The 63,664-nt window shown below is 32.6% G+C and overlaps 2 protein-coding genes across 2 annotated transcripts; both read left to right on the top strand.

Annotated features, from left to right (window-relative positions):
• The first annotated feature begins 13,265 nt into the window (after positions 1-13,265).
• Positions 13,266-17,330, top strand: LOC131608714 (uncharacterized). The gene is made up of 2 exons (XM_058880231.1): positions 13,266-13,659; positions 16,764-17,330. Exons 1-2 carry the CDS (start codon positions 13,343-13,345, stop codon positions 17,191-17,193), a joined length of 747 nt encoding a protein of 248 aa, XP_058736214.1. The 5' UTR covers positions 13,266-13,342; the 3' UTR covers positions 17,194-17,330.
• A 15,202-nt stretch (positions 17,331-32,532) lies between these two features.
• On the top strand, positions 32,533-39,548 carry LOC131608713 (uncharacterized). The gene is made up of 4 exons (XM_058880230.1): positions 32,533-33,908; positions 36,977-37,548; positions 37,662-37,881; positions 38,072-39,548. Exons 1-4 carry the CDS (start codon positions 32,667-32,669, stop codon positions 39,422-39,424), a joined length of 3,387 nt encoding a protein of 1,128 aa, XP_058736213.1. The 5' UTR covers positions 32,533-32,666; the 3' UTR covers positions 39,425-39,548.
• The last annotated feature ends 24,116 nt before the right edge of the window (positions 39,549-63,664 follow it).

Here is a 63,664-nt window from a genome sequence, read left to right as displayed (position 1 = left end):
AGCAGGTTTTGAAGGTGAACCGGTGATGATATTTTCCAATTAAGTTTTTGTGCTTGGAAATGGTGAAGAAGATGACATATATGGTATGATTTATGCTTATAGAGATTGGAATCTATGAAGGATCTTTATGCAGATGAAGATTGGATCTATGGCGACATATTTTGGAGGAAGCTCGTTTTAATTTCTATAGAATGAAGTTGGAGTAATATGCAGCTCATCTCTAATTTTTCTTCCTCTGTTTCTGTGTGAATGGTTTTGGTATGGTGAAGTTAATAGTTTTTTGTGTATGATGTTAGACTTAGTGAAAGTTGTAACGTGGAGAAATTATGCAGGTGATTTTTGATGTGAAATATTTGGAGGAAGATAAGTTAAATTTATGCAGAGTTTAATTTGGATGTGAAATTATGCAGGTGATTTTGGATGTGAGTTTTAGAGAAAGGTTTGGGATTTGGTTCTTGTTCTGATTTGTGTGGCTATGTTTTTGAAACTTGCAGGGTTGAGTGGAGTAGTGGAGAGGTGTTGCGCAGCTGTAGTGGAGGGTTGGGGGTAAAATTGTCCTTACATAAATGAATAAACTCATGTGGCATTTAAATAAAATGGAAAAAACAAAAAAGGAGTGACACATCAACATTTTGGATGACTTAGCATGGGGAATGTTTTAATAGTGACTTTTTCAAAATTATAGGGTCATCCATGTGACTTTTTTTTTACAGTGGGTTTTTCGTAAAGGCCCCAAATGACAGGGGGTAAATAGCTATTAATCCTTAAAGTTTTTAGAGAATAATCATTTATCCTTGGTAATAAAACACCTTAATAGAGTATCATCTACATACATAATAAAGAAACAAATTATTTTTGTTGACCTTATGGTATATGTCCTAATCCATAGGATTTTCTAAAAATTCAAATGAAAAAAAATTATTCCATAAAATTTAAAATATCTATGATAGTCTTAAGTTTGTAAACCAAGTTTTCATCATCACAAGAGGATAAACCTTATTGCTATTTCATTTAAATATCATACTCTAAATCGTTGTTAAGAAAAATGAGTTTCACATTCATAAGATATAACTCAAAGTCAAAATATGCAACTAAGTCAAATTGACACATAGAATATTTAAAAGGCATATGGGATAAAGTTTATGCGTAATTTATTATCTTCTTTTGAGCAAGTCCCTCGGTATCAACTCTAGCTTTTGATCTCCCAACATTATCTAATGCATCCTTCTCGATTTTAAATACTTGTTTACAACTAATAGCTAACTCTATAAAATTCCAAATATTGTTATTTTTAATGAAATTTATCACATCATACCATAAATTTTACTCTTTACAACTTATGAATCGTGCAAAAGTTTCAGGATCATTCTCAACTCAATATTATACCATCATTCTTTGATATACATAATGTAATTGTTAACAATATTTAATTTTCTTCTCTTAGAAGTTCTTCTCAACATTAAATCAGAATTTTTGTAAAACATGTTGTTCAACTATTTTTCATCATTTTTAGGCATTTGATGGCCAATTTGATCTATTGGAATATCAATATCTCAGAGAATCTAAATGATTGGTTGATCATCAAACTATGTACATTTTTTATAATGAAACTTCATATGGCATGTGTTACCAAACTAATTTAAAGTACTTGGTTATGAGACCTAGAACTCTACCTCCACGGGTAGACAATCACATTCAAGTCGTCATATACTCTTTCGACTCAACGTGTAGCCTATGTAGGTGACACATCAAGTTAAAAAGATGTTGCATGGTAGCTCCCACCATTAAATAATTACCCTCATTCTACTTAAACTATTATGACATATGAGTCGCATCACGGCCTATGTATGGAATAAGATGCAGGTCAAATCCAAGGGTCTTGTGGCCTAGGTTAGAATTTTAGGCCTCAAAAGTTTAGGTCAAAAAAGACCTATAAAAGAATAATTTAGTTATAAATCTATAAAATGACATATTACTACATATATTCTTATGATTAATTTAGAAAATGAATGTTTCATATTTTATTAGTTAAGGGTTCAAATCTTAGCTACCATAAAAAATAACGGATTTAAGCCTCTCAACAAGATAGACCGACACTGAGGAGCATTAGAACTAGAAGCAATAATTGGCGAATGCTACAAGATCACAAGAAAGATACACCACATATCCATCCAAAATCTGAAGGCATTAAATAACCAAGTCATATCTCTTATATATTCAACATACTCGACTTATTCATAATCGATGTGGGACTAATCACTCGCACTTGAACACGTCAATATTTCCCTAAATTATGAGCTTCTCGAATTTTAAACTTACATATTTGTGATTACCAACAAAGTATACATACTAACTATATTGTTACAAATACTTTTTTGTAAGGCTCCAATAACAACAACCCTTTTATACTCTTCCACCAAGTTTGACCAAAGTTTTAATACCATTTTTTAGTGATATTGGGGAACCTTCTGAAAAAACACATCACGATAATTATCTAAGAGCGTAAGATACACAAAGACGCCAAATTTCCGTCCAAAACCTCAAAAATTAGGAATATAAATCACCTCTCTAATATATTCAACATTTCAGTCATTTATAATTAATGTTATCTTTTTGGCTTTTTCGGTGGTGTTTGTTGGATATTTTTCTATTCTTAGTTTCGTTTTTGGAGTTTAGCTTGACAAATTTTGTGCTATTTGAGTACCTATCTTTTGTACTTAGTAGAGTTTTTAGCCCCCGCTTATTAATTTATTATTTTTCTATTTAAAAAAGAAAAGAAATTATGTATGCATTATGGACACTTGTTAGAACAATTAGTAAAATAGGATAAAATAGACAATTTATCATAAGACAATGAATATGATTATTTGCTTATGTAGTTCACTTAAGTATGCCTACGTCTACAAGTATAAAGTAGTTGGAGTTTCATATTATTTCTTTAATAAATTAAGGTTTACACTGTTGCTAGCCATATACAGTCTAAATTATAATATTGCGCATGAACTGTATCTCGGGGGGTATCAGTCACTGCACCCCTTCAACAAATAGTTTGGCCAAATATGAGGATATGCCCACAATTGGTTCACGTTTCACCCCTTTTAGAACTAACTACGGGTCATACTCAATAATATCCACCTTTTTCAAATCTCAAACACCTATGAAGATTTACGACATGATATTCTCATCTTAAAAACTAGAGTAAAACTTGTTCTTAACACTAAGAACCGAAATAACATGTCCAAGTATGCTTGAACTTGTCATTAGTGATAGGCTTGAACAACACATATGTCACATTCATTAATGTATGAACATTTTCAAGTAATATGATTCGAGATGAAAATAACTTTGCGATCTTATAAAACCTCATGTCAATATTCTTGGTTGTGATGTGTTGCACTTAATTATTTTTTAAATGAATGACAATTAAACTATCACAATGCAATTGAATTCCATGTTTCTTAACATCTCGTTCCTTCATTAAATCTAAAAACCAAAAAGCCTCCTTAGTGACCTCAATTGACATTTACTCCGCTTCAATTGTACACAGAGCCACTATGGCAGATTGAACTGATGATTTCCATTATTTTGACCTACTTTCAAGAGTAATGGCATATCATGTTTTATACTTTATATCACACATAACACCTTTATAGTGTGGATCACCATATCCAGCAACAAAAGGCACTAGTTTTTATAAATAATAAAAGTGTAGAAATTGGGGCTCGAATCCATGCGATAATAAACCTTTACCTTGATGTTTTAAAAACCTAAGTGTTAAGTCATTACTTTTCATGACTCACATAGTTACCTCGATCCTTTTGTCGAGGTAAAATGTATTTCGCGTCCAATGTTAGAAGTGTTTTCTATAGTAGTACTAGATAGAAGGTGTGAAACAGGACCTTCCATTTTGGATGACATATTATTCATAGGTCGATCACTTCGACAAACCTTCTCTATTATAACAACTTTGGCACTCTCTCACTAAGATTTTACAAAACTATAAACCAACTTATATTATGTAGAAATGTGAAATTTGAAATGAACAACGAAGCTCCTTTATTCATAGAATTTTTAGATCTGGTCTCATTTGATGGGCGAGCAATAAATTTGTCCAACAAATTGTGCTTTTGGCTTGCTTAATTCCTAATTCTTCTTAACGATATTTAATTTGCCGCCTTAAATTTGTTGGGCGAATTATAGTTTCACCCAGAGAATTCTTCATGTTCTTTACCATTTTGGTTATGTCTCAAATTCGTTGGTCGAACTAAAATCTGCCAAACAAATTGTCCTTGTCTTCGAGCCATGCCTTTTGTTTCTCATTTGTTGATCAAGTCAGAATCTGCCCAACGCATTTGGTTTGGCTTTAGCTTCTAGATCTTGAGTTAGATGATTGGCTAATTCGATAGTTGATCTCTTTTTCATTGCTTTTCCATATTTCAATCCAAATTGATAAAAAAATGATATAAAATAGGGCTAATGTGTGATTATCAAGACAATACTTATTTTAACATAAGTTAGGTGTTTCTTGTGTCACTTCGTGTCTAAATAAACTAATATGTGTGTGATTTTGATAGTGATAAACATATAAATTATACACTTATTAAAATCTAAGATATACTACATTACCTTGTTTGATACACATACACATATTAATCATGCAATCATTTTCTTTGTATTTGTCAAATCATTTTCCTCTATATCACTTTTTTCTTAAGCAATGCTTTTTGTAAATTTTATCAAGCCAACAAATATGAGTTTGAAGTATTGAGAAATAAAATGCGGGGAAGTTCCGCATTAATTAGAAAAATGGAGACTTGGGCATTTATAAGTGAGAAAACTCACACACATATCACCTTAAAGTTTTTGGTGAGTATGTGGTGTGTCTCTCACGAAGGTGTGTTGCTCATAAAAGAAAAAACCCCAAATAAAAAATGCTCTCTCATGTTGAACCCCCAAATTGATGATTCAACAAGTATCATGAGTAGTTAATTCAAGTGAAGGATCGACTCACTTGTATCGAAAGTACTTCCCACATGGTGGTGGGTAGGAGATGTCTTGAAAAGTGTCGAATTTTGTAATATGGTTACTTTCTAATTGATATCAATTGTTAGAACATTAATTAGTAATATAAGATAAAATAGGCGATTAATCACGAGACAATGAACACAATTGTTTACTTACGCAACTCGACGAATTGTGTTTATATTTTGTTGGGGCAATTCGGTAAGGTCAACACGAGATAGTATCTTTACATTTGAGAACTTTTCTTGAGCAATACACTTTTGTGAGAATTACATCACATATTTTTTCAAAATTTTAAAATTATTGGTGTATGAGTTCTTTTACTTATAAATGTTCAAATCTTCTATTTTTAATTAATATGATATTTCTGCGTACTCCATTGCATTTTAAGTGGATTCCAAGATTTTACTTTTGTTTACACTTCAATGCATTGATCTACAAATAAATTCAATTAGCTGACTTTTCAAATACTATATGACAATGACCTTACATCTAAGTTTTATTTAATGATTACTTTACCGATTAAGTGTGTTCATTGGATCAATAAAATATTCAAAGTCAATATTAGAAAAAACCCAAATAAGAGCAGTTTAATACTAAATGAACAGCTACAACAACTACCTTAACGACAACCATATATTGGTTTAGGTTTGTATTACTATTTGTTAAAGTACGTATTTAGGTAATTTAAGAACATCACTAAGCATGAAAAGTAATTTAGTTAGTAATGAGATGGAATTGCACTTGCATAGTGTATTTGTTATTTTATTCATAATATAAATAAAAAGTAGTATAGTGCAATTTTCATGCCATTATTCGACAGTGTTTGTGTGATGTGAGAGACAAAGGGCGGTGCAAAGGTTCATGTTGGGTTTAGAAAGAATATGCCGAATCATCTAACATGCGGCTTGTATCACCAACATTATTATCCTATTATCGTATGGCATGTGGCACTTGAAATTTTAGATTTAATTTATTAGTATTTTGTAAAGTTACTAGTCAGAGACCCGTGCTTCCGCACGGGTGATTTTTTTCTGGTGTAGTATTTTTGTAATGATATGTATAATATAAATAAAAGGAATTATAAGCAATATGCATAATTAAAAGGAATTGTTTTACTTGAATAGAGTTAGAGTTTTATTGATTGCTTTGTTATACTCCCAATTCTTTGAAAAGCGAATATCCATAGGAATCGTTTTGAAATTTGAAAATAAATACTTTAGTTTTCAAATAAAAGTTATTATTGTTTAAAATAAAATAGGCATTGTATTGAAAGTGGCCCTTAAGATTAAACATTATTATCGTATTCATGTGCTAATTTTGTGTGTAATAAATGACCATATAAAAAAGGACATGTGAGTTGGAGAAAAAATAAAATTTTAACAAATGCAAATGTAAAATTTTAAATATAAATGAAAAATATGAAATAATTTACTTAATTGTAAATTTAACAATAATTATATAGAAAATAATGATCCACAAAAAAATGTTTAAGATAGGTTAAGAACACAATAGCAAAATTGGGTCAGGTAATTTAATAATTGACGGTCCAACAACAATTAAAAGAAAATGTTATAGATCACTATGGTTTAATTATAAATGAAAAATGATCATATAAATTCAATTATATTAAATAATCATATAAAAAAATACTATAAGATGGAGATAATAAAAATGAAATATTAACATTTAAAAATAAAAATTATCTCTCAATTAATAGTAATTGTTAATTAAAATAAAATAGCTACTATGTTGATAATGACCCGTGAAATAAAAAAATAATTTGATGCGATATAAAATATGTTTAAACATCGATTGGTTATACTTCTCTTAGACTAAAATTTGCTTTTTAATAATTTTGTTAATAATTAAAAGAAATTATATATATATATATATATATATATATATATATATATATATATATATATATCTATATATATATATATATATATATATATATATATATATATATATATATATATATATATATATATATATATATATATATATATATATTCATAATCAAATAATACTAAGGTGTTAAATTTAATAATTAAAAAATACCAAAAAAAATGTGTAGTATTTTAAAAATTTAAGGTGTCAAATTTTTTAAATCTTTTTATTATTATTTTCTTTTTATTGTGATAATTAAAAAAAATGCCCAAGAATATGTGTGGTATTTTAGGATGTCTTATTTATTTTGATGTTGTTAATTTAATTTTTTTTTTAATTTTTTTTTTTGAACTAGTTCATCAATATAATGCATTTATCTTGGTCAATAAACTTTGGGTGTTTTTTTTAATGCTTGATGCTATGTCTAAACTTTTCATGATTTAACTTATTGGACATCTTTGTTAGGGCTTTAGCATGTCTTAAACTTGATAATCTTATGCTTGATGATTGACAATGACATGCTCACATGTTTACTTGATTCAAGTTTTGAGGTCTTTGTTTTAAGTATTCCTTCAATATAACATTGTTTGCTTCCATGCTTTAACTTTGGCTTATAACATGACATGTGCTTCTTTTTGCTTAATCCTTGTAGTTGAGTATTGTATTTGAGTTTTTTCTTCAAGTCTTGTTTTGTGCTTAAGTTGTGGTTTGCTTTTGAGTTTTTATTTAGTATTTAAGATTTGTTTTACTTAGGTGTTGTTGATCATTACTTGTGTTGATTCACATGCTCCCTTAGGGTTGTTTAGTCCAACTTAATCTTTGATTAAGATTTGGATTGAGCTAGACTTTAAGATTCTATCCAAATATGAAAACTTCAAATAAGGTTACCTAATTCAATCCAAACTTTAGGATCATTGATGTATGATAACTTTAGGTTAGATTTTCCGTTTTCATCTCAACTTTAGGTCCATCTTTGCATGACAACATTTAGGATCAAGTTTCCCATTAGACTTTGTTTCTTTTCTTTTGCATTGTATCCTTTAAAACAAAAACATTTTCTTAAAAAAAAAATCCAAAAATACTTAATGAAAATCCAAACCCTTTTAAAAAATAAAGGTGTGAAAATAGTAGTGCCCCTTGGATGAGGGGCCACTTACTATTCTCCCCTAACAAAAAATACTCCAATGAAAAACTTAGTGGAAGAAAAATTTTCAATGGAAAACCATTAAAGAGTAGAGTATGCTCCAGTGAGGATGATAGAGCCTGACCAATATACATTCTGGTCTTCTCTCTCTCTCTCTCTCTCTCTCTCTCTCTCTCTCTCTCTCTCTCTCTCTCTCTCTCTCTCTCTCCCTCTCTCTCTCTCTCACACACACATTTTAATTTTCATGTTTAGATTATCGTTTCTTAGTGTAGTTTATCGTTAATTCATGTTGGTAACAATTTATTACATAAGTTTAGATTTTTGTTAGAATTAAAACTTATTTGTGTTTTAGTGTTGATTAAAATATGTGGACTAGTGGTGTTAGAATCCTACAATAATTGAATTTTTGTAAAGAACACATTTCGTGTAATTTACGAATTATCAATTGAATATAATGTGTAACTTTTTGTGTATTGTCTTTGAACAATATGTGATATTTGTGAATTGTGTTTTTATAATCGTGATCCGTGATTGATTTCCAATACAAGCATAAGATTTCTATTTTCTCTTTAAGAATTTTGCGCGTTTGAACACCTCTGATATCTCTTTTTGAAAAACATTAAATTGTTTAAAAGGGTGTATTCACCCTCCTCTAGATTGTTCCTCTACTCCATTTTCCTACCAATATGATTGGATAGATGATGAAACTAAAAATGCTTCATATGATCTGAAGGCGAGGAACATAATTATCTCAGCTTTAAGCATGAAAGTATTCCATTCAATTTCACATCATAAGAGTTTACAAGCTATGTGGGATGCTCTTTAAACCCTTTATGAGGGAACTGGAGATGTTATGGATTCTAAGATCAGCATGATAACAAAGGAGTTTGAACTTTTTCGTAAGAAATCTGGAGAATCTGTGGATTCCATGCAGACTTGATTCCTCCACTTAATCACCAAAATAAACAAATTAGGAAAGTCCTTTTATAAAAAATATTGTGCAAACAAATTATTAAGGTCTATGTGTAAGGAGTGACAACCAAAGATTATTGTCTTAAAAGAATGTAACGATCTTAGTACTTTAGACATATCAAAATTGTTTGGGAAACTTGTTGAACATAAAAATGAGCTGAAATGACTCGCGAATAGCGAAGTAAAGTCGAAAAAGAAATAAATAATAAAGGAAGAGAAAATGGATTTTTCTTTGAAATCTTCGTCATCTAAAGCAAAGAAATCAAAGGAAGAAAATGATAATTCTGACGAAGAAGTTCCTAAAGAATAGGAGATGGGTTTATTCGTTAAACGCTGCAATCGATACTTGAAAAGAAATAAGCTCATATATTCTGACAAAGGTTTGGTAAATTTCAAAAAGACTCACCCGCCCGAAAGAGAACACAAGAAAAGGATGATGATATCATATGTTATGAGTGAGGAAATCAACATATTATAGAACTACTTGTCCAAGTCTCACTAAGCATAATAAAAAAAAGGATAAGGAAGTCTACAAGACGAAAGACAACGACCAACATCTTAAATTTCCACTCAGGTTAAGCAGCGACCAACAAAAAGACAAATGCAATTATGCACTCACCCTATAGAGCTGAGAAAATGGCTTAGAGGAAAAATTTATGGGTCATGCATAAGGCCTAATGCCCGTGACCCATAGAATACAAAGATCCATCACGTCACTCGCGAAGTAGGTATGATATCGTGGGTTAGAGGGAAAAAATCTAAATCCAAGATCCATCTAACGGATCTCTGCTCTGAATCTTGTCTCATTTGCCTTTGAATTTGTTCCAACCCACATGCTTTTTTCATGTCTTAATCTACAAAGCTTGTATCAAATATTGAACCTCTTTCCTCTCGATAATTCATAACTCATGTGCCTCCAACGAACCAATCAGATCTTCATGTTTCATGGTTTCAAGATTGTTGGATTCTTGAATATCTATGATAACGTGATCAAAGTGAGAGGTTAACGTATGCATTAACTTCTCAACTATCATCTTGTCGGTAAGGGACTCACTATAGCCTTTCATGAGATGAAGAAGATTTGGCACCTTCGCGACATAGCCTGCAAGCTTTTCTTCTTTTTCCATCAGCAGTAATTCGTATCGCCTTCGTAACATCTATAATTTGACAATTTTAACCTTCTTAAATCCTTCATAATACTTGGCAAGAATATCACATTCCTCCTTCACAGATTGAGCATGAGAAAGTTGATCAAAATTTACCGCATTTACCGCCAACTGAATATAATACGCAGCCTTGCAATCTTTCTTCTTCGCATCCTTGTGAATGACTCTCTGAGTATCGGTTGCATTGTCAGCAAGTTCAATGACACCATTGTTAACCACTTCAAGGGTTTTATGAAAACCAAACAAAGACTTCATCTACTTGCTCCACCGGTTCCAATTTTTACCGTCAAAGATTGGAAGAGAATTCATAATGTCATTAGTATCATTCATCTTTGCAGCGATTGATTAACAACCCACGATCTCAGAAAAACGACCACTGACGTCTGATTCTTGAAAACACGATCAAGAACCTAACAGGAACTCTAAATATCAGATTGTAAGTGCGTGAGTCACTTTTAGTGAGGAGAGAAACAATAAAAAATAAAAAGTACTATTATTGAATTTTACAAATTAAATATATATATTTTGGACTTGTACACTAAATAACAAACAAACTGTAAACTCTAATCAACTAGTGTTTGAGTTTGAATTTCTTAATTTGAATTATTATCTAAACTCTTAAATTTGACTATAGTACTAAAACAATTTTTACATACATATAAATTAAATATATTTTCTTAAAATGCACATGCAATTCAATTCACAAGTTATCTTATTTTATCATATCCATTCAAATTGTGTGACATATAGTGCCAAATAAGAAAAATAGAGCAAACTTTAAAAACACCAATTTGACACTAATTACAGCCATACATTTAATTCTATAAGTTATTAGATTTAATAATTCCTCTACCTAAGGTGTCACTATGTAATTAGTAACATAAGAAATCCATCGTGTGTGATTGGTGTTCAAGGTTTTTGTTTTTGTTTTTGTTTTTGATTATATATGTGATAATGTTGTTAGCTATATAGTTACGTATGATAATAACTTTTTTTCGAAACATGTTTGGTTAATTTTGATGTTGTCACGAAATTTAAACTAATACGTAAACTAAACAATTAGGTAAAGATAAAGTACAAAATTAGGTATTTCATCCACAAGTTAATAATTTACAAATTTGTGACAATCATGCATGCCAAAATATAACTCAAAAGACGTATCAAGTTGTGGTTATATAGTTTCACTAACACATTGGATAATGTCACAATTGCTTTTAATTACATTTTAAGGGAACAATGTACCTTCCCTAAATAAACCTACATATGTATACTTTTTCTTTTTATACATAAAGGGGCAATGTAGCATCACCAAATACACCATTCAATTCAATCCAAGATAATAATAAAAAGCCTTTTTAAATAACTCATTTGAACCATTTGTAAAAAACAAAACAAAACAAATCAACTTTCGGTTCTTATAATACAAAACTATCCAATCAAAATTTAATTCTAAAATTATATATTTTTAAACAAAAGGTTATATTATTATAATAAATTAAATACATCATACAATGTTTTAAATTAAATTTGGAGTTTCAAAAGTATACCATTGTTACTCCATTGATTCAATGTAGGACAAATGAAACTCACTCGTTTAGCTTACTAATGAGAGCTAATAAGAATCTTTTATAAATGAGTTGCATATGAATTTTCTAAGTTTGTTTTGTAAGTTTTTAACTCATTTCAACTTTGAGCATTCTGCGTACTTAAAGTCAATTAATGACCATCAATGCTCATTCTCCCTTGTCTGATTTTGGTTCATAAAGACCCTAAATCTGCTTTGTCTATATAATAAAATTATTTTAATGGATGTTTCATATCTCTTTTAGTCGGGCTTAGCTTAGTCGAGAAGGTTTCAATATTAAGGGTTGAGTTGGTTCAATGAATAATGAAGGCTCTTGGTCAAGCTCTTGCTACTCAGACGAGGTCTTGCTACTATTGGCTAAAATTTTAATAGTCTTGGACGGACTCTTGATACATGGGAATGTTTTTGATAGTTGGTTGAGCTTTTGATACTCGGATAAGCTTTTAATACGATTAGGCAAACTCTTGGTTGATCTCTTGATAGTCTTTACCTAGCTCGTGGTACTCACTCGAGCTCTTCATAGTCGTAGCCTAGCATTTGTAGTCTTGGCCTTGGTAAGCTCTTGATCGAGCTCTTGATAGTTGTGGCCTATCCCGTGATAGTCTTGGCCTTGGAGAATTATTGCTCCTCTTGGTCGAGCTTTTGATACTCGGGTGAGATCTTAATATTATTGGGTGAGCTCTTGATAGTTGGGCGAGTTCTTGCTCCTCTTATGCGAGCTCTTGATAGTTGGGCGAGCTCTTGCTTCTCTTGGACGAGCTTTTGATACCTAGGCGAACTCTGGATAGTCTTGGCCTAGCTCATGATAGTCTTAGTCTTGAGTGATCTCTTTCTCCTTTTGGGCAAGCTCTTGATAGTTAACCGAGCTCTCGATGCTCAAACGAGCTCATATTACTATCGAGGGAGCTCTTTTGGTCGAGCTCTTAATAATTGGGAAAGCTCTTAAGACTATTGAGAAAACTATTGATACTTCGACCTACGATCATACCCTAGTATCATTATAAGATAACAATAATATAATAGTCAATGCACTAGCATAAATCAACCATATATACTTGAACTCCTTTTGCAAATATAATAGAAAATACTTAGCTATGCAAACATAAAGAACACAAAATACTGTAAAAATGTGATTTGACGGAATACACGTAACAAATGTGAAATATTTTAAATAGATATTTCTCATATTTTAAATGGATATTTCTTTTTTTCTTTAATTTAAAAATGTTGACATTTGCTAAGGAAAACAAATCTTACTTATAATTTCTTAATTATTTTAAATATACTTTAAAACAACAACTAATACTAATACAAGTAACAAGAAAATATTCAATTCAAATATCATAGTCAACCAAAATAATTATCACTCTTGTATGAATATATATAGTAGATCATAAAACCGACAACACGACGCTGCTACCGCTAGCATTAAATTAATTAACTACAAAATATTTTAAAAAAATAAATAATATTCAAAGCGAAAGTGTTACATTTTAATGTCAGTGGTGTCGTTGTTATAGTTACAGTTTCGGTTTAAAAATAATAATAATATCAATATTAATGGCGCGATGGTGGTGGAAAACGGCGGCGATAGTCGCAATCGCCGCCTTATTATTAAGATCCTACGGCGGCGAACTCATCGGAGTTGGTTGGGACAGAGAATCATTGCTGAAATGGATGAGCGATTTATCTGATAAATTAGGGATTTGGGCGATTCCTCTTTACATCTCCGTTCACACAATCTCCATCGCTCTTTGTTTACCTTCCGCCATTTTTCTCGAAACCGGTGCTTCTCTTCTCTTCGGATTCTTAACGTCTGTTGTTTGTGTTTTCTCGGCGAAGATCCTTGCGGCTTCTCTTTCGTTCTCGATTGGCAGGTAATGGATTTTTTTTTCAGATCTAATGATAGTTTAATGGTTTTGCTTGTTAGAGATGGTTAGAGATTTGTTAGGATTAGTTTGATTAGTTATGAGTTAGTTGTGATTAGTTGTTGTTGAATTGAATCTGTTGTGTTTGTTTATGTTTTTGAACTCTTGTGGTGATGTGAATTTGATGAGGAGAAAAAAAAAAGGAGTAATTAGGGTGAATTAGTTTTAGAGTTAGTGCATTGGTTATGAGGCAAGAAAAATTGATTTTGAATGACTTAATTTTTTAGAGTCAAATATATTTATGTAAAAGAGACAAACAACAATGAAGTCTATGTTTAATTTCACGTTTGAGGCATCTAGAATAGATTGCGCACGCCTAGAATTGATTTTGACGTGTTTAATTGATCTTTAGCAAAATTGACTATGCTTTTAAGAATTGATTCTATTTGAAGTTAGGATTTGTAGCTTTTGATCAAACATGATTTTTAAACTTTAAATGTGATTTTTTTACAATGTAATTTATTGTCCAACTCACTTTTGCAAGAATTTCTCCAAACATAAACCACTTTATATTTAAGTCACTTTTATCCAGAATCAATTTTACATAATCAATTCCCTGAAAATCATTTATGTAAAATGGATTATGTTATTGATTTTGAATGACTTAATTTTGAGTGTAAAATGATTTATGTTTGAATATTTATGTATTAAGTGAGTTGAACAACAAGTTCTTTGAAATAACCACGTTTAGACTCTGAAACTACAAGTCTTAGCTTCAAGGTAGAATCAATTTAGCGTGTGTGTTTAGTTTTGCAGTGGAAAAAATTGATTTTGAGTGAATCGAGTCCGTAAATTTGGCTAAAGTGAGTTGAATGTAAAGTGATTTATGTTCGGAAAAATTCTTACAAAATTGAGTTGAACAGTAAGTTTCAGTGTAAATTTCATGTTTAGACTTAAAAGCTACAAATTCTAGCTTCAAGTAGAATTAATTCTAGAAAGCAGAAATAATTCTAATTGAGAGCAAACAAACAAGTCAAAATCAATTTTATACATCCAGAATCAATTCTAAATAACCATGAAACCAAACATACACTTAATTTGAGAACAAACAAACATGTCAAAATCAATTTTATACATCTAGAATCAATTCTAAATAACCATGAAATCAAACATACACTTAATTTGAGAACAAACATGTCAAAATCAAATTTTACATCTCCAGAATCAATTGGGACTGCTCTTAACATGGAACCAAACATTAATAGTCCAATGAGAATCTCTTATTTTGTAGTTATTTTTTAAATTGGTGTTATGAAGTGAGATTTTGATATGATGATTTCTAATTGGATGTTGGGTTAAACTAATTTGTGGTTAGATAATTAGATTGTATATTATTCGTTAAACTCTTTGATGATACCTAGCGTTTTAGTTGTCAATTTGTCTTATTTAAACCAACAATTAAGTGATTAAGTTGTTATAGGTAGTTAGGAATTTTATTGATAACTAATAAGCTCTTAAGTTTAATAAACTGTTTGTGTTTGGATGTGTTCTCATTGTTTATTTTTATACCTAAAAAGTAGAATTTGAGATTGATGAGAAGTCAAATTGTATTAGGAGAACAAAACCTGAAAACCGGCTCTAAAGTAAACTGATAAATAAAGAGCAAGGACACACCCGATTGGTTACGAAGTTTGGCCAACTGTGCTTACGAATTTGACAATAATTTCATTATCAACAATATGTGTCATACTCAATAGATAGGGCAATGAGGAGTAAGCTCTACTCTACATAAGCTCTGTCCATAACCTAAATTAAAATAAACTGAAACGGGAAAAACCTATATGTAAGTTTTTCCAAAATTATAGTGTCTATGTCATTAAGTAAGCCTAAATAAGCTCTTTTGTACATCAACTTATAGGCAGTTGGAAATAGTGGTCTTGCTATTGGAATTAAAATTGAAGACTATGTTTATATGATATCAGGGTTTTTAATATGCTACTGTAGTTTTCTACTTTATGATTTATTTGTTTTAAATTTTCAAAGTTATTCACCACAGTTTTTGAAATCAAATGATTGGTTAAAAAAATTTTGAGATGAAAGCTTACCAAAGCAGCGGGAATAAGAAATTCTCTTTTGTTGTGAGTCACCAATCTTGTTTATCACGATTATTCAAATAGACAGAATTGGAATTTTGATTTCCTAATATTGTGTTTAGAAAAGGACTGCTGGAACATTAGGATCTTACTATATTTGTTTTTTTTGTTGATGGTACACTTTGGGCCCTTTTTGAAGCATCTTTTATGAAAATATTCTATGGTATTGTAGGGTACTGGTGTGCTAATGCTTAAGCTATATTCTTATCTTTGGTCTTTGTGGTTACTTTTTTGCTTTGCATTTCAATAAAACTTTTTCTCTTACACAAGTCAAATAATGAAAGGAATTTGTAAACTTTTGCTCCATCATGTAAAAGAATAATTTGTGCTTTTCTTGCATGTGGTTAATTTCATAAATAAGCATATTTGGATTTAGGAAATTTTTATCAAATATCTAATGTTGACTGTTGTGTTTAGTTCAATGTTGTTTTTTTGTAATTATATTCAATTTGCCTTACAATTTTGTTGGAAATTTAGATTAGTTGGTTGAAATTCATGTGTCAAAAACCAAAGCCCATATTGCTGATATTAGATTAACACATCTTTGTGGACACGTATTGGTGTCGATTATGCAGTACCATTATGTAGCACCAACACTTCATATTAAAGACATGTCCGGTGTCTGACTCATGTTGGTGTCGATGTGTGGTGTCCAATTCATATTGGTGTCGATGTGTGGTGTCCGACTCGTATTGGTGTAGATGTGTCAGTGCCGCGTTTGTGTCACTTTCTTATAAGCAAAAACTTACAGTGTCGTCCATATGTTAATGATGTATTCTTCATTCAATGTTCTATAAGTAATTAGTCCTCTTAAATAATTATCGATGTTGACGTATCAATTTGGCGTCTGGCGTTTACGACAGAGTCAATCCTTTTCAAGTAACAACTAACAAGGACACTCATATGTTAATAATGTTCTTTCCATTAGATGTTCTAAATTTGTCATTTTGGTTTCTTCAGGTTAATATTCAGGAATTCAACTTCAGCAATGGACTGGGCTCAAAGAAACAAATACTTCAAAATCCTCTCAAACGGAGTTGCGCGAGACGGTTGGAAGTTTGTTCTTCTTGCCCGATTCTCACCTGTGCCATCCTATATTATTAACTATACCTTAGCTGCAACCGAAGTTAGATTCTTTTTGGATTTTCTTCTCCCTACCGTTGTCGGATGCCTCCCCATGATCTTGCAGAATACATCTATCGGAAGCCTCGCCGGTGCAGCTGTTGCTACAGCATCCGGCTCCAAGAAATCTCAATTTTGGTCTTACTTTTTCCCCATAGTCGGTATTTTATCTAGTGTACTTATTTCTTTGAGAATCAAGAAGTATTCATCTCAAATATCAGTAACCGAAATCTCTTCCGACAAAGATAACGCCGCAGAATCAAAATAATAAAACTGCATTTTTACGAAAAAAAAATGTTAGAATACTAACTGTATGAACGAAACAATAGTGAAGAGACTATTTTTGGTATGATTGTCATATTTTTCTTGTTAGCATTAACATTGATATGACTCATTAAAGTTTCATTTTATGTCTTGATTTTCATTTAATCTGGTAGTTGAACTTCATTTAGGTTATGTGAACTTTGTGATTTTTCTCTTGAGGCCTTTCTTTTCATAGAGTAGTAGGTGGTCCTTAGCAAAAACTGCACTTGAATGAATCTAGGGTGTTTGACTATTCTTGGTGGTTGGTGTAGGGCACCAATCTTTTAAAACTAAAACTCAGATTTAAGATCTAGCAGTAGAATACACAGCAATTTGTCATTGGGGAGGGAAAACTGTCATCATGATGCAGTTTAGCATTATGAAAAGTTTTGTAAGAAAAAAAGTATTTGAATAGGAGTAGATTTTTTTGTTGTACACTGGCACACTGTGAAGCAAATAAATGTCTGTACAACTACAGCTGTAAATAATTGGCAACACGTTTGGCTTTGGCTTTATTAAGTGTGAAGGAATGGTACACTGCAATACGTACAAAAGAAGAAAAAAAAAAGTGTATTTTAGTTATTTATCCTAGTGGGGAAAAAAGAGAGCTATATCCATTACTATTGAGAAAAAGTGTAGATGAATTTGAGTTATAGTTTAATAATCCACCGGCATACTGGTTAGTTGTTGTTTTGGTGGTGGAAAGCGTGTGAATTGCTACAAAGAAGCATGATTGAGTATGTGGAATGGAACACACAATCTAAGATATAGATGGCGTGTTACTAGTTAGCCGTTACTACTAAGAGTAGACACCATTGTCAAAATGTATAACTCTATTATTAGGTGAAGTTCAAATAGGAATTATATATTTAATACTATGTTTGGTTTGGTGACAGTTTCATAGATAGAATCATGGTGAAAATTCACATTTACTTAAAAAGCTATCTTTTGTAGTTTTTCTGAATCCCGGCTGAAACACACATAAACTCCCAACACACATAAACGGAGTTTGGTGGCTTAAAAGCCAAACCAAACAGGCACTAAATCACACACGGCACATAATATTAAGTTATCAAATTTAATGGTATTGAATCATTGGTTCACTGATCGAATTACTGAGTTATTGGTCGAATTGCAATAATTCAGTTGAATAAATTGGTCTCTATAACAAAATTATATAGTAGTTAAATCGATAGTCAGATGACTCGGTCTTTAAAAAAATCATGGCACTATAAAATTTTAAAATATTATAATTTTACTAATTTATTCTTTAAATTCAAGTTCAAAAATATTCATCACATGTAATAAAATAGCATAAAATATAAATTCAAATAAATATTGAACAAAGACTAATTGCAACTTAATAATAAAATAACATGTCTAATAAATTTAATTTAAGGAGGAAAAGTTCTTTCAAATAATTTTAAATAAAGTTTAGATATATTTTAATTCTATTTTTAAAAAAATTTATCAAAACGATGTTGCTTTGTTAAAAAAAACAAGTATTTAAACTTCTAATTTTTTTCAGATCAATTCACGTCGGTTTAATAATTTATTCGGATCAACAATCAGATTAAATCGGTAACTTTTATATTTCTAATCTAACCGGTTCAATTGACCAATTCAAACCAGTTTTTAAAACACTAGTTTATAACCGGTGCTATTGACATGACATGTTTAATTTAAGAGGTTAAAGGTAGTGCACTGACAGTGTTAAAAAGTTTTACACTGTCATCCAATAGAAACAAATTGTTTTGCCATGTGATATAAGTTTTTTTAAAATTACAGTCTGACTTGTCCTGATTCATGGTCGTGATTGGTTGACAGTGTAAAAATTTTTTACAGTGCATCACCCATTTTCTCTTAATTTAATTTAAATATATAATTAAACAATGATGATGATAATAAAAAGTGAAATACCTTGGAAACAAACAAAATATAGAAAATGTAGATATTTTTAATTAAAAATAAGTTATTTATCAAGGTTAGGATTTTAACAAGAGATAGTATCTACTTTAATATCTGAAAATTTTCGTGTAAAATTACTTCCATATATCAAAAGAACTTATTCTTTTATATAGTGTTTAAAGTCATGTTCTTACTTTTTTTCTGATGAAAAGACATCATTGGTTCAAAATATTGTTTTTTCACACGTTTTCAATATGTCGGCAACAATTAAGTTATCTTTTATATTTGATAATAATAAGAAGTTAAGAACAATATTTTAGTTTTGTTCTTTATTTATGTTATTTTATATTTAAATTTAATCCTAATTAAATCCTATTTATCATTTGGGTATTTTGGGTAGTTACGCTATGGAAATAAACTTCAAAGCAAGGGGAAAATACAAAGAAAGGGTGTATATGCAAATATTAGGTGAAAAGTAGTAATATACTCCATTATTGTATTTACTCTATAGGTTTGTTTTATATCTTTTCTCTTCAAAGTGCACTAAGTTCATAATTAATTAGTTTTTTACATTATACTTGTACATCTATAATTTACACCCCTATATTTTATAAATAAATTATTTATACGAATTTTTATTTATTTTATAAAATTTTCAATTTTTAGAGAAAATTTACTATTACATTTTTTTGAAAAAAAACAATGAATTTATTAATTGTGTTTAATTTCTAAAAAGTTGTTTAAAAGTTAGTTTTTGAAAAGTTTTGAAAGGGAGTTTTTAGAAGGTTGCGTTTATATTTTGAAATGCGTATAATACTTTTAAAATGTTTAAAAAATAATATATTACATTAGCCATCCCCTTCAAAAAATAATATAAAAAGTTTAAACAATAATATCTTAAAATTATATTTTTTTTAAGTAACAAACATATTTTAAAATATAGACGCAACTCTCCAAAGTCTTCCCGTCCAAAATTCTCCAAAAATCAACTCCCAAATTGTTTCTAAGGATAGTTATAAATATTTTGACAATGATACTATTTGCACTTTAGTTGAAAAATATTATCTTATGGATTTCAATAAACAAGAGAAGATTACTTTACAATTTCAGCTTCGGTAATTTCTTGTTGATGACTGTCGATTAACATATTTGAAGAATTTATCAACTATTCATAAATTATGTTCGTGTTTAGGAATAAAATTTACTTCTTGATTGATAAACTACTCCGTCTTATCCCGACTATTCCAGTTTCTACTGTGATAATTGAGAGAATTTTTATGGCAATGAGAATTATCAACATATAAATTCAAATAAATTTTGAACAAAGTTTAATTACAACATAAGTTGAATACTAATATAATTTGTCTAATAAATTTAATTTTAAGGAGAAAAAGTTGTTACAAATAAATTTTGAATATAGTCTACTAATATTTTTCTAAAAAAACAAGCATTTAAATCTTCGATTCTTTAAGTTTTTTTACTGGCTTTGACCAGTTTACACCAGTTCAATAGTTTATTCGATCAAACAATCAGATCAAATCGATGACCACTCTGATCTCCAGTTCAATCTATTTGATCAATTCAATTTTTAAAAATTAATTTTTAACTAGTTTAATTTAAATACATAATTAAACACATGATTATGTTAAAAAAAAGTGAAGTACATTGGAAACAAACAAAATATATAAATATGTAGATATCTATAATATAAGAAAATTAATGGTTGTGGAAAAGTCTAAAATACCCTTATTTGATTTTTTGCCACCACATTAAAATTGTGGTTTTTTGGTCTTTGTACCATAAAGTTCTTAATTTTATTATTAAAATAATACAACTCTTATATTTTATCAAACTTATCAAATCTCTCTCTATTCTCTATTTTTTTCTCTTTCATCACTTTCTCACTTCTTTCTTCCAAAAAAAATCTATCAATCTATAATATAAGAAAATTAATGGTTGTGGAAAAGTCTAAAATACCCTTATTTGATTTTTTGCTACCACATTAAAATTGTGGTTTTTTGGTCTTTGTACCATAAAGTTCTTAATTTTATTATTAAAATAATACAACTTTTATATTTTATCAAACTTATCAAATCTTTCTCTATTCTTTATTTTTTTCTCTTTCATCAATTTCTCACTTCTTTCTTTAAAAAAAAAACTATCAATCTCTAATCTATAATATAAGAAAATTAATGGTTGTGGAAAAGTCTAAAATACCCTTATTTGATTTTTTGCCACCACATTAAAATTGTGGTTTTTTGGTCTTTGTACCATAAAGTTCTTAATTTTATTATTAAAATAATACAACTCTTATATTTTATTAAACTTATCAAATCTCTCTCTATTCTCTATTTTTTTCTCTTTCATCACTTTCTCACTTCTTTCTTCCAAAAAAAATCTATCAATCTATAATATAAGAAAATTAATGGTTGTGGAAAAGTCCAAAATACCCTTATTTGATTATTTGCCACAACATTAAAATTGTGGTTTTTTGGTCTTTGTACCATAAAGTTCTTAATTTTATTATTAAAATAATACAACTCTTATATATTATCAAACTTATCAAATATCTCTCTATTCTGTATTTTTTTTCTCTTTCATCACTTTCTCACTTCTTTATTCCAAAAAAATTCTATCATTCTATAGTATAAGAAAATTAATGGTTGTGGAAAAGTCTAAAATATCCTTATTTGATTTTTTGCCACCACATTAAAATTGTGGTTTTTTGTCTTTGTACCATAAAGTTATTAAATTTATTATTAAAATAATAAAACTCTTATATTTGATCAAACTTATCAAATCTCTCTCTATTCTCTATTTTTTTTCTCTTTCATCACTTTCTCACTTCTTTCTTCCAAAAAAAATCTATCAATCTATAATATAAGAAAATTAATGGTTGTGGAAAAGTCCAAAATATCCTTATTTGATTTTTTGCCACCACGGGAAAAAAATATATTATTGATCTAAATATTTTAGTATACAAAAAATATATTATTGATCTAAATATTTTTATATATGAAATAATCAATTATTAATCTAATTTTTTTTAACATTTTTTTTTTAAAATCAATGATGTATCCAAATTCGCGTAACCGAACAGAACCCGTGCGTATGCACGGGTTTGTTACTAGTTTTTAATTAAAAATAAGTTATTTATCAAGGTTCTGATTTTAACTAAGAGATAGTATTCACTTTAATATCTGAAACATTTCGTGTAAAATTACTTCCAATAATCCAATAAGTAGAACTTTAAAATAAGTAATTTAAAAATTAAAAAAAAAACATAAAATCAATATAGGAAACCTATAAGGAAAAGAAAAATAAAATCAGATAAACCTAAGTCATATTCTTCCTTGTATATGAACATTTTTAAGAATTTACCAATAAATATCAAAAGAATAATATAGTGTATAAAGTCATGTTCTTACCTTTTTTTCCTTATGAAAAGACATCGCTTTGTTACAAAATATTGTTTTTTCACACATTTTAAACGTGGTTTTTATATTTGTAATAGAAATATGTTTCAAGTGTTTTTAAAGTTAGTCATTTTTATTTTTCATTCTTTTAAAAAAATTGTTAAAGATTAGTGTCTTTTAAAGATAGGAATTTTAATTTTTGGTCTCTCCAATTAAAATCGTCGTTAGTTTAGTCACTAAACAGTAAACGTTGCTAAAAATCGTCGCTAATTCAGTTGTCAAGTTGTAAAAAACATCATTAAGTTGCAGGAGGGATCAAATGTTAAAATTCCAAAATTTAGAAGAATGATTCATTAACAAAATTTAGATGAGAGACTTTAAACATATTTAACCCTTGATAAGATTGATAAGAAGTTAAAAGCATTATTTTAGTTTTGTTCTTTTATTTATGTCATTTTCTATTTAAATTTGATCTTAATTAAATATTATAGATATCGGGTATTTTTAGATAGTTATGCTATGGAAATAATCTCCGGAATACATAGAAAAGGGTGAAGGGTGTATATGCAAATATTGGGTGAAAATAGTAATATATAGAGTAAAATTTTAATATGGATAGAATTTGAAAATAAATTTCGGTATTTATTTTTGTAACCGGAACACTTGTAAAATGAGTTTTGGTTTACATATAAATAACTTTCGAAAGATTAGCAAAAAGAGTTTTGATTTTGGTTTAAAAATTTTAATATATCGAAACACTTGCCAAATGAGTTCTACTTTGCACGTTTATGTATATCGTAACTCTTGTAGACAAGATAATCTGGTTTGATTTTTTGTTAACTGGAACACTTGTATCAAGTCGTCCGATTTGCATCTTACAATTTTTTTGTTGCATGTATAGAATTTCTCTATAAATATGTAATAAAAATCAAATAAGTCTAAAATATAAAGATAAATCAATGTGGACGAGAAATGTGCAAAGCTTCAAATAAATACGCAAACAATAATTCATCCTCGTCAGCACCAACTTGTTGAAGATAATGACGAAGCAAGGTAGAAACACGAGCCCAACTCGGATCAGATGGTCTTGCTTCGTAAGCAAGAACTGACACCTCTCTTGGCGTATCACGAGGGGGCAGTACCACACGAGGATGTGAAACATGATAATACCACTTCGGGTATCCAACATATGTATCACATGGAAAGGTGGTCAATGGTGTTAGACATATCACATCAACGATGCTCTAATGGTAACCAATCTACTCATCATCAATATAATCAATCGTCATATAACTAGGAGGTAGGGTGGAACATACTGCATATATCCAAACTAGCGTATACATTTGTTATGTAAGTAAGGAACAATTGTGTCACCCCACTTCAAACACTCTATGTACAGACATAACTCGTCAAATTGGCGCCATATTCTATGATCCTTAAATGGGTGCCATATGACGTCAGTAGGTGTCAACTCGTCCAAAATAGGTCTCAACTCATCCACCTTCAAGACTTTTTGCTTATAGGACCATCTTATAGCTCGAGGAAGTCCACAATTATCAAATGCTTTCTAATTCTCTCATATTTTTCCAATTGTTGGAAAAGACTCATGAATCCAGCACTGTTACAAAATTAATAAACAAATTTAATAAATAAACTAAATTAAATTAAATAAAAATAAATAAATACTAGTAGCAGAGTAGGATATCCACCGAGCTGATTGTAATTGAACATGGAAGCATCTCTGAGATATTTGTAAAGGGTAACCAATGTAGTTGCTCCCTAATTGTATTCTATACTTCTTTCCAAGTCCGTAAATAGTAATAGATATCATGCCTTTTGAAAAGCGTAAAAGTCTTGGCGACAAAAATTATGAAACCCACCAACATCAGCATATACGTTTTGGTCGCACATTCCCATCTACAAACAACTCGATGATCTTTAAATAAGTTGTATAACCACTCCAACTTATAATAAACACCTGCAGCTACGAACATGTTATATTGTGTCACTATGTGACACTGCTAAATAATCAACACCAAGTTTAACAACAACTGCTTCAGTGACATCTCGAGGGCTCAAGAACACGTCGTTGAAGAGTAGGTGAAGTCAACAAGAGACGTTGTTTAGAGTAATGCTCATCTCGCCAAATTGCAATTGAAGTGAAAATGTCTCTCTATTTCAATCTATAAAAATCTAACTATCGAATATTTCTATTTCTATTTAATTTTACAATTGCACCACCGAATTTTTAGTACGCTATTTTTTGATTAAGTTTTGAGAAGAATATTTTGAATATTATGAAAAATTCAGAGGATGAAAGGTTTAAGTATGTGGTGGATTTAACATTCCACCCTCCAAATCATGTCTAATACCCCTCAATTTTTCTTAATTCTTAAATTGTCCTTGAACAGATTTTGCGAGTGGCAAGAACGAAATTTTCGGTATAAATTTTTTCAAATATTTTTTATACTACCTAAAATTTCCGATAAAATTTGAAAAGTGCTGTAATTTATCAGAAATTTCCGATAATATAAAATTTATTTATTTATTCGAAAATGAGGTAACAGATTTTTCGAAAAATCCAATAATTTTTTTCGAAGAAGTACCGAATCATAAATGTACTAGATATTTGGTTGGGTTTACCAAATTACTGCGCATGATAATCCTTACCGAAAATATAAATTTCCAGTACCGAGTATTTGAAATATCCGGTACGTAACACATGTTAATATTAATACCGGAAATTTTACTGGATATTTCAAATTTCCGATATGAATTCAGTGTATAAAACTACCAAAAAATTTAAATTTCCAGTAAAATAAAAATACCCGAAATTTCAAATTTCCGGTAATATTGGGACTTAATTTTTTTAAAAACTTGAATAACATATCATAAATGTCTGTAAAATAACGAATCGTCTTAATATATAAATAAAATAAATGTTATACATATCTATCATTACAACATCACAACTGTTTTTGCATCCTTGGAAACATTTTTCCTAATGTCTGACTTTACAGTCAATTCTTCCCAGTGTCTAAACCGACCCGCATATGCTGATTCTCATGCTTTTGCATTATTAGAACAATTATTCCTCCAACGACCAGTGACGGGAGGTAGTGGACAATTGGATCTCAACTTTATCTGAATCCAATGATTACCGTTGATAAAACCAACAACAATGATCGTATGTCAACTCGTGTATGTGGTTGGAGCTATGAGAAGTGGGAAAAATGTTATGTTCATTAACATGGAAAGAGAAACAAACACAACACAGTATTTAGAAGCAACAGGGTAACCCATATTAGGAATCGTCATCCATTTCTCGTTATCCTAAAAATCCAGGTGTTTTACGAGTAATGAATTACTAACATCAGAGACAATATCATAGAACAACTTGGAAAACAAATCCGCGTGTTGCTGGATTTGAGTATGCAGTTGTCTTCGAACATCATAACATGCATCTTCCCCTCATCCTAAGGCAAATGAAATACAACGGAAACCATAATTTCCATCTGTTTCGACATCAATAATGTCATCGATGTATGGATGATAGAAAGCAGGAAACTGTGACAAGTATTTGGTTTTTGCAAAATTGATATAAGGTTGCTTACCAATCGACATGGTTGAAGATTGACTTCCACTTGGTTGTGTGCATGATCTCTTTGTAGTCTGACTCCCCTACGAAGCATCAGCATATTCTCACTGACTTCGATCACGATGCACATCACTTTATTCCCCTTTTCTACTCTTCTTAACTTCTCTATTTGACTTGTATTTCACCGACAATGGACACACTGAAGATATGGATGGATACACAATATCACAAAATTTTTTCTTCAACGCCCTTTCACCCACAATATCCATAGTATTGAATTGTCACCTCAACTCTTCGCACTTCTCTTCTTAATCCCACGTCCCCTCGTCAAGACTCACATCATATTCTGAAATTTGTAATTTTATCTAAAACACATGAATAGATTTCAAAGGTATAGGTATGCCTAGAATCTGGTAGCCAACGAGCTCACACGCATACGGTAACCCATGTGTTGTTCTAATGTAACAACCACACCTCTGCTTGCGCACCAACAAATTTGACTCTTTCTAGTTTCTTTCCCATGATTTGTATACACTGTCTTGAAACAAAATTGTGCAATTTAGAATAGAATGGAGTGTTATACCGATGCTCAATGTTGACGATACTTTTTTGAAATAACACTTTTATGGAACCTAGCTACAACTTGAACATTGTGTTCACAGCCTCTCAACTTGCACATAAATCACCATGAGTTGTCGTCAACATGTTCTCCAGTCTCCAGTGTGCAGACTCCACCTTAGAAATCATAGACACATTAAATAAACAACTAACAAATAGAAAACATAAACATATTTTATTTTAGAATGTACTTGTTTGATGTTATGTTCCCTAAATGAGTGACTCTGTTAGTCCATGCAACAATAAATCTTTCCTTATATGGTGTTAACCATGTCTCTTTCACATACTTGACAGATGACAGAATATCACCACAGACACTCTCGAAGTGGTTGAGATGTACATCAAATTCGTCTTATGTATTTGAATACATCATGTTGTTCCATTTGTCCATGACATGTTCTTGTCTTTCTGATTTGACATAGTCTTTACATTTCATGCTATCATTTTTTGAAATATGAAACGTACACAGTAAATAAGACGCATTTGGATACACATAATCAATGGCATTAATTAATGCAAGTTCCCGGTCCGTCACCATGACATCTGGTAGCAACTTCTCATAATAGAACAACTCCTTGAGTCTCTCTAGTGTCCATGTGAAGTTCTCATCCCTTTCATGTTTCAAATATGCAAAAGCAACTGAAAACATCAATTTTGTTGATGTAACACCAACAATCTCAAGCAGTGGTAGCCGTTACCTGCATGATTAAAAAAATTATTCACAAACAATATCACTATACATATTTTTAAGATAGGAGAAGTTAATATTAATATTCTAACCTGTTTGTCTTGTACGTGTGTAATACGGTGGGAGAACTGACTTTTTGAAATGTTGCGGATAGCAAGAGTCGCCACCGACTTTTATTTTATCCAATTGGAAAGGCAAAAAGAACAAGAAAGACCTTTTAAAAAGAGATTGAGTTCGAGGGGTATGTTATACAAAGGGAAGGTGTAAGCACCCTTTGTATCCATGATTATCCACGGGCTCTTAATCGCTTAGCTCACTTTGTTTGAAGTGTTTGAAAAAATGTAGTGTGTGATTAGAAAAGATTTTGAATAAGGACTTTAACTTGTAAATAAGTGTAGCCTTTTGGAAATCATTTTGAAAAGGAAGTGTGAAAATCATTTTGAATGTTTGATTTGAGCAAGCAATTAAGAACTACCTACCCTAAGTTCGTCTTTCTTGTTCTTTAAGTCTTTCGTTTGAAAGGGCTATCCATACCATAAGAAGGATAGGTAGTCCTTTCATTGGATGTAAAGGGTCATCGAGGGTCATCGTTTGCCATAAGTCTATCCATACCATAAGAAGGGTAGGAAGTCTTAGGAAAGGATGAGAATAATCATTTAGGCAACCAGTAAGGATACTTTAGCATTTGAAGGGACAATCATCATTTATCGATGCAACATCAAGGGACAAGATTATTTTTAAATCGTAGGCAACTCGAAGGGACTATGATCTTTTTATGATGATTTTTCGTAGGCAGCAAGCTAAGGTATCCCTACATCTGAGGGACTTTGACTATTTTTGATCGAAAAAGGCAGAATAATATGGATTACCCTAAAGGTGTGTGGGTGCGACAATCATGTGAATTCGATTTAGATATTTATCTTGTATTAGGCGAGCTAAATTCAATTTAGAGGTTACCACTCCCTACTTTACTAACCACGCAATTAATATAAAATAAAGGCATAAATAAGAGTTCATACGCTATTACAAGACTTCGGGGAGGGGGAATTACAAACCAAACAGGGGAAAAGGCAGAAAACTTAAAAGGAAAAAATTATAAACCTAAACTATTACAAGAAAACTTATTGCGACCTATACACATTTTCTAGAATTTTAAATGACAGAAAATTAAATAATTGAAATAAAGGAAAAAATTTAAATAAAATGCATATTAAATAAAAGCAAAAAATAAGAGGATAAAATTAAACAGAGGGCATTCGACAATCAATGGAATATGAGATGAAAAGATAAATCGCGCCTTGAAAGAAAATAAGGGATACATGTTTTTATGGTGATAAATTCTAAATCTTGAGGATTAGTGAACAAACCTAAAACTAAAATTAAAATCTTGAGGATTAGTGAACAAACCTAACAATAAAATTACTGTTAAAGACCTTACGGCTAAAAAACCTAAGGGTACAAATCTAAGGGTAAAAAACCCAAGGGTAAGTTAATGGACAATACATACCTTTTGAGTTATCTATAGTTTCCTGATTAAAGGCTAAACTAAAAACCTAATTATAATTTAATTTAAACCTAATTATTATTTTATTTATCCTAATTAAAACATTGAAACCTAAATTATCTTATTAGTTAAAATTAACTAACCTAATTAAAAATTAAAATTAAATTAAAATTATTAATTAAAGTTTAAATTAAAATTATTTGTTAAACCTATATTTGAATTAAGTGTAGTAAAAAAAGAAAAGAAAAATAAAAGGATTATATAAATAACAATAAAAAAATTTAAAAAAACCTGACGTCTGATCTTGTGTGGCGCACCTGGGGGAGTCCATGGTGCACCAACGTATTTAGGAGCGCTGGATCTGGGGAGCCTTTGATCCAACGGCTGGAAGCATGAAGACACATCGTACGTGTGTGGACGAGTATGCGCTGGATCATGTTGATTTCAAAATTCTGCGTGCGCGTGAACTGGCCAATGGGGGAGTGACACGTCCTCGTCTCCTTCCTCCAGCCGTCGTCTTAGCCCTGTGACTTTTACCCACAGTTTGGTTTCGTTTCCGTAGCCCCTGCCAAACACAAATAGCAAAATACGCAATAGAAATTCAAAGTGAAACCATGGATCAACTCATTTTGATCCCCTGAGCATGGTGGTGTCCTTTGTTTGGCCTAATTTTACCTTAAATGTAAAACCCCAAATTGAAGCTTCAAACCCTATTAATGGCGGATTCTCCATACAAGCAAATAAACGCAATTAAACTTCCAGAACCACACATAGCATCACGATAAACACAATCATGCAATCCAAATTCATTTATAATGCACCAAATTATGAAATCGAGATTAAATTTTTTTGGCCAAACCGTGACTTCTAGGTGTGCGTTCTTGATGATTCAGGGCCTTGTAACGATTGGTACAACTTCAGAACACCTTCAGGAACGTGCTTGAATCTTTAAGATGCCTTGAATTAGCCTCCAATCTTGAATTTGATCATTCACTTTTCTTGAATTTTTAAGAGCTTCACTGTGGTTTTTGGCTGCAGAAATTTGTCCTTTTTTCATTAGGATTCCTTGTCCATATATAGTAGATGAATTTTAGGTCATAACTTGAATCAAATCTCCACTGAATCCTGAATTGGAAATTGATGAATCTTGATTTTCAATTTTTTCTAAAATTGGCCAATTTGCTCATTCTCTCACCAATCTCAATTTCCACGAACTTAAGTCAAATATATTGTTTAATTGGTGATTGGATTTGGTTAAAATACTCTCTCCAATCAAATCTTTGATTATTATCCTAATTACTTGATTTATATCATTTTTAAAATGAATAAAAATCAATATAAAATAAAATAAAAATTAGAAATTCATGGCATTGGGATTAGATCTCCTTGATGGCTTGAGAATCAAGATTGAATCATAACAGATTGGGCTTCTTTGCAAAAAAATCCATTTTGATCCTTGTTTGCTTCATGTATTTCTTCAAAAATTTGCCAACTTCAACAAGTCATAACTCTCTCAATATATGTCATATGAAAATGTTATAGAACTTTTTGGAAAGACCAAGATGTCCTCTGTAAGTCACTTTGGAACCTTTTTTGTATTTAGAGATTTTATCTTGATGATATTGGCTTTGACAAAAAACAGCTTTCGGTTGACTTTCAAAAATACCCGTAATGTTTTGGCTCCTATCTCTCAAATGAAGCATTTTTTGCCTTGGCTTTATAGAGACAAAGTTGTAGAGAATTCAATTTCACTAAAATTGAGATTTGGTTGGGAAATTTCTGATGAAGCATAAGAGAGATATGATCAGTCAAAGTTGGGTTGACTTTCTCCTAGAAACCCTAATCTAGTAACTTTAATTTTGGATGATTTCTAAGCTTTCCTTGATGAATCATGATCAATATTTGATCAAATGATGAATGTGACTTCAAAATATTGATGTTGACAAAAAATCAGGAGTTTTGACTGTAATTTGACCATAGTTGACTTTCAGGTCAAACTAGTCGACTATTGATCATTTGAGCAGTTGACTGAGCAATATTGGGAATCAGAGCTTGGAACTTAGCATGAGGATCCTTTGAAGCATATGAGAGGCCATGAGACCTATTTGAGGTCTTAAAACTTGATTTGACCTTGAGAGAAACAAAACCCTAGTTGTGGCTTATTGCTTAGGAGACAAGTAGATGTGCCCAATTCTTGCATAGTGTTGAGTCCTTGAAAGTGATTTGAGTCAAAATATGATGGACAAATTTTGAGGTGTGACAACGTGCAATAAAAAATCAACACCAGAGAAAACATATTCAACAACTTGACATAGTCGGGGTGTTTCCAGAAGATATCAACCACAATATCTGAATTATCCTTATTTATAGACCAACACATGTATTTCTCTTGGTGAATAAGGCTCAATAACATTTGCATTTCTATCAGCGCACCTCTCTTGCCCACTTTGTAGGTTGCTCTAGCTCGATATATCTGGGTAATACTCGTGAGATTTTCCGGGTCTTTGTCTTTAAAAACAGACGCGATGTACCTTGGTGCCATATTGTACTTCGTCATGTCATTCACAAACTTTCTTTCATCATCTTTTAGATGCCCCAAGATGTCATGACCTAACATATTCTTATCTAGTATATGTTTATGCAACCCACATTTAACCACCACCTTCCAACCAATATCACTCGGAGCAGATCTCAGCCTAAATGGGCATCTAAGCCTCATAGTAGAATTTCCATCAGAAAGGGCCGTAGCTTCATTTTTTTTTGTAATTTCCTCCTCGGTCACTGCCCATTATGAATTTATCTTTCCTCCCTCGCATTCCACAAGCAGAATCGAATCGAATTGTAACAACAGCAACACCATGAGTTCTTCCAATAGCACTTGCCAATTCTAGAACCTTATCTCGTGATTCAAAAATCCGACAATCTCAAAAACGTACAATCACATAACTGCATTAATTGATAAAAACAACAAAAAATTGTGTATGAGTAAGGTAAATATACCGTATATGTCACGAAGTACTGCGTAAGATCACTGAAAGAATCCGTAGAAGAATCTGAAGCTTCTGGTTTAGAACCGCAAAGATATAAAACTTCATTTGCCATTCCGGAAATTTCACGTTTAAAGAAATTTCCGGTACACACCAGAAATTTGAAAATTCCGATAGCGAACGGAAATTTGGGAAATTTCTGGTAAGGGATAATGAGTTCTGTAAAAGTATCAGAAATTTAAAATTCCCAGTAAATCGCACCGGAAATTTGAAATTCCTGGTAAATAGATACCAGAAACTTTTGAAAATCTAATAATTTTCGGTATCGTATAAATAAAAGTACTGAAAATTTGTTAAAAGCTACGAAAATTTACTTTTTAGTTATTTTTTGCAACAATAATTTTCTTTTAAAAAATAGTAAAATTTTTGAATTAATAATATAAGATATTTTAGAAATATTGTAAATTGTAAATTGGGAAAGTGGCAGATAGAAAAGGGGGTGGCATGTAGATTCTTTTCATCTTCATTCCATAAAAACCCACCAAGCCTAACAAGCCCGCAATTCCACAACTAACCCAACCCAAATCCAACAAACACCAAAACGACAATCACACCCACCGTTTCAGTTACGAATTATCAGCTTCTTCTCTACTACGGGTTTTCTCTTCTCTCTTCAGAGTGTCCCAACGAGCTCCGTCTGAGTCAACACAGACCCCAAAATGCTTCAACCCCGTTCACTCCGTCCCTACATTTCCATCTCTTCACCCCCCTCCTCAAACCCTAACCCTAACTCCAGAGAATCCATTTCTCGATTCACCACCAACAATGAATTCCCTTCATCACCATCACCATCTTCATCCTCTTTCTCATCTTCATCTTCCTCCTCCAGATCTCTCAAAAACCCTACCACCTTCTCCCACAACCACCTCATCGCAATCTCCCTCATCCCCTCCGCCTTCTTCCTCCTCGACCTCGGCGGCTCCACCGTCGCCGCCACTCTCATCGTCGGCCTCATGATCTCCTACATCATCGACTCCCTCAATTTCAAACCCGCCTCCTTCTTCTCCGTCTGGATTTCACTCATCTTCGCTCAATTCTCATTCTTCTTCACCGCTTCACCTTCTCTCTACTCCACTTTCAATTCCTCCGTAACCCTAACCATCCTCGCTTCCTTCCTCTGCGGTCACACCACCTTCCTCATCGGAATCTGGTCTTCTTTACAATTCAAATTCCTCCTCCTCGAAAACCCTACCGTCGTCGCCGCGCTCGAACGTCTCCTCTTTGCCTGCCTCCCGATCACCGCCTCCTCGCTATTCACATGGGCGGCTGTTTCCGCCGTCGGAATTAACAACTCCGCTTATTACCTCATGGCGTTTAATTGTTTTTTCTACTGGCTTTACTCTGTTCCGAGGCTTTCGTCGTTTAAGATTAATCATCATGCTAGGTTTCACGGCGGTGAAGCTCCGAAAGATAGTTTCATACTTGGTCCTCTGGAGAGTTGCATTCACACTCTCTATTTGCTTTTTGTTCCGCTTTGTTTTCATCTCGCTACGCATTACTCGGTTGTTTTGTCTTCGTACGCTTCGTTCTGTGACCTTGTTTTGCTTTTCTTTATTCCGTTTTTGTTTCAGCTTTATGCTTCTACTAGAGGTGCTCTCTGGTGGGTTTCTGATAATGCTGCTCATTTGCATAGTATAAGGCTAGTGAATGGTTTTGTTGCTTTGGTTTTTGTTGTGATTGCGTTGGAGGTTAGGGTTGTTTTTCATTCGTTTGGGAGGTATATTCAGGTTCCGCCGCCGTTGAATTATGTTCTGGTTACTATTACTATGCTTGGTGGGGCGGCTGCTGGTGGGGCTTATTCTATGGGTATGGTTTCTGATGCGCTGAGCTCGGTTGCTTTCACTACTTCTGCCATTGTTGTCAGTGCTGCTGGAGCTGTTGTTGTTGGATACCCTGTACTGGTGAGTAGGTTTTGACTTACTTTTGAGATTTCTTGCTTCAATGGAATTCAAATTTGTTTATTTGTGGTAGAGCTATTTGATTCTATATATGATTCTATATTTGAATTATAGTTGTCCTTTATTCTTGGGTTGGATGAATCCTGTAAAATATTAAAAAATTTGTTGCTAAAAAGGAGCAATTCAGTCAGTTTTCTGGTCCTTCTTTGATGTGCCTGTAAGAGACTGTAAGCGTTGAGTTGAAACTGATAATGTAAACATGCTAGGTAGTCAAGTAGATCTTAGTATGATAGTTAAAACTTTGACAGATATATTTAAGGCTGAGCTTTGTGGTGCATGGTAGTAAAACGGTAGTAAGCAATTGAAATATGATGTTTGTTTGTGACTTGCAATGTGCTTAGTATTTATAAACACGAGTAGTTGGGAACAGTTGTGTTTCTTGTGAGTCACACGGTAGCACATGATGAAGCTACCATGAGTGAACATATCCAACGAGCTGCAAGCTTATAAAAGAGTGTGGCTGAATTCAATAATAGGTACCTGTCAGTGTTCCGATCTTCTTTAAACCCATCTTGCCAGAAATTACTCACACACTTAGTTAAACAATGACATCTTGTATTCTCTCAGTCTAAATTAACCTGCTTCAGATGAGTAAAACCACAGTTTTGTAACTTGAAAATGTAGTGCTATGTCACTTAATTGTAGTTCTTGAAAGGACTTTTTTATTTATTCAAAAAAGCTGCTGTCAATCAATTGAGGCTCTATGCTAAAGTTCATTACTTTCTGCTTCATGTTATGTGCCTGATTAGATTTTTTATGTGTTGTAATATGTGGCATCTTTCTCTGTTAGGGACTACAATGACCAAAACACCTTGAGTCACACGACTCTTCTCCAACCTCTGGCACATTCAACCATCTTCACCAGTTCCTTTGATAAGCACTCTCCTTTTTTCAGATCCCTTCAATCTTCTAATGTGTTGGGCAGCTAGAAAAGCAAAGGCTTATAAAACATAACTTAGAGCTATATATTGAATGGTTCAATTGTTGATGTTGTCTTTGCTTAAATTGTTTTTTAGCTTCCGCTCAAGAATTGATAGTGCTGTAAAACTTCCCCATTCACCATAATGGCACTATTTATTACTTTGATATATAGAATTTTTTAGCTTCACTTCAGAAGTTTGTTGGTGTAGGATTGGTGGCTTCAGAATTTTTAGCAAGCTAAGCCTTTTAGCTTTATGGCCTTAAAATTTTTTTTAAGGTGAATTATTAGGGGTATGTAAGGTTATCGAAAATGTAAAGATGATGCAAGAAAAAAGCTTACAAATATGGAAGGTGAAAGAAGGGGTCCAGAATTGTAGGGTGGTCTTAGAAATCAATATTGAGAAAGAAACAACGAGAGAAAGAGAAATGGATAGTCTCATGCATGAAGTCCATGTCTTCAAAGTATTAAAGGGAGATAGAAGAGAACACACCCTACCTGAGTGAGTGGAACATCTTTTGATTTGGAAAAGTGGAGGATGGTTGCATTGATGAAGGTGGTATTTGTTAGAGGTTGAAAAAGAGGGACATGACTGAGGTTATTTAGGTTATTTTAATCCATAACAGAGACAAATGCCACATATTATACTTGCATAGATGCAACAGAGTATTTAATGTGTCAGGTGAGCAGGTCTGTTAATGTTAAGTAACTGGACTTTATTTATTAAATTTCCCTTCTTTCAAAGACTAGACCTATAATGTCCCATACTCGAAGAGGTCAAAATGCTGGTTTATTCTTCTTTGAATCTTTTCCTTTTGAACCCTATTGCTTTGACGGTGTGACATTGTCTATACAACCTCGTTTGTGCTGTCGTCTGGACTACACATCTTGAGTGTTACATCATTTGTGGTTGTGGAGCTTAAACTAAGCTGTTTCTGGTGGCCCATGGGGTTTACGTCTTTCCATGTTTCTGGTTTGTGCAGGATTCTCTCGGCCTTTGTGAGAGCTTGGACTGATTCCAGCTGTGATACTCGTTTGATGTTGTTTATCATTAGCTGTTTTTTGGTTGTTGGTTCTTCATGTTGGGTGTCAGGAAAATGTCATCTATTGTTCCTGGTACTTCTATTGCTCCTAGTGGTTACGTGTACGTGCTAGGCTAGTGCTAGTGCTCCTCTTGTTATGGAAGTAACTATATATATTTAAATACTTTTTATGATCATGATTTTATTGGAATCAAGCCTTATTCGTTTTTTACAACATGAATATTTATGATAGATTCTTAAATAGACATAACCCCTAATATCTTCTATCTAGTGTTAAGATTTCATAATTTTACATTTCTACTTCTTTTGTCTGACTCAAGCTAGGAATTACTATTTTGTCGACTTTGTTGTAGAGAATAATCAGAAACTAAAAACAAGATTTGCAGGTTTCTTAGGATATTAGATGGTGATTTAAATGAAATTGATTGGATTGGAGTATAATTACAAATTTTCAATTCCATCGTTTGTATATTTTTATGAAAAAAATGGAAAGAGACTGGTTTCATCCTATACCTCCTAAATTGTAATTTGTAACAGGGGAAATGAAGGGTCTTTGGTTTGGGAATGGAACAAAATGCATCCAATAATATTCATTTCTATTCTGTCCTATTTCATACAATGAAGGCAATGTGATTTAGTTTCATACTGTCATTTCATTCCACTTTATTCTATCCCATTACCATTAATCTTACCATGGTATATATCTTCTCAATTTGTGCCATTTTGCATTTTATCACTAAATTGTGCAGTATCTAGTTTTATATCCTCATCAACTCTGTTGTGTCTTGATTTTCTGTCTACCGGGTGATTTCTTTATCCACTATCATTAAACATTCATGATTCACCCCACTAAATAACCCTAAAAACTAATCAGGACATATCTGTATTGGTTGGCTGACTTCCCGGTGTTTTTCCTGAACTATTTGAATTTTTCGTTTACTGGCTTCTCTGGTACATGATTACACTACTCATTTTGATGGTTAAATATTTAATTAATTTACCCGTATCATTTACACTCTGATTGATCTATTATCTATCTTGATTTGCAGTTCCTGCCCCTGCCTGCAGCTGCTGGCTTTTATTTGGCTCGATTTTTTGAAAAGAAGAGCTTAACTTCATACTTTGCTTTTGTTGTTCTTGGGAGCTTGATGGTCACATGGTTTGTGCTGCACAACTTTTGGGATTTAAATATTTGGTTGGCTGGCATGTCCCTTAAATCTTTTTGTAAGCTGATTGTTGCAAATGCTGTCCTGGCTATGGCTATTCCTGGTTTAACTCTTCTGCCTTCGAAGATAAACTTTTTGTCTGAGATCAGTCTGATAAGCCATGCATTGCTCTTATGCCACATTGAAAGCCGATTTTTCAGTTACTCCAGCATTTACTATTATGGATTTGAAGATGTGGTGATGTATCCTAGCTATATGGTTGTTATGACAACTTTATTGGGTTTAGCTTTGGTGAGAAGGCTATATGTGGATCATCGAATTGGAGGAAAAGCTGTTTGGATTTTGACTTGCCTCTTTTCTTCAAAGCTTTCCATGTTGTTTATTGCATCTAAGTCTGTTGTATGGGTTTCAGCTGTCCTCTTGTTGGCTGTTTCCCCCCCACTACTTCTTTATAGGTAATTTTTGCGAGTCTCTGGATTTTGTCAGTTTGAGGAGGGGTTTGACCGTAATTATGCCTCTGCACTTTATTGTCAGCCTCATTGTACTTCATTATTGTTGGATTTTGCAGGGATAAGTCAAAAACAGGTTCTAGGATGAAACCATGGCAAGGTTATGCGCATGCCAGCGTAGTTGCCTTATCTGTATGGTTTTGCCGTGAAACAATTTTTGAAGCCCTCCAGTGGTGGAACGGAAGGTCTCCTTCCGATGGTTTAATTTTGGGCTTCTGTACACTGTTGATTGGAGTGGCTTGTATTCCAATTGTTGCTATTCATTTCTCTCATGTTTTGGTATGTTTAATTATCCAATATACTGTTTTGCGATGTTTGGTTTTGGAGTATGGACTGTGGACTACTCATTATCAAATGCAAACCTGTATTCTCTCATGCTAGTTAATTAGAAATCAGGGTTGACATCGTGCCTTCCCGATTCATGTAAGCTATTTAAAGACTGACCTTAAGCTTTTTGTTTATCCTGCAGTCTGCAAAGAGGAGTCTGGTGCTTGTAGTTGCAACTGGTCTACTTTTAATTTTGATGCAGCCACCTCTTCCTTTGTCACTGAGTTACCAGTCGGACCTTATCAAAACTGCCCGCCATTCTGCTGATGATATCTCGATTTATGGGTTTATAGCTGGGAAGCCTACCTGGCCATCTTGGCTTATTATTATTGCTATTTTGCTTACTCTAGCATCCATTACATCTATCATACCCATTAAATATATTGTTGAACTAAGGACTGTTTACTCCATTGTTATGGGTCTTGCCCTTGGTATCTACATTGCTGCGGAATACTTTGTCTGGGCAGTAGTTCTGGATGTTTTGATTGTTGTCACTATGGTTTGTGCCTCTGTTTTTGTTATCTTCACTCATATGCCCTCTGCTTCAAGCACAAAGCTTTTGCCCTGGGTATTTGCTTTACTTGTAGCTCTCTTTCCAGTTACTTATCTTTTGGAGGGCCAACTGAGAATTAAAAATATTCTCGAAGATAGTGAGATAGGAAATTTGGGCGAGGAGGAGAGGCAGCTTACAACATTGCTTGCTATTGAGGGTGCCAGAACATCTCTTCTTGGTTTATATGCAGCAATTTTCATGCTCATAGCGTTGGAAATAAAATTTAAACTTGCTTCAATTATGCGGGAAAAGGTCATTGATTCAAGTGGAATTCGACATAGTCATTCTGGTCAAAATGTATCTGCCAGCTCTCTGCCAAGAGCAAGATTCACGCAGCACCGCCGGGCTTCTACTGTTCCTTCTTTTACAATAAAGAAGATGGCTGCTGATGGAGCCTGGATGCCTTCTGTTGGCAACGTCGCCACAATATTATGCTTTGCTATATGCTTGGTCCTGAATGTTTACCTTACTGGTGGCTCAAACCGTTCTATATTTTTCCTGGCTCCTATCCTTCTGCTGCTCAACCAGGATTCAGATTTCATTGCTGGTTTTGGGGACAAACACAGATATTTTCCTGTGACTGTTGTCATCTCAGTCTACTTTGTTTTAACTGCCTTATATAGCATATGGGAAGATGTTTGGCAAGGTAATGCTGGTGGATGGGGTCTTCAAATCGGTGGGCCAGACTGGATTTTTATGGTGAAGAATTTGGCACTCCTTGTTCTTACGTTTCCCAGTCACATAATTTTCACCAGGTACGTATGGAGCCATTCGAAACAGAGTGACTCACCACCATGGATAACTTTGCCCCTTAATCTGCTTCCTATTGCATGTACAGATGTTCTCAAGATTAAGATCTTGGGTATCTTAGGAGTTATATATTCACTGGCCCAGTATATAATTACTAGGCAACAATATATCTCTGGTCTCAAGTACATCTAAAATCACCATGTACTCTGTACTATATGTTGTCAATTTAGGTTATATCCGTGCTTGTGCTGACTAACTTGTTGAGATTTGTATGAGAAATATATTTCGAAATGCATTTTTGTTATTGCTAATAGTCTATTTAATCTATCTTGAAAAATATAAACAAAATCTTTTTTGATAAATTAGTGTTTTGGTTATTTGTAACTGATGGTAGTTTGATGCATAACTAGCAAATTAACAACATCCTATGTTCTGAAACAAAAGAGGAGTTTGTATTAAGATGTTTGTTTATAATTGAAGTGTTGTATTAGTTGATAATAATATAAAAGAAGATAATAATATAAAAGAAGCCTAGTCAGTCGGTAATGTCAACATTGTTAGATTGGATTGTCTTGGGTTAAAATCCTTGATTGTCCCACATTATGTTTCTCTTTAAAAAGTTCAACAAAAAAAATAAAAACATAGGAGAAAATATGTTTGATAACAAATTTTCCCTTTTTGTTCAACATGTATTTGTCACATCAAGGGAGTAGAGAGAGTTTTGCTTGGCCCTTTGCTATGATTTTGCTTTCTCATCATTACCTTATAAGTTATAACAGTGGGCAAAAGATGACATCAATAAAAATATCCAAACCAAGGAACAGAAATATATTGAGAAATAATCAACAAGCCAAAGAAAAATACCTCTCCAAATCATTTCTTATCAAACAAGATGAAAAATCGAATTAAACTGACCAAGCAGTTTAACAATCTAGTTCTTCCTCAAGGGATCAAAGAGACATCATCAAAAGCTTTCACAACCATCAAAAAGTTTGTTTTCAATCAAACCTTCTTCAAATTTTCTCCTAAGCTATCACAGTTTCAATTAATTCAGCAAGAAAAACATTTGCAGCCTAATAAAGAAGCTATCACAGTTTCAATTAATTCAGCAAGAAAAACATTTGCAGCCTAATAAAGAAGCGAAGCTTCACAAATGTTCCATCCTATCATTCATGAAACTTCCCCCTCAGGCATCAAGAGCCGGATTTTTAATAGTCATCCCATCAATGTTGCATTTGAGCCAACCAAGAACAAGAGGATGTCACAAAACATCAACATATTGAAGATGTCACAAGAGGATGTTGAAATGCATAAGAACAAAAAAGTTAAACATTGATGCCAGAACCACTTGATCCCCCATAACTGCGATCGGGAGGGGGATGAAACCACTTGATGCCAGAACTCGCCTCTGAACCGGACTAAACCGCTGGTTTAAAGTAAAAAAAAAAAGTTAAACATTGAAGAATTTGAATTTGGAGAAAATGTTGGAGATACATGATTTCCAATGAACACAATTGCCATCAAAACAAGCATCGATTTTGAGGAAAGAATACTAGGATTCCAAGGAAACATGTTGCACAAGGAAATTGGATTAGGTTCGACAATGAATTCATAAGCATGATTCAAAGTGAGAATGCACGTTTCAATGCAATTCCAAGCTCTCATATCCTCAACAAAATCAAAAGAATGAAGCAATTAGAAACAATTCTAAGCATATCAAGAAAAACCAACATGAGGTTTTAGGGAAAATACCACAATTGTTATCAATGAAATTAATGATAGGAGAAACGGGAGAATTATGAAATATATTTGGAATATTCAACATTTGAACTAAAGGTATGTCACACTAATTGTCCAACCAAAATTTTATATTTTCACCATTGTCCATGAAGCAAATGGAGTTCTGTTATGAGAAAATTTTACTTCGTATCTTTACAATTAGTCTTATATTTCTACACGATTTTTTTTTTTATCAAAATACCCTCATATAAATAGATATATTTTTTTTCTTCACAATTTCACTTTTTCACCCAACTTAAAAAAAACACTCTCTAAAACTGAAAAATCACCCAAATCAGAACACTTAAACAAACTCTTCCAATTTACAGACATACACACCGAAACAAGAATTTCAACTTTTACTGTTTATATCAGCGCATATCGGAACACCCAAAGTAAGTCTTCCGGTTTGTGCAGACCCATACCAAAACAGATTTTAAAAGCCTTCCGGTTTCTGGTGACTCACACTGGAACAAATTTTGAAAGCTTTCCGGTTCGTGCAGACTAAAAAAGGAACAATTTTTGAAAGCCTTCCGGTTTATTTTTTTTTAATGTTGATTTTTTGTAAATTTGAAAGTGACGCGTAGACGAGGATTAGACTGAAGGATTTCTGGCCAAAATTTGGGACGACACGACGATGCACTTATGTTGGGAGAGACAGAGCATGCTGGTCCCTCTGCACCCGTTCCACAACCGCCTGTTGGATTTCCGAGAGGGCCTACAGATACATCTTCACTTGTGAGGTACGAGCATCATATTGCTCGACATCTATGGTATGGTAAGGTAAGTAAAAGAAATTTATTCTATATCGAATAATTTTTTTTTAAGGATGTAAGTCAAAGAAATTTATTCTATATATTTTATAATATGGATTTTTATTTATTTTCAGGAAAGAGGTGCGAAGAAGGAGCTGAAAGTGGCTGGAACGGGCTTAAGCTTAAGGAGAGGGTTCCTCTTGCTCTCCCAACCGAGATGAAGCGTTGGGTGTCTCAGTCAGGTATGACAAAGATAAACCCATATCTTATTACCGCATTTATAGAGAGGTAGAATATGGAGACATCATCATTTCACATGCCATTTGGTGAGATGACCATTACTTTGGATGATGTTTCATGTCTGCTACACTTGCCCATCAGGGGCGTGTTATGGAGCCCCGATCATGTCACTGAGGACATTGTTGTTGAGCTTTCCATTGAGTATTTAATAGTGGATCAGAGTGATGCTCACCGATAAGTTCGTGATTCTAGGGGCGCTTACTATAATCTGGCATGGTTATACGACATATTCATGGAGTATCGAGCTGCTGGTAGTTTGGCATATGCGACCAGAGCATATTTGATGATGTTGGTGGGTTGTACCATTTTTTTCGACAAGACTTTTACGCTTGTCGAGGCACGATATTTATTGTTATTTACAGACTTGGATAGATACGAGTCTTACAGTTGAGCATCCACTACTTTGGTTACCCTATACAAATATCTTGGAAATGCACCCATGTTCAGTTGCAAGTAGCTTGGTGTATATCCTACTCTTCTACATGTATTTATTTAAATTTATTATATTTTAATTTTTTATATTTTAATTTTTGTATTTTTATTACATTTGTTTACTAACAGTATTAATTTTGTAATAGTGCTGGATTCATGAGTATTTTTCCACAGATGAAAAGAGAGGAGAGAATTGGAATCCATCTGAGAATCACAGACTTCCTAGGGATGTGAGATGGTCGTACATGCAAGGAGCCATGAAGGTAGATGAGCTGAGACCTATCTTGGACGCTCTGACACCTACAAATGTCATATGATGCCTATTCGAGGATCACAAACAGTGGCGCCCCTTCTAGGAGATATGTCTGTACAAGGGGTTTCTGTACAAGATGTTTACGTCAGTTTGAATACAAGCAGTATATTCCACCCCACCTCCTGCTAGTACGATGACTGATGATTATATTGTTGTGGAGTGGATTGCTTACGATCAAATCACCGTCGAGGTGGTCTGTGAGACAGCAGATGCCACATTTCCATTTGAGACTGTTGATGGATATCTGGAGTGGTATTATCGTGTGTCACATCCTAGGTTGGTGCGCTCCCATGTGTTGCGCGTAGAGAGGTTCCAATTCATGCTTTTGAAGCAGGACCATCTGATCCGAGTTGGTCTCGTGTTTCCATGTTGATTCATCGATTTCTCCACCAAACTGATGCTGATGAGGATGACTCACGATATGTTGATTTATTTGAGGCTTTACTCATATTTCGTTCGCATTAATTTATGTTGTATTTTATGTTTTATTATTATACTTATGTTTGATTCATCTTTTGGATTAATTTATATTTAATTAAGACTTATGTTTAATTAATGTTTACTTAAGACTTATGTTTAATTAATGTTTAACTATGAGTTATGTTTAATTTATCGTTTGAACTGATTTATGTTTCCTGGTTTATGTTTGAATAAAAGTGATTGCACCGACAAATTCTGAAGATGCCTCTTCCTTAATTTTTTGTGTACGTAGAAGTATATTTCACTGGAAAGAAAAAGCCCGTGAAGTTTCCCATTCCAGACGAATTCTGGAACCTCGAGGCATTGACATCCTGGTTGAATGAAAAGTTTCCTGATACTGATAACAAAGTGATGAGGAAGATCTCGTACCGTGAAGATTGGAGCGTGGATGTTAATGGACGGGTAAGTTACAATGTTGTTGAGTTGAAGTGCGATGCCGATATGAAGGCCATGTGGAAATCATACCGCCGTAGGATAGCTAAGGGGCCGATTGAGTTGGAAGCTTAATCACAAGATCTGTCGACGATGTCATGAAGATGCTTGAACGTCCAAAATCATCTGCTACAGTCTAAGTTTTAAAGTTTTAACGTTTTAAGAGATATTTGTTGCAATTATTCCAAAAATTTAATGCTTCAAAACTATGTTATGATAAAAACAGTTTAATTTTGAGTCACTTATGCTAAACTAACATATGCTAAACATGTCTGAGTCAACATAATACAAATAATACAAAAATAGTTTTTTTTTGAGTCACTTATTCTAAACTAACATATGATGGTAATATAGACGAAAGTTGTAGCTAAAGTTGAAGACGTCCTGCAAATCCTAACATCCAAGATGTCACAACTTGAGAACGAAACTTCTTCCAATATACTATGACTGGTGGCAATGGAAATCCATCTTTCATGTTTACCTGATTATAAAGTAAAGTAAAGTATGTCATATATTAAAAAAAAAGTAAAGTATGCGAGTTATTTAAAAAAGTAAAATTTTTAAATTAACTACCTGAACCCAGTGATTATTGTTGACAAGACCAATGCAATAAATAGAGGCAGCTGGTGAATGTGAGGTTGTCATAGAAAAAGTAAGCATGCGTTTACTAAATGCATAAGAATGACATTATAGCAATTCTCTATCAAACAACTCATGTCTGGTAGTGTCAACCATTTCTCTGGTGGCTGTAAACCAATGGACTCTATCATCAACCCTTCTCTCACTTTGAATAACCGATCACCGAACAAATTCTCATACAAACTCTCCCTGTCTTTGTCTCTTATTTCCATGTCCAAGTCTCGACGAACAATTGCCCAACCATCATCCCTATACCCATGCAATAATGCAATGAATCTAAATCCTTAATTAGCATATGATTCAACATTATCTACCTCTGGAATATATGGCCTACTATGATTTAGAAAATGAAGAGTGAACAAATGCTACTTTGATTGTGTTTGCTTCTTTGATTGTGACTGCTTCTTCGAAGTCTATGATGGTTGAAATTTCCTCTGTGAAGATTGAGATGCTTGGTCAACATACTCATGATACGAAGGATCTCTATAAACATCATACCCATCCGATTTCTTCCCTTTCTTCTTCACTCCTCCTTTGGTTTTTATTTCTCAGGTGGAGGACACATTTAAGTTGTTCTGGGGTAAGCAAGTTCACAAACCCTACTTTTTAATGCTCTTTTCTCAATAACATCTAGTGATATAAACCTTATCCATAATTCATCTATTGCACTTCTCCTATCCAGCTCTCATCCAACTTCTTCATCTACCTGCAACTCACCTTCCATACTTAGTTTTCTCCAATAAAGATGAACACTGTCTATTGGTATCGAAAATCCACCAAGAACATATATTCCTATCTCACAAGCACAAGGTAACTCATAATTTGTTCTATTAGTACAACCACATAACATAATCAACCCTCGATAACTCTTCAGCAATACGTCTCAAAGCAACTCTCGATACAAAACCACGAAGATTACCATAAAAGGGACTTATGTGTGCGTGCTCAACCTCATAATTTTTTTTTTGAAAAGAAGCTCGAATGCTGCCTACTTGTAACTACGAATTATCATTCATAGCTTTCCAATGTTTTACCATGTCACCAATACTATTTCCTATCATATGTTTTAACTTCCAATGTGCAGACTAAAGCCTAAAAATAAAACAAAGTAAATATACAAAAAATAACATCGTAAAAATTAATGCATAATAAAAATACTAAAAAATATGACATATCGATTAGTCGTGGTGTTGCCCAAATGAGGCACTCGATTAATCCATGCTCCAAAAAATCTTTACCTATGTGGAGCCAACCATGTGCCTTTCATATAATCAAGGAATTCACTACAATCAAAATATGCCTGTTCAAGTTGTTACAATTGTTGACTATACTCAACCTCATCACTAGCCCATACAACACCCATCCATATTGTCTCTATCGTATCTTGCACATTTACCACATATTTCTTGTATTTTGCACTGACATTTTTGTTAATGCAAAACTGACATAGCAAATTAATCGTCGTAGGAAACATAACTTCAACTACTTTCATCAAAGCAAGATCTATATCTGTCAAAATAATTTGTGGACATAAATCTTTCTTCACAAAAAATTTCTTGAGCTTATCCAAGACCCAACAAAAACTCTCTGTCTACTCACACTTCATATAAGCAAATGCAACAGCAAATGTCAACTTGGTCGATGTCAAGCCAACAATTTCAAACAGAGGCTGACTGTATTTTTTTGTCTTAAAAGTGCAGTCCATATCTAAGACATTAGGAAAAATATTCATCAACTTTACCGAATCGGGATGAGCCCAAAAAATATCTCTCACAACTTTAGAGTCATCTCTTTTTCTACTCAAGTAAATATAGTTTGCATCCTTTATAAGCTTAAGTAAATGTTGTATCTCACTTCTTGGACCTATTATCTCTTTTTCTATCACACTCTTGTACTTATATACTTGTGTAACACCCTTCTAATACCCCGCATAATATTAAACAATAATCAGAGTAAAACATGAAAAGGGCATTACAACTTCCACATAATTAAAATAATATTCATGTCATGCCATGAAAAGGAACGTTAAACTCAATATCATTCAGATCGTCATGTTAACACAGCGGAAATATATTTAACATCTGAACAATGCAACATCCAAAGTCATAGACTTAAAACACCACCATAATAAAATACTGAAATAAAAAGAGTTCCACAAATAACTCTAAACAACGTCCCCAGTGTTACACGACCAGAGCATGACACAAACCCAACTGACTCTAACGAACTACTTGACGAGCTAATCCTCACCAAGTACGAGAGCTACTCCTCAATCTGAAAAATAACAACAGTAAGGGTGAGTCTCATTCACATTTAACTAATGTTATAAGATATAGATAATAAAATATCATTTCACATGCCATTCACCCAATCACAATTACGATCAGATTCAAATCATACAATAGTAAGCGAACAACCAAATCAACACATATTATAACATTGGACAATCTTCCATTCATGTTATAATAGCACAAACAGCCTAATGCAATGCAACTACATGCATGTGGTACCAAAATCTGGGATAACCCAACTCACCGACCCACCATCATCAAGGATACGGTAACACCCACTCACTAATTCCACACAATGGGAATTAGCTACCACTGATCCACCATCGTCAAGGACCAGCCACAAAATGATTATGAATGCATGCATCAACCATAACATGCTCATCACCCACATAAATCGACCAAATGTCATAATCATTAATAAAACACATATTTCACGCCAACAATACATGTATAATAAACACCGGTTACAACCACAACATCATACAGGTAAAACATTCATTAATGTACCTATAAGCATAAACCACCACAACCAAATAAAATCGAGTCACAACTCAAAACATCATTTTATTATGTAAATTATCTGATTAGCTTCACTATGCTCGGAACGGAACCAAAATCCGGTTTACGGTTTAAAAGTTACACATTTCTGAACTCTCAAAATGGCCTGTCACCAACAGCACGCGGCGCCAACCTTGGTTCGCGGCGCGAACTGAGCGAGTCAAAAATCTCCAACATTCTGCCAAGAACTTCGCGACGCAAACATGTGTTCGTGGCGCGAAACGAGCAAATAAGTACGCCTTCGCGGCGCGGCCATATGCTCGCGGCGCGTACTGAACCCAACAAAACTTCTTGGCCTTCTACTAAGCAGTTCGCGGCGCCAACTCCTGGACGCGGCGCGAACTGGCGATTTCCAGAACTCCGAATCTCAGAAAACAGCCTGCGATTTTGCCCTTCCTTCACCGAGTCACTACCAAACCAATTCCATTCCAACCAGATTTTACGTACAGCAAATAAGCACATATTATAACACATTTATAATACATTCAACCATCCAATTAACACCATACATGATCAATACAATCATTATAAATCAATTCTCCCCAAAAACCTAACAATTCTATAACCTAAGCATAACCCAATTGATACGAATAACACGATCAAATTCTATCATACTACCTATAATCCCATAATAGAAGATAAACGGAAGAGTCTCCCCTTACCTGATTCTTCGTTCTTCCTCGCGTCGCACTTCCTCGCTTCTCTGCTCTTTCACGTTCAGACTTCTCTTCTCCCTTTTTGGTTCTCCTCCCACAATTCCTCTATTTTTCTATTTTATGAAAATAAGCTTATCATTAGTAATGGGCTTCACAACTGACACCCCCCCTTCTACTCAAAGCGACACTGGACCATTAGCCTCATTATTTCATTTTTCTCAGTTAACTCAAATAATTCTAATATTTAATCCAAAAATTAATTAAATTAAATAAAGAATTTTATGGGGTGTTACAACTTGCGTGGTCCGAGTGATATTCTCAGGATCTCGCTCTTACAGCAAAATCAATATGTGTCTAGGTGGAACATGTCTTATATATGGTCAACCTACCAACAAAGGCATGACCTTCTAATCTATCAGGTAATCCATGATTATGAACTCCATATTTTACATCAACCTTCCATTTAGACCCATATTTTTCCGAAGTCGACCTGATTTTGAATGGACGTCCATATCTCTACACGCACTTTGAGTTTCACCTTTGTCCTTGTATTTTCCCCATTTATCGCAACCAAATATTACTTTGTTGCTTCTTCCTTTCTTGCCTGTTTCGGTGTATGAACGGGTGATAATAACAATTACTTTATTTCTGATTCAAACCTCTTTAATCCATCTTATAATGTATTTTTGTGTAGAAAATCTTTGAGCAGTTGTGATTACATCAGTGGTATCTACAAATTTCTCGTATTTTGGCAAATTTGGAGCGGAATTTTCATACCTGAAAAACAAAAATTAAAAAGCATTCCAAAAGAGTTGAAAGAAGTGTTTCGGTTACCAAAAATTCAAACCGGATGACTTTCAGTAAGTGTTCCGATTTGGTTCCAGCCATTCCGAAACACTTTTTTAATGTCTCCCATAACATATTTTTCTAAACCGAAATTCTTTTCGTAATTGTTCCGAATGGTTAATTTGCATACCAGATGACTTTCCTAAGGTGTTCCGGATCGCATGCGTATAGGTGCAACTTTCTGGTGTTTTTGGTGAATAGTAAAAAATGAAATGGTAAATTGCTTAAAAACATTAAAAGGTAAAATTGTCATTTTAAAAAAATTAGGGGTCCAAATATAAGCAAGACTAAATAGAGAATGGGGAAAGTCCAATACCACAAACTGAAGAAGTAATGAAAGTAGAGAAGGATGGGCCAATATTATACAAACATGTCATCAAGAAGCCAACACAGATAAATGATTTTATGTATGAAAGAATGCCTTGAGCGCAATTATGTTATTTTCTATTATGTTAGTTGTTTCTTATTTTCTCGCAAGTTGGTTATGCCTGAGCGTATATGATGTAAATTGCACCTATTTTTGGGCATGTTGAATGATAAGAACTCCCCCTTTTCTCTCTGAATATTCTTTTTTCTCTCTTTTGGAGTTTGCACTCACTCAAAGAGTGTATAATCCGATACATCTTATAACTTAGGTGTATCATTGGAACTTTCATCATGAACACTACTAACCTCATGAGTGCCATTTAATCCTAATTGATGCGCAAACTGGATCACTCTATTTCATGTTGCAATCATCAATTGAATCTCAATATGATTCAATTCATTCCACTCACCTCCTTCGTCTCATGGAGGTTGATTCTAATGTTGCAGGCCTTAGGGTTGACAACCTCATAACTCCCATCGGTATGATCAAATATCTTAACGTTTTTTGAAATTAAGAGTTCCACATTTTCATGGATCTAACTCACTCTATTGGATCTTCTAAATTGAAGCCTTATTCAATTTCTATGGCACTCCAGCGGACACACGATTGTGTGGTTTCAGTGGGCTACACGTAACAATCTGTTAATGTCATGGTGGATGTTCCTTACTTCTGTTCGCCTTTGTTTCAGCCGAACTCAGTACAAAGACATTGAAGGAGATCTTTCTAAACTTTCTCAAATCGGTTATGTAACAGATTTTCAAGCTTAATTTGAAGATTTGATGAACAAAGTGACTAGTATTTCTAAATCCCTACTCTTTTAGTTTTTTATGTACCTACTCCAAAAACATGTTCTATCATATGCAAATTATGGAACTTATTTCCCTTCTCCAAACACGTGGACTATCAAATGAAATTAGTGGAATTACTTTCCCTTCTCTAAAAACGTGGACTATCATATGCAATTTCTTGAATTTCTTTCCCTTCTACAAAAACATGGACTATCATATTCAATTTTTGAAATTTATGTCCCTACTCCAATATCTTGGTCTATCATATGCAATTTCTAGAATTTATTTCCCTTCTCCAAACACGTGGAGTATCATATGAAATGTGTGGAAATTTTTTCCTTTCTCTAAAAACGTGGACTAACATATGCAATTTTTGATATTTATGTCACTACTTCAAAAACCTGGTCTATCATATGAAATTTTTGGAATTTCTTTCCCTTCCTTAAAAATGTGGACTATCATATTCAATTTGTGGAATTTCTTCCCGTTCTCCAAAAACATGGACTATCTATCATATGTAATTTCTGGAATTTCTTTCCCTTCTCCAAAAACGTGGACTATCATATGCAATTTTTGAAATTTATGTCCCTATTCCAAAAACGTGGTCTATCAAATGCAATTTCTGGAATTTATTTCCCTTATCTAAACACGTGGACTATCATATGAAATTTGTGGAATTTCTTTCCTTTCTCTAAAAACGTGGACTATCATATGCAATTTATGGAATTTCTTTCCCTTATCAAAAAACGTGGACTATCATATGCAATTTATGGAATTTCTTTCTCTTTGCCAAAAACTTGGACTATTATATGCAATTTCTGGAACTTCTTTCCTTTCTCCAGAAACATGGTCTATTATATTTAATATCTGAAATTTCTTTTACTTTTTGCAAAAACGTGGACTATCATATGAAATTTATGGAATTTCTTTCGCTTCTCCAAAAACGTGGACTATCATATGGAATTTGTGGATTTCTTTCCGTTCACCGTAAATGTGGACTATCATATGCAATTATTAGGAATTCCGTTCCCTTCTCCAAAAATGTGGACTATCATATGGAATTTCTTTCGCTTCTCCAAAAAACATGGACTATCATATGCAATTTATGGAATTTCTTTCCCTTCTCTAGAAACGTGGTCTATCCTATGCAATTTCTTGAATTTCTTTCCCTTCCCCAAAAACTTGGACTATCATATGCAATTTTTGGAATTTCTTTCCCATCTCCAAAAACGTGGTCTATCATATGCAATTTCTAGAATTTATTTGCCATCTCCAACCACGTGGACCATCATATGAACTTTGTGGAATTTTTTCCCTTCTCCAAAAATTTTGTCCATCAAATTTAATTTCCAGAATTTCCTACCCTTCTCCAAAAACGTGGACTATCATATGCAATTTTTGAAATTTATGTACCTACTCCAAAAACGTGGTCTATCATATGCAAGTTATGGAATTTATTTCCCTTCTCAAAACACGTGGTCTATCAAATGAAATTAGTGGAATTTCTTTCCCTTGTCTAAAAACGTGGACTATCATATGTAATTTTTTTAATTTCTTTCCCTTCTTCAAAAACGTGGACTATCATATGCAATTTTTGAAATTTATGTCCCTACTCCAATAACGTGGTCTATCATATGCAATTTCTGCAATTTATTTCCCTTCTCCAAACACGTGGACTATCATATAAAATTTGTGGAATTTCTTTCTTTTCTTTAAAAACGTGAACTATCATATGCAATTTTTGATATTTATGTCACTACTTCAAAAACATGGTCTATCATATGAAATTTTTGAAATTTCTTACCCTTTTCCAAAAGGGTGGAATATCATATGCATTTTTTGAAATTTATGTTTTTACTCCAAAAACGTGGTCTATCATAGGTAGTTTCTGGAATTTATTTATCTTTTGTAAACACGTTGACTATCATATGAAATTTGTGGATTTTCTTTCCCTTCTCTAAAAACGTGGACTATCATATGCAATTTCTTGAATTTCTTTCCCTTATCCAAAAACGTGGACAATCATATGCAATTTTTGAAATTTATGTACCTACTCCAAAAAGTGGTCTATCATATGCAATTTATGGAATTTCTTTCCCTTCTCCAAAATTATGGTCTATCATATGCAATTTCTTGAATTTATTTCCCTTCTCAAAAAACTTGGACTATCATATGCAATTTTTGGAATTTATTTCCTATCTCCAAAAACATGGACTATCATATGCAATTTATAAAATTTATTTCCCATCTCCTAACACGTGGACTATGATATGAACTTTGTGGAATTATTTTCCCTTGTTCAAAAATTTTGTTCTATCAAATTAAATTTTTTGAATTTCATACCCTTCTCCAAAAACGTGGACTATCATATGCAATTTTTGAAATTTATGTTCCTACTCCAAAAACATGTTCTATCATATGCAAATTATGGAACTTATTTCCCTTCTCCAAACACGTGGACTATAAAATGAAATTAGTGGAATTACTTTCCCTTCTCTAAAAACGTGGACTATCATATGCAATTTCTTGAATTTCTTTCCCTTCTACAAAAACATGGACTATCATATTAAATTTTTGAAATTTATGTCCCTACTCCAATATCTTGGTCTATCATATGCAATTTCTAGAGTTTATTTCTCTTCTCCAAACACGTGGAGTATCATATGAAATGTGTGGAAATTTTTTCCTTTCTCTAAAAACGTGGACTAACATATGCAATTTTTGATATTTATGTCACTACTTCAAAAACCTGGTCTATCATATGAAATTTTTGGAATTTCTTTCCCTTCCTTAAAAATGTGGACTATCATATTCAATTTGTGGAATTTCTTCCCGTTCTCCAAAAACATGGACTATCTATCATATGTAATTTCTGGAATTTCTTTCCCTTCTCCAAAAACGTGGACTATCATATGCAATTTTTCAAATTTATGTCCCTATTCCAAAAACGTGGTCTATCAAATGCAATTTCTGGAATTTATTTCCCTTCTCTAAACACGTGGACTATCATATGAAATTTGTGGAATTTCTTTCCTTTCTCTAAAAACGTGGACTATCATATGCAATTTATGGAATTTCTTTCCCTTATCAAAAAACGTGGACTATCATATGCAATTTATGGAATTTCTTTCTCTTTGCCAAAAACTTGGACTATTATATGCAATTTCTGGAACTTCTTTCCTTTCTCCAGAAACATGGTCTATTATATTTAATATCTGAAATTTCTTTTACTTTTTGCAAAAACGTGGACTATCATATGAAATTTATGGAATTTCTTTCGCTTCTCCAAAAACGTGGACTATCATATGGAATTTGTGGATTTCTTTCCGTTCACCGTAAATGTGGACTATCATATGCAATTATTAGGAATTCCGTTCCCTTCTCCAAAAATGTGGACTATCATATGGAATTTCTTTCGCTTCTCCAAAAAACATGGACTATCATATGCAATTTATGGAATTTCTTTCCCTTCTCTAGAAACGTGGTCTATCCTATGCAATTTCTTGAATTTCTTTCCCTTCCCCAAAAACTTGGACTATCATATGCAATTTTTGGAATTTCTTTCCCATCTCCAAAAACGTGGTCTATCATATGCAATTTCTAGAATTTATTTGCCATCTCCAACCACGTGGACCATCATATGAACTTTGTGGAATTTTTTCCCTTCTCCAAAAATTTTGTCCATCAAATTTAATTTCCAGAATTTCCTACCCTTCTCCAAAAACGTGGACTATCATATGCAATTTTTGAAATTTATGTACCTACTCCAAAAACGTGGTCTATCATATGCAAGTTATGGAATTTATTTCCCTTCTCAAAACACGTGGTCTATCAAATGAAATTAGTGGAATTTCTTTCCCTTGTCTAAAAACGTGGACTATCATATGTAATTTTTTTAATTTCTTTCCCTTCTTCAAAAACGTGGACTATCATATGCAATTTTTGAAATTTATGTCCCTACTCCAATAACGTGGTCTATCATATGCAATTTCTGCAATTTATTTCCCTTCTCCAAACACGTGGACTATCATATAAAATTTGTGGAATTTCTTTCTTTTCTTTAAAAACGTGAACTATCATATGCAATTTTTGATATTTATGTCACTACTTCAAAAACATGGTCTATCATATGAAATTTTTGAAATTTCTTACCCTTTTCCAAAAGGGTGGAATATCATATGCATTTTTTGAAATTTATGTTTTTACTCCAAAAACGTGGTCTATCATAGGTAGTTTCTGGAATTTATTTATCTTTTGTAAACACGTTGACTATCATATGAAATTTGTGGATTTTCTTTCCCTTCTCTAAAAACGTGGACTATCATATGCAATTTCTTGAATTTCTTTCCCTTGTCCAAAAACGTGGACAATCATATGCAATTTTTGAAATTTATGTACCTACTCCAAAAACGTGGTCTATCATATGCAATTTATGGAATTTCTTTCCCTTCTCCAAAATTGTGGTCTATCATATGCAATTTCTTGAATTTATTTCCCTTCTCAAAAAACTTGGACTATCATATGCAATTTTTGGAATTTATTTCCTATCTCCAAAAACATGGACTATCATATGCAATTTATAAAATTTATTTCCCATCTCCTAACACGTGGACTATGATATGAACTTTGTGGAATTTTTTTCCCTTGTCCAAAAATTTTGTTCTATCAAATTAAATTTTTTGAATTTCATACCCTTCTCCAAAAACGTGGACTATCATATGCAATTTTTGAAATTTATGTTCCTACTCCAAAAACATGTTCTATCATATGCAAATTATGGAACTTATTTCCCTTCTCCAAACACGTGGACTATAAAATGAAATTAGTGGAATTACTTTCCCTTCTCTAAAAACGTGGACTATCATATGCAATTTCTTGAATTTCTTTCCCTTCTACAAAAACATGGACTATCATATTAAATTTTTGAAATTTATGTCCCTACTCCAATATCTTGGTCTATCATATGCAATTTCTAGAGTTTATTTCCCTTCTCCAAACACGTGGAGTATCATATGAAATGTGTGGAAATTTTTTCCTTTCTCTAAAAACGTGGACTAACATATGCAATTTTTGATATTTATGTCACTACTTCAAAAACCTGGTCTATCATATGAAATTTTTGGAATTTCTTTCCCTTCCTTAAAAATGTGGACTATCATATTCAATTTGTGGAATTTCTTCCCGTTCTCCAAAAACATGGACTATCTATCATATGTAATTTCTGGAATTTCTTTCCCTTCTCCAAAAACGTGGACTATCATATGCAATTTTTCAAATTTATGTCCCTATTCCAAAAACGTGGTCTATCAAATGCAATTTCTGGAATTTATTTCCCTTCTCTAAACACGTGGACTATCATATGAAATTTGTGGAATTTCTTTCCTTTCTCTAAAAACGTGGACTATCATATGCAATTTATGGAATTTCTTTCCCTTATCAAAAAACGTGGACTATCATATGCAATTTATGGAATTTCTTTCTCTTTGCCAAAAACTTGGACTATTATATGCAATTTCTGGAACTTCTTTCCTTTCTCCAGAAACATGGTCTATTATATTTAATATCTGAAATTTCTTTTACTTTTTGCAAAAACGTGGACTATCATATGAAATTTATGGAATTTCTTTCGCTTCTCCAAAAACGTGGACTATCATATGGAATTTGTGGATTTCTTTCCGTTCACCGTAAATGTGGACTATCATATGCAATTATTAGGAATTCCGTTCCCTTCTCCAAAAATGTGGACTATCATATGGAATTTCTTTCGCTTCTCCAAAAAACATGGACTATCATATGCAATTTATGGAATTTCTTTCCCTTCTCTAGAAACGTGGTCTATCCTATGCAATTTCTTGAATTTCTTTCCCTTCCCCAAAAACTTGGACTATCATATGCAATTTTTGGAATTTCTTTCCCATCTCCAAAAACGTGGTCTATCATATGCAATTTCTAGAATTTATTTGCCATCTCCAACCACGTGGACCATCATATGAACTTTGTGGAATTTTTTCCCTTCTCCAAAAATTTTGTCCATCAAATTTAATTTCCAGAATTTCCTACCCTTCTCCAAAAACGTGGACTATCATATGCAATTTTTGAAATTTATGTACCTACTCCAAAAACGTGGTCTATCATATGCAAGTTATGGAATTTATTTCCCTTCTCAAAACACGTGGTCTATCAAATGAAATTAGTGGAATTTCTTTCCCTTGTCTAAAAACGTGGACTATCATATGTAATTTTTTTAATTTCTTTCCCTTCTTCAAAAACGTGGACTATCATATGCAATTTTTGAAATTTATGTCCCTACTCCAATAACGTGGTCTATCATATGCAATTTCTGCAATTTATATCCCTTCTCCAAACACGTGGACTATCATATAAAATTTGTGGAATTTCTTTCTTTTCTTTAAAAACGTGAACTATCATATGCAATTTTTGATATTTATGTCACTACTTCAAAAACATGGTCTATCATATGAAATTTTTGAAATTTCTTACACTTTTCCAAAAGGGTGGAATATCATATGCATTTTTTGAAATTTATGTTTTTACTCCAAAAACGTGGTCTATCATAGGTAGTTTCTGGAATTTATTTATCTTTTGTAAACACGTTGACTATCATATGAAATTTGTGGATTTTCTTTCCCTTCTCTAAAAACGTGGACTATCATATGCAATTTCTTGAATTTCTTTCCCTTGTCCAAAAACGTGGACAATCATATGCAATTTTTGAAATTTCTGTACCTACTCCAAAAACGTGGTCTATCATATGCAATTTATGGAATTTCTTTCCCTTCTCCAAAATTGTGGTCTATCATATGCAATTTCTTGAATTTATTTCCCTTCTCAAAAAACTTGGACTATCATATGCAATTTTTGGAATTTATTTCCTATCTCCAAAAACATGGACTATCATATGCAATTTATAAAATTTATTTCCCATCTCCTAACACGTGGACTATGATATGAACTTTGTGGAATTTTTTTCCCTTGTCCAAAAATTTTGTTCTATCAAATTAAATTTTTTGAATTTCATACCCTTCTCCAAAAACGTGGACTATCATATGCAATTTTTGAAATTTATGTTCCTACTCCAAAAACATGTTCTATCATATGCAAATTATGGAACTTATTTCCCTTCTCCAAACACGTGGACTATAAAATGAAATTAGTGGAATTACTTTCCCTTCTCTAAAAACGTGGACTATCATATGCAATTTCTTGAATTTCTTTCCCTTCTACAAAAACATGGACTATCATATTAAATTTTTGAAATTTATGTCCCTACTCCAATATCTTGGTCTATCATATGCAATTTCTAGAGTTTATTTCCCTTCTCCAAACACGTGGAGTATCATATGAAATGTGTGGAAATTTTTTCCTTTCTCTAAAAACGTGGACTAACATATGCAATTTTTGATATTTATGTCACTACTTCAAAAACCTGGTCTATCATATGAAATTTTTGGAATTTCTTTCCCTTCCTTAAAAATGTGGACTATCATATTCAATTTGTGGAATTTCTTCCCGTTCTCCAAAAACATGGACTATCTATCATATGTAATTTCTGGAATTTCTTTCCCTTCTCCAAAAACGTGGACTATCATATGCAATTTTTCAAATTTATGTCCCTATTCCAAAAACGTGGTCTATCAAATGCAATTTCTGGAATTTATTTCCCTTCTCTAAACACGTGGACTATCATATGAAATTTGTGGAATTTCTTTCCTTTCTCTAAAAACGTGGACTATCATATGCAATTTATGGAATTTCTTTCCCTTATCAAAAAACGTGGACTATCATATGCAATTTATGGAATTTCTTTCTCTTTGCCAAAAACTTGGACTATTATATGCAATTTCTGGAACTTCTTTCCTTTCTCCAGAAACATGGTCTATTATATTTAATATCTGAAATTTCTTTTACTTTTTGCAAAAACGTGGACTATCATATGAAATTTATGGAATTTCTTTCGCTTCTCCAAAAACGTGGACTATCATATGGAATTTGTGGATTTCTTTCCGTTCACCGTAAATGTGGACTATCATATGCAATTATTAGGAATTCCGTTCCCTTCTCCAAAAATGTGGACTATCATATGGAATTTCTTTCGCTTCTCCAAAAAACATGGACTATCATATGCAATTTATGGAATTTCTTTCCCTTCTCTAGAAACGTGGTCTATCCTATGCAATTTCTTGAATTTCTTTCCCTTCCCCAAAAACTTGGACTATCATATGCAATTTTTGGAATTTCTTTCCCATCTCCAAAAACGTGGTCTATCATATGCAATTTCTAGAATTTATTTGCCATCTCCAACCACGTGGACCATCATATGAACTTTGTGGAATTTTTTCCCTTCTCCAAAAATTTTGTCCATCAAATTTAATTTCCAGAATTTCCTACCCTTCTCCAAAAACGTGGACTATCATATGCAATTTTTGAAATTTATGTACCTACTCCAAAAACGTGGTCTATCATATGCAAGTTATGGAATTTATTTCCCTTCTCAAAACACGTGGTCTATCAAATGAAATTAGTGGAATTTCTTTCCCTTGTCTAAAAACGTGGACTATCATATGTAATTTTTTTAATTTCTTTCCCTTCTTCAAAAACGTGGACTATCATATGCAATTTTTGAAATTTATGTCCCTACTCCAATAACGTGGTCTATCATATGCAATTTCTGCAATTTATATCCCTTCTCCAAACACGTGGACTATCATATAAAATTTGTGGAATTTCTTTCTTTTCTTTAAAAACGTGAACTATCATATGCAATTTTTGATATTTATGTCACTACTTCAAAAACATGGTCTATCATATGAAATTTTTGAAATTTCTTACACTTTTCCAAAAGGGTGGAATATCATATGCATTTTTTGAAATTTATGTTTTTACTCCAAAAACGTGGTCTATCATAGGTAGTTTCTGGAATTTATTTATCTTTTGTAAACACGTTGACTATCATATGAAATTTGTGGATTTTCTTTCCCTTCTCTAAAAACGTGGACTATCATATGCAATTTCTTGAATTTCTTTCCCTTGTCCAAAAACGTGGACAATCATATGCAATTTTTGAAATTTCTGTACCTACTCCAAAAACGTGGTCTATCATATGCAATTTATGGAATTTCTTTCCCTTCTCCAAAATTGTGGTCTATCATATGCAATTTCTTGAATTTATTTCCCTTCTCAAAAAACTTGGACTATCATATGCAATTTTTGGAATTTATTTCCTATCTCCAAAAACATGGACTATCATATGCAATTTATAAAATTTATTTCCCATCTCCTAACACGTGGACTATGATATGAACTTTGTGGAATTTTTTTCCCTTGTCCAAAAATTTTGTTCTATCAAATTAAATTTTTTGAATTTCATACCCTTCTCCAAAAACGTGGACTATCATATGCAATTTTTGAAATTTATGTTCCTACTCCAAAAACATGTTCTATCATATGCAAATTATGGAACTTATTTCCCTTCTCCAAACACGTGGACTATAAAATGAAATTAGTGGAATTACTTTCCCTTCTCTAAAAACGTGGACTATCATATGCAATTTCTTGAATTTCTTTCCCTTCTACAAAAACATGGACTATCATATTAAATTTTTGAAATTTATGTCCCTACTCCAATATCTTGGTCTATCATATGCAATTTCTAGAGTTTATTTCCCTTCTCCAAACACGTGGAGTATCATATGAAATGTGTGGAAATTTTTTCCTTTCTCTAAAAACGTGGACTAACATATGCAATTTTTGATATTTATGTCACTACTTCAAAAACCTGGTCTATCATATGAAATTTTTGGAATTTCTTTCCCTTCCTTAAAAATGTGGACTATCATATTCAATTTGTGGAATTTCTTCCCGTTCTCCAAAAACATGGACTATCTATCATATGTAATTTCTGGAATTTCTTTCCCTTCTCCAAAAACGTGGACTATCATATGCAATTTTTCAAATTTATGTCCCTATTCCAAAAACGTGGTCTATCAAATGCAATTTCTGGAATTTATTTCCCTTCTCTAAACACGTGGACTATCATATGAAATTTGTGGAATTTCTTTCCTTTCTCTAAAAACGTGGACTATCATATGCAATTTATGGAATTTCTTTCCCTTATCAAAAAACGTGGACTATCATATGCAATTTATGGAATTTCTTTCTCTTTGCCAAAAACTTGGACTATTATATGCAATTTCTGGAACTTCTTTCCTTTCTCCAGAAACATGGTCTATTATATTTAATATCTGAAATTTCTTTTACTTTTTGCAAAAACGTGGACTATCATATGAAATTTATGGAATTTCTTTCGCTTCTCCAAAAACGTGGACTATCATATGGAATTTGTGGATTTCTTTCCGTTCACCGTAAATGTGGACTATCATATGCAATTATTAGGAATTCCGTTCCCTTCTCCAAAAATGTGGACTATCATATGGAATTTCTTTCGCTTCTCCAAAAAACATGGACTATCATATGCAATTTATGGAATTTCTTTCCCTTCTCTAGAAACGTGGTCTATCCTATGCAATTTCTTGAATTTCTTTCCCTTCCCCAAAAACTTGGACTATCATATGCAATTTTTGGAATTTCTTTCCCATCTCCAAAAACGTGGTCTATCATATGCAATTTCTAGAATTTATTTGCCATCTCCAACCACGTGGACCATCATATGAACTTTGTGGAATTTTTTCCCTTCTCCAAAAATTTTGTCCATCAAATTTAATTTCCAGAATTTCCTACCCTTCTCCAAAAACGTGGACTATCATATGCAATTTTTGAAATTTATGTACCTACTCCAAAAACGTGGTCTATCATATGCAAGTTATGGAATTTATTTCCCTTCTCAAAACACGTGGTCTATCAAATGAAATTAGTGGAATTTCTTTCCATTGTCTAAAAACGTGGACTATCATATGTAATTTTTTTAATTTCTTTCCCTTCTTCAAAAACGTGGACTATCATATGCAATTTTTGAAATTTATGTCCCTACTCCAATAACGTGGTCTATCATATGCAATTTCTGCAATTTATTTCCCTTCTCCAAACACGTGGACTATCATATAAAATTTGTGGAATTTCTTTCTTTTCTTTAAAAACGTGAACTATCATATGCAATTTTTGATATTTATGTCACTACTTCAAAAACATGGTCTATCATATGAAATTTTTGAAATTTCTTACACTTTTCCAAAAGGGTGGAATATCATATGCATTTTTTGAAATTTATGTTTTTACTCCAAAAACGTGGTCTATCATAGGTAGTTTCTGGAATTTATTTATCTTTTGTAAACACGTTGACTATCATATGAAATTTGTGGATTTTCTTACCCTTCTCTAAAAACGTGGACTATCATATGCAATTTCTTGAATTTCTTTCCCTTGTCCAAAAACGTGGACAATCATATGCAATTTTTGAAATTTATGTACCTACTCCAAAAACGTGGTCTATCATATGCAATTTATGGAATTTCTTTCCCTTCTCCAAAATTGTGGTCTATCATATGCAATTTCTTGAATTTATTTCCCTTCTCCAAAAACTTGGACTATCATATGCAATTTTTGGAATTTATTTCCTATCTCCAAAAACATGGACTATCATATGCAATTTATAAAATTTATTTCCCATCTCCTAACACGTGGACTATGATATGAACTTTGTGGAATTTTTTTCCCTTGTCCAAAAATTTTGTTCTATCAAATTAAATTTTTTGAATTTCATACCCTTCTCCAAAAACGTGGACTATCATATGCAATTTTTGAAATTTATGTTCCTACTCCAAAAACATGTTCTATCATATGCAAATTATGGAACTTATTTCCCTTCTCCAAACACGTGGACTATAAAATGAAATTAGTGGAATTACTTTCCCTTCTCTAAAAACGTGGACTATCATATGCAATTTCTTGAATTTCTTTCCCTTCTACAAAAACATGGACTATCATATTAAATTTTTGAAATTTATGTCCCTACTCCAATATCTTGGTCTATCATATGCAATTTCTAGAGTTTATTTCCCTTCTCCAAACACGTGGAGTATCATATGAAATGTGTGGAAATTTTTTCCTTTCTCTAAAAACGTGGACTAACATATGCAATTTTTGATATTTATGTCACTACTTCAAAAACCTGGTCTATCATATGAAATTTTTGGAATTTCTTTCCCTTCCTTAAAAATGTGGACTATCATATTCAATTTGTGGAATTTCTTCCCGTTCTCCAAAAACATGGACTATCTATCATATGTAATTTCTGGAATTTCTTTCCCTTCTCCAAAAACGTGGACTATCATATGCAATTTTTCAAATTTATGTCCCTATTCCAAAAACGTGGTCTATCAAATGCAATTTCTGGAATTTATTTCCCTTCTCTAAACACGTGGACTATCATATGAAATTTGTGGAATTTCTTTCCTTTCTCTAAAAACGTGGACTATCATATGCAATTTATGGAATTTCTTTCCCTTATCAAAAAACGTGGACTATCATATGCAATTTATGGAATATCTTTCTCTTTGCCAAAAACTTGGACTATTATATGCAATTTCTGGAACTTCTTTCCTTTCTCCAGAAACATGGTCTATTATATTTAATATCTGAAATTTCTTTTACTTTTTGCAAAAACGTGGACTATCATATGAAATTTATGGAATTTCTTTCGCTTCTCCAAAAACGTGGACTATCATATGGAATTTGTGGATTTCTTTCCGTTCACCGTAAATGTGGACTATCATATGCAATTATTAGGAATTCCGTTCCCTTCTCCAAAAATGTGGACTATCATATGGAATTTCTTTCGCTTCTCCAAAAAACATGGACTATCATATGCAATTTATGGAATTTCTTTCCCTTCTCTAGAAACGTGGTCTATCCTATGCAATTTCTTGAATTTCTTTCCCTTCCCCAAAAACTTGGACTATCATATGCAATTTTTGGAATTTCTTTCCCATCTCCAAAAACGTGGTCTATCATATGCAATTTCTAGAATTTATTTGCCATCTCCAACCACGTGGACCATCATATGAACTTTGTGGAATTTTTTCCCTTCTCCAAAAATTTTGTCCATCAAATTTAATTTCCAGAATTTCCTACCCTTCTCCAAAAACGTGGACTATCATATGCAATTTTTGAAATTTATGTACCTACTCCAAAAACGTGGTCTATCATATGCAAGTTATGGAATTTATTTCCCTTCTCAAAACACGTGGTCTATCAAATGAAATTAGTGGAATTTCTTTCCCTTGTCTAAAAACGTGGACTATCATATGTAATTTTTTTAATTTCTTTCCCTTCTTCAAAAACGTGGACTATCATATGCAATTTTTGAAATTTATGTCCCTACTCCAATAACGTGGTCTATCATATGCAATTTCTGCAATTTATATCCCTTCTCCAAACACGTGGACTATCATATAAAATTTGTGGAATTTCTTTCTTTTCTTTAAAAACGTGAACTATCATATGCAATTTTTGATATTTATGTCACTACTTCAAAAACATGGTCTATCATATGAAATTTTTGAAATTTCTTACACTTTTCCAAAAGGGTGGAATATCATATGCATTTTTTGAAATTTATGTTTTTACTCCAAAAACGTGGTCTATCATAGGTAGTTTCTGGAATTTATTTATCTTTTGTAAACACGTTGACTATCATATGAAATTTGTGGATTTTCTTTCCCTTCTCTAAAAACGTGGACTATCATATGCAATTTCTTAGGAATTTCTTTCCCTTCTCCAAAAACGTGGACTATCATATGGAATTTCTGAAATTTCGTACT

The sequence above is a fragment of the Vicia villosa genome, linkage group LG6 (genome assembly GCF_029867415.1).
Source record: "Vicia villosa cultivar HV-30 ecotype Madison, WI linkage group LG6, Vvil1.0, whole genome shotgun sequence".
NCBI lineage: Eukaryota > Viridiplantae > Streptophyta > Magnoliopsida > Fabales > Fabaceae > Vicia > Vicia villosa.
This window is presented reverse-complemented; position numbering and strand designations above follow the sequence as displayed.

Bases quoted from the DNA above. Each gene is read 5' to 3' on its own strand.
- LOC131608714 (XM_058880231.1), top strand. From the start codon at position 13,343: ATGGCGCGATGGTGGTGGAAAACGGCGGCGATAGTCGCAATCGCCGCC. The intron at 13,660-16,763 runs GTAATGGATTTT...TGGTTTCTTCAG, and splicing joins CTTTCGTTCTCGATTGGCAG to GTTAATATTCAGGAATTCAA.
- LOC131608713 (XM_058880230.1), top strand. From the start codon at position 32,667: ATGCTTCAACCCCGTTCACTCCGTCCCTACATTTCCATCTCTTCACCC. The intron at 33,909-36,976 runs GTGAGTAGGTTT...CTTGATTTGCAG, and splicing joins TTGTTGGATACCCTGTACTG to TTCCTGCCCCTGCCTGCAGC. The intron at 37,882-38,071 runs GTATGTTTAATT...TTTATCCTGCAG, and splicing joins TTCATTTCTCTCATGTTTTG to TCTGCAAAGAGGAGTCTGGT.